This window comes from Nelumbo nucifera, chromosome 2, assembly GCF_055504915.1.
Source record: "Nelumbo nucifera cultivar China Antique chromosome 2, China Antique-T2T, whole genome shotgun sequence".
NCBI lineage: Eukaryota > Viridiplantae > Streptophyta > Magnoliopsida > Proteales > Nelumbonaceae > Nelumbo > Nelumbo nucifera.
Genome location: NC_142650.1, coordinates 47,076,708 through 47,147,576, shown reverse-complemented (window position 1 = coordinate 47,147,576; position 70,869 = coordinate 47,076,708). Strand labels below are relative to the sequence as shown.

The 70,869-nt window shown below is 37.1% G+C and overlaps 2 protein-coding genes, 1 long non-coding RNA gene and 1 pseudogene across 3 annotated transcripts; 2 read left to right on the top strand and 2 right to left on the bottom strand.

Moving 5' to 3' along the window:
* Window positions 1–32,709: 32,709 nt before the first annotated feature.
* Window positions 32,710–34,216, bottom strand: LOC104602531 (protein LIGHT-DEPENDENT SHORT HYPOCOTYLS 5). Its single transcript, XM_010266260.3, has one exon. The coding sequence runs from the start codon at window positions 33,646–33,648 to the stop codon at window positions 33,016–33,018; it is 633 nt and encodes a 210-aa protein (XP_010264562.1). The 5' UTR covers window positions 33,649–34,216; the 3' UTR covers window positions 32,710–33,015.
* Window positions 34,217–42,997: 8,781 nt separating this feature from the next.
* Window positions 42,998–52,709, bottom strand: LOC109115037 (uncharacterized). Its single transcript, XR_016081985.1, has 3 exons — window positions 52,260–52,709; window positions 45,769–45,849; window positions 42,998–45,450 (listed from the first exon to the last, which is right to left on the bottom strand). It is a non-coding gene; the product is annotated as an uncharacterized LOC109115037 (long non-coding RNA).
* A 3,462-nt stretch (window positions 52,710–56,171) lies between these two features.
* On the top strand, window positions 56,172–56,518 carry LOC104602532 (protein translation factor SUI1 homolog pseudogene; annotated as a pseudogene).
* Window positions 56,519–59,944: 3,426 nt separating this feature from the next.
* LOC104602533 (uncharacterized protein At5g39865) lies at window positions 59,945–61,714 on the top strand. The gene has a single exon (XM_010266261.3). It carries the CDS (start codon window positions 60,597–60,599, stop codon window positions 61,374–61,376), a length of 780 nt encoding a protein of 259 aa, XP_010264563.1. The 5' UTR covers window positions 59,945–60,596; the 3' UTR covers window positions 61,377–61,714.
* The last annotated feature ends 9,155 nt before the right edge of the window (window positions 61,715–70,869 follow it).

Here is a 70,869-nt window from a genome sequence, read left to right as displayed (position 1 = left end):
AATTGTTCACCCTTATCTTAAATGATTCATGGTTGTACGCAACTAAGGGGGTGATACGGGCATGGAAACAAGGAAAGTACCCATTGAGAGAAAATAAAGTTTTCATCGGATCACTCATCCAATGGCATTTGTAATTTATTAGTATACATTTTAGTATTTTTGAGTTATTTATTTATTTTTTCTAGTTAGTGTCTTAGGAATAGAGTTAGTAATTTGAAAGGATTGGTTTAGGCCCTGTTTGGTTTGCATGAATAGGGATCTGGAATTGGAAAGGGCTATTCCGATTCCAACTCTTTGGTTGGGTGGAATCGGAATTCCATTCCCATTTCTGCTGGAATGTCATTCCTCCATTTGAGGGAATGATTATTCCCTACCTCTCCTTTAGGAATGAAATCTCATTCCTGCTGATTCTGTGTTAACCAAACAGATTATGGGAATAGACCATTTCGATTCTCATTTCAAAGGATTTCTTAGTTTATATAGTCTTGTAGAGTTTTTGGAATTTTGAAAAAGTTGAAGATGCAATCACACTATTTCTTTGAGTCTATTTTTCTGGGGTCAAAACTTGTCAGTTTTTTATGATTAGGGTGTCACTAAATAGGTAATTCTTCACAAAAAAGGACTAAATAGGTAATTAAAAGTGCGCTATTTCTTTTCTCTCTTCTTTTATTGACACATTAATGATGAATCTCATCCTCTTCACGGCTCATATTCTTAATTCTCCTTACCATCACGTTCATCCCTAGGACTTTCTCCTTGTCTTACATCAGGGGGTGTTCTTCAGCATGGATTATTTACTTGTGAGTTCGATAAAACTAGGGCTTACAAATGGTTTAAACAAAACATGTTTTTCTTCAAATAAAAAACACACGTCATGTTCTTGGTTGCATTTTTTTTTTTTTTGTCTTTTTAACGCAAGTGAAGCCAGATATGCATTCTTGGATTTCTGGTTCTAAAAAAGATGGCAATGATGAGACATGGCCATGAGCTATGTTGTGTTGGGACTTGGGGGACATGAGATGGTTCCAACTTCCGATTTTGAAACATCTAGGTATTACAGGTTGACAGTTGACACATGCCAGATGTAGTAGGAACTAAATCTGCTGTGACCATAATTGCAGCATTTTCTTGCAACCCTAATAAAACATGGATGCTATCCCAATTTGTTTTAAATTTAAAACATTGCTTTTTGGTTGTATACTTGTGTTGCAAGAAAATAAAGTAACCATGGTTGCAACAAATGCGATAACTCATCTAATGGTGGGTTTCATGGCAGATGGAGAGACTTATGGGACATACACGTCTTAATGTGGATATGATGGCAGAGGAACTAAGAGTTAATGTCTTGAATTACATCAATTATCTAAAAGAAACACATTTAATAAGGGTATAGGCGCCATTATGTCACGGGGTTAATCGACGAGGCCTCGTGCGGCGCTCGATGGGGTCGAGAAAGCCTACGAATGCAAGTAACAACACACAAAAGGCAACAAGAACACACATAGATTAGACAAAAGGTAACTTGTATTGCATTAATAAGTGGTAAGCACAAGCACACAGTACAGTGTCGAGGGGATCTCATGCTTAACCTTTTCACGCTTATAAACTCATTTGACTACCTACTTCCCCTCAAAGAGTATGTTAAGCTTTTGGGGGAGTGACAACAGGAAACATAAAAATGATGAAAAATCATACTATATATTTACAATAACACCCTTGACAGTCCCCCCTTACAAAATACATGAGTAGTCCACCCTAGACACACATGCTGACACCTTGAAGGCACGTGGTTGGCACTCTGATGGCTCATGGTAGGTGCTTGATGGCACAGCGAAGGAGTCACTCGTGACATTCTCCCTCACTCAATTCGATCTACGTCCTCAGAGATCGGTTTCGGTTGGTCCCTTAGAGTCACTATTGCGGAAGGAAGGTTCTTCTGCTGCTCCCGAACCGGCTGTCGTCCAAGGCCGAGGTGTATAGTTTGGTAGCATGGTTGGGTTGGCCTATTCTGTTGGGGTTTCCTATGGCTAAGTCATTTCCTGGCAGCCTCAAAGTATGTTAATGGCTGATTCAGCTTGGTTATAGGGTAGGTTTGGGCCAGGTAAGGGTCAAAATGATGTTTTGGATTGTTGGGGTGTTGGTTCCCATGAATTTTTCCCCAAGGGTGACTCACAAGGCTACTACGTGATTCAGTCTGAGGGATGGTGCGAAAATGGTTCCTAGGTGGCTTGGGTGGCACTCGCTTTCCCCTGTGGTTGTGGTAGTAGGTGATGTTAAACTTGGACACGGCCTTGGGTCTTCTGCTTTGCTTGATGGTTGTCGACGCGCATGAACTATGTTGCTGGAGAGGTGTAGACGGCTGGATGGCATGTTGCTTCCTACTGCTGCTGTAGTTGTTGGCTTGAGGGGCGGCTTCTTTAGCTAGTGGATTGGGGAACTTCTCTGCTTCCTTCATGTTGGCGTTGACCAAGGCTTCTCCATGAAAAAGTTGTAGTGCAGAAACTTGCTTCCCATGAACCCTAGTAGAAGTCACAACTGGTACCATGCAAGGGGAGCGCTTGTCCAAGATGCATAGAGAGTTGATATGAGGCAAGAGTGTTGCTTCGGCTTGTCTCATGAAGTCCATTCCCAAGACAACTCGGAAGTCATCCAGGGGTACCACTGAAAGATTAATCTTGCTTGTCCACGGCCCAACTTGGAGGTCAACCCCATGAGCCATGCCTTCAATCGCCTTTGCCCCAGAGTTCACGGCCTTGAGGCACCCTGTCTCTTTCACAGTGTTCAAATTGAGTCGCTTGGCCTCGACAACTGAAATGAAGTTGTGGGAGGCCCCTGTATCAACAAGGGCTTGAGTCGGCTTCCCGCCGAGGATGATGTCTACATACTTCAGCCCCCTTTGGGCTTTCTTTGGCCTTCCATGATTGGCCTCTTTCTTCACCATGGCGTTGAAGAGTTGAACGGTGCCCACTCTTGGCGCCTGCACAGACTTTTCCTCATCACTTTGCTCATCATCACTGAGCTTGGCAACAAGGGCATTGATCTTCTTCTTGGTTGGGCAGTTGCGAACCAAGTGATTTCCCCCACAAAGGAAGCAAGAAATTGGGGACCCAGCGGTTCTGGGCTTGTAATGGTGCTGAGGGCCTTGCTCTCCTTGTGGCTTCTTCCCATAGTCTTGTCTTGTTGGCTTGTTGAAGCTGGAGTTGTCGTACGGAGGGCGTGGGCGACTTGCTCCCCCACTCAAATTAGGGGAACGCGGACTTTCTGGCTTAGGGGCTTCTTCATCTAACAAACTGGTCTCATTGAGTTGCTCCGCCACTGCCATTGCCAAGGCGAGGTCCTGTATGTTGCAGCGTTGGAGTTCTAGTTCGGCCCATGGCTTCAGTCGATCCATGAAGTTAAACAGTAGATCCTTGTCGGACATGTCCGTGATCTCCAAGGTAAGGGCTGAAAACTCTTTAACATAATCATGGAGTGAGTCCCCATGCTTGAGTGCTTTCAACTTCTTTCGCGCCAGGTACTCCACGTTTTCTAGGTAGAATTGCCGCTTTAGTTCTCGCTTGAAATCAGCCCATGTCTTAATGGTGCGCGTACCCCGTTCAATGTCTTGGCATCGCTTGCGCCACCGTAGCATAGCAATGTCAGTCAAATACATGATAACCGTACGAATTTGCATTAGGTCATCATCAATGCCAGCGGCATGGAAATATTGTTCCATTTGCCACAAAAAGTTGTCAAGTTCTCTCGCATCTCGGGAGCCGGCATAAGGTGTGGGCTCTCGAATCTTCACACGAGTAGGGGCCAGTGTTGTGGAGGAGCTTGGAGCGCTGGCCACTAATCTCTTGAGGAGCGTCATGTCTCCTCTTAGTTTGTCCATTTGAGTCTGGAGGTCAGAAGGAGAGGCCATGGCTACTTTCATGGCCATCCATTCAGCTCTCATCTCATCCACCTGGTCTTGGATGTCGGATCGAGATGAGCTCCCTTCTTGTTGGGATTTTGTTCCAAGCACTTCCTTGAGGGTTCTATTCAGGACGTCTTGGACCTCGTTCATAATGCCATTTAAGCGGGCTTCTAGCTCCACCACGGAGCTCTCAATTGTTTCCACATTCAAGTGGATTTCCTCTACTCGGTCACGCATCTCCCCGACAGTCACTTCATAGTGAAGGATGCGTGTGTCGAAGGCAGCAAGCGTGTCAACTAACTTGTCAAGCTTGCTTGTCTTGGATGTGCGACCCCTCGGGGCCTTCTCTGCTGAGGCTTCATCGCCTAGAGCCTCATCGCTCTCTCTCACATGGGCAAGGCCATGCCCAATCTCGTTGGTGAGTTCCTTGTTGTGCTTCATTGCGCCACCACTAGTGTTGCTGTGCAAGGGTCACGAGTGTTGAGGAGGTCCCGTGCAGCGCTCGATGGGGTCGAGAAAGCCTACGAATGCAAGCAACAACACACAAAAGGCAACAAGAACGCATACAGATTAGACAAAAGGTAACTTGTATTGCACACAATACAGTGTCGAGGGGATCTCATGCTTAACCTTTACGCGCTTATGAACTCACTCGACTACCTACCTCCCCTCAAAGAGTACGTTAAGCTTTTGGGGGAGTGACAACAGGAAACATAAAAAGGATGAAAAATCATATTATGTATTTACAATAACGCCCTTGGCGGTCGCCCCTTACAAAATACATGAGTAGCCCACCCTTGACACACATGCTGACACCTTGAAGGCACACGGTTGGCACCACATAGTAAAATGTCAATAAATGCCTATCCGTTTCAGGAAGCTTCCAAAATAAGGCTTTTTAAAACGGGAGAGAAACACATAAACAGAAGTTTGCAAAGCTGATGGGGCACCTATATGGCACTGTCAGTAAACATTTACTTAATAAACTTAAACGGAACCAAACATATACTTAGCGTTTTTGTTATATAAAAGATGTGCAGTGACTATATAACACCTAGGGTAGTGCGACCCCACAAATCATCAAAACTAATTTCCTCGATCAAAGCTTTATTTTGGGAGATGGATTATATTAGCCTCAATGTCTATATGTCCAAGCTTGGCCACTAGATCCGCAAGCATATTCACCGCTCTTTAAGGTTAAAGGGGGGAGTTTCAAGGTTTTTGATGCACCGAATTGTCCCTCGTTAATGTAAAAACTCAGGGACATTTTGAAGGTAGTTTCTTTTCTCTATATCTGTAAGTAGTGAATGTAAAATCTCAGGGCTCATCCTATTTGGGCCTAGGCTTAGATTCACCACAGATTAATGGCAGCCTCCAGAGTGTGCCAATAAGAGGTTGCGTACATAATTATTACACCTCTACACCAACCAGACTATCTGTATTCTCTAATGGGGAAATTGTTCGAGCCGTTTGAGTAGTACTGCACCACACTTAGCCCCCTCCCCAATTTTGGTGATAGAGGGATTCGAATTCCCGTGTCTAATGGAACGAACCAGCCACTCCCTCAGTTGGTGGACAATGGGAACATCCCCGTCTCTCATGCACCGCTGCAAAGGGTTGTATGACGGTTTTGTGAGAATCAAATCCGATATTCTCTTCTTTCATGGCTCGGCTGGTATTATAATTATTATAGCCTCATTTGTAGACACCGTGGTCCGTGGGGTGCCATATTTCCTCTTCCACGTTCATTCTTGTACGGCAATATTCCTTTGAAAAAATTTTCTCTATTTGGATGGGCCCAAATTGAAATTTCTTCTCGTTTGATTACATGGATGGAATCAAATTTGGTACGGGTGGTTTAATAATTGTATAGTTCTCTGCTCCAACTCTAATATGCCTGTATGCATTTGTGTGTTGTGACTGATTGGTATGGAATGGAATTGAGGAATGAGGAGTTTATTTATTTATATTCTATCCTTCGAAGTTTGAAGTTTGAAGAAAGAAATATCTGAGCCGGAGAGGGACAAAGGCCTGTCCGGATTGGATTGACAAACAAATCCTCGCCTCGCAGTCGGGACTCTCACTGTCTGTGAAGATCTAGGCTCCGGATATGTTGTCGGCGACCACAACAACATCCAGTCAAAATGAGCTGCTGGTCTGGGACCCACAATCCGACGCCCCTCTTCGATTCTCGTCCTTCCCCGGATTTTCTTTCTCTGAGAGAGAGAGAGAGTTCTGACACCGCACCGACTATAGTATCTGGGGTCTGAGGCTCTGAGCTAGTATTGTAATGGTAGATTGGACTTGGACGTTCTACTGCTACACTGCTACACACGAGGGGTTTCCCGCTTCACAGCATGAGCAGGCCACAGCTCACACGGCTCACACATCGCACACAACTCACATAGCTCACAGGAGGGGGTGGCATTGCTGCATTCATTCCTTCTTTCACTGATTAGACGTTTGCATTCTCTGTCGGTTGTCTTCACTCTCTTAGTACTACGGTATCCTTGTACGATTTTCTTTTTTTTTTAAGAGTTCCTACTCTGTTTTTCATCTATATTTTATTATTTTCTGTTTGAGCTGGAGTTTAGTGCAATTTTGGTTTCAGCTAGGGCGAACTAAATCGATCACAATTAGAATCTCGGGAAAATTTTTACTACATTTTCCAACTTTGGACTTTGGGCATGCCTCGGAATTTATAATCGGGACTAAATTTATAAAAAGTTCTATGTGATTATTATGTTAGACGGACTTTCACTTTAGCTTTGATCCAATTAAAAGAATTTTAGAAATGTGTTCTTATATTTTGGAATAATTTAGATATTTAAGTTTTAAAAATATCTTTTAATGATTAAAATTTTCTCTTGTATATTGAAAACCACTTTTTTTTTTTTGACAGGTAAAGGATTATATTAACAAAAAGAGCAAAATACAAAATTTTGTACAATTGGATAAGGAGGGTATTTTGAAAATACAAAAGATTCCTCCAAATATTGTTTACTTAGTTTAGCTATTTGATGTGTGGGAATATTGTACCTTCTTCTTATATATAATAATAATTTAAAAGAGCTGAATGGTAATAACAAGTTTTTGGTTTCTGTTAAAAGTTCTAGAATGGAACAATGCAGAGAAGAGAGATCTTAGAGCGCTTGGATGACAGATTAGGAATCTGAATATACCAAAAGATGAGACTTTCCCAAATCTTGAGGGATTAAAAGTCTTTGGTAAATTGCAAAAAGTTCTACTTCCTCAACTGATTTTAATCTTTGTCTACCTCCTGTAATTTGAAGGCAATCCAATTGAGTATTGACAAATATAATACCATAAGAGAATGAGAGTTGGTTGATCTTTCCTGCATCAGTGAAGATAATGCAATCAGTATCTTAATCTGTATGCATAATTGTGGAGGTGGTTCTGCAATTATGTTTGTGTTTAACTGAGATGGTGAAATACCTTGAAAAATAGTGTTAGTTTTTCAAATGACCAAAATGTTTGAAATGTTATTATCTCTAAAAATTTTTTCATTTCAGGCAGACCAAATATAGTATAAAGAAATAGCATATCAAGAAAGGATTTGCCTTAGAAAAACTTTATCTGGAATCTTATGAACAAGATAAAGAATACAATTAATCCAAGAGTCATACGGAATATCAGGAGATAGAATATTCCAAGGAGCAACAAATAGAACTAATTTTGTAAAAAGGAAATCAAGGAATAAATGGTTCACTGATTCAACTTCCATTTGGCAAAAGATACAAGATCTATCTTGTTGACTAGAAACAAATTTTTCTTTGACCGGAATGAAATTATGAATAATTATCCAAAGGAGAAGTTTATATCAAGGAGGGCAACTCAAGTACCAAATCCATTTGTTACAACATTGTAGTTAGTTTGATAATTGAGGGATGCAGCCTTGGATAAGATCTCTGTAAGCTAGGGAAGTTTTGAATGAAAAATGTTTGGTCCAAATCCATTGGATTGTTGTATTACTTGGGAGAATAGGAGTATCAAGAATCTTAGATACTTGATTAGCATCGAAAATATTCTGATTAGAAGATGTATGCCAATGTCCATTAATAATAAGGTCAACAAAGGTTATGTTTGTTAAATGAGAAGTAATGGGTTGACTAATCATTGAAAAACTTTCTACATTTTGTATCCAAGGGAAAGAAGTGATATTTTCATTGGAATTATTTAATACCACATGGCCAACCTCATGAGAAAGATCTCGAAGTTTGGGTGCAAATGATCTTCAAAAGAAGGAGCTGGTTTTAGGAATGAAGTAAGGAAAGTAGGTATTATGGGGTAAATATTTGGATTTCCAAATTTGAGCCCACCGTTTTTGAGGTTCATTAAGGAATCACCAAGCAAGTTTTTTTAGGAAAGTTATATTGACTAGCTTGGTTTGCCGAAAACCTAATCCACCAAAAGATTTGGGAAGAGTTAACTTGTGCCAAGGTCCCTAGTAATAGGGGTGAGGGTTCATTTCAGATTTACCCCACCAAAAATTTTTAATAATTTGATCAATGTTGTTGATTATTTTTTGGGGTAATTGTGTTACTGTCATAGCATGAGAAGAAATAGATTGAAGAATCGATTGGATAAGGATTATTTTTTTTGCTTGACTAATAGAAGAGGCTTTCCAATTATTGAGTTTGCTTTTTAGATTATTAAGAATAAAGGAAAGCTGTGAGTGTTTATTCCTACCCCAGATTAGAGGGAGCCCAAGGTATTTATAATTTTTAGGAATGTTTTTAATTTGGAGTTGTCTTTTAACCATTCTTTGATGTCTGGGACGAGTATTTTTGCTGAAATAAATTCCTGATATTTTTAAATTTATAAGTTGTCCTGAAGCTTCTTGAAATTGTTGTAGAAGATTTTTCATATTATCTAATTCATCTCTATGACTTCTGAGGAATAATAAAATATCATCTGCAAAAAGTAGATAGGAGATGATAGGAGCTTGTCTTGACAGCTGTATACCTTGAAGTTGGTTATCAGATTCAGCTTTTATAATCATTCTGGTTAGGCATTCCATAGCTATAATGAATAGGTACCGAGATAAAGGATCTCCTTGCCTAATCCCTCTAGAGGGTAGGACTTTTCCTTTTGGGGTACCATTGATAAGAACAAAATATGAAATAGTAGAAATACACTCAAAGATGATTTGGCAGAAGTTTTGATTGAAACCTAGGGCTTTGAGGATTTCAAGAAGGAAAGGCCATTCTAGGTGGTCATAGGCTTTGGCCATGTTAAGTTTAATAGCCACAAAATTCGTGCCTTGTTTATGGTGCTTTAGAAAGTGAAACATTTCATGGGCAACTATAGTGTTGTCTGTCATTTGTCTTCATTGAATAAAGGCAGATTGGTGGGGGGAAATACAATTGTCCAGGACAGTACGTAGTCTATTTGCTAAAATGTTAGAGATGATTTTGTACAAGACATTATAGAGATTGATAGGATGATAGTCTGTGACTGTAGTACTATTTGCCTTTTTGGGAATAAGACAAATAAAAGTATGATTCAGGCGCTTTAAAGTTTATTGTTTTGGAAAAATTCCCTAGTAAATTCAACAATTTCAGGTCCCATGAGATCTCAGAATTCTTTGTAAACTAAAGCAGGAATACCATCAGGTCCTGGAGATTTGAGACTACCTATACTAAAGAGGGTTGATTTGATTTCTTCCTCAAATGGAATAGTAGTTAACCTTTGATTATCCTCTTCAGTAATAATAGGAGAAAAAAGAGTATTAACAAATGACAAAACAGTAGGTGGGTTTTGAGTGAAAGATTGGAGAAGTACTCAATAAATGTGGCTCCAATATCTTTATGATAAGTTATCCAAGTTCCTTTGATGATCTTTAACTCTTTATATTTCATTCCTTCTCTGGCGACATATTGTGCTCTTATGAAAGTAATTAGTATTTTTCTCCTAGATTCAACCAAAGTTGTCTTAATCTTTGTCTCCAAAAACTCTCAATTTGTAATTGAGTCTCATCAAATTCCTTATAGAGAGCCATAATACTTGGATGATCCCAAGGAGTAGATTGTTCCATCTAAATGATTTGGGTTTCAATATCCTTCAATTTATGATAGGGATTTAGGAATTTATATTTCCTCAAATTGATAAGATTGTTTTTTATTTTATCCAGTTTTGAGGAAATTCTAAAGGATGCATATCCATTAACTTGAGAGTTCCAGCCATTGAGAATCTCTGATTTACAAGAGTCATTTGATAGCCACATTTCAAAGAATTTAAAAGGCTTAGGATATTGAGTTTTAAGTGATCAGATCCCCATTTTGCATATGTGGAAAGAGTAGCAAGAGGGAAAAAAGAGATCCATTCAGGGGAGGCTATAGCTCTATCTAAGGTTTTGCTAATAAGGCCAATAGAGCGTTTATTGGACCAGCTAATTGTACCACCTTGAATGTAAAGTTTTATAAGATTATGATCGAAGATTAAGTTTCGGTATTAAGTAGAGGAAAAGTGGTAAGGGTTGTTAGAAGTAGAAGGATCTTGGATAGAGACATTGTCTGCTTCATTAAAGTTTCCAATTAAAAGAAAAGGCAGGTTAAAGTGGTGGAGTCTTTGATTTAATTGAAACCAGAATTCATTATGATGGGCTTTAACTGGAGGTCCATAGATAAATCCTATCAGCTAGTCATTAATCAACAGAGTGGAAGATACTTTTAGAAACACATACCTTGGATAGCTCAAAAAGACAGAAGCATTAATACCATTTTTCCAAAAAATTGCTAATCCTCCAGCTCATCCTTCAGGCGGTAGAAAAAATATATTAGGATAATGAAAACGACGAGCTAATAGAGTCATTTTGTCAGAGGGGATTTTGGTTTTGCAAAGAAAGATAAAATCTAGGTTATGATTTTTAATCAAAACCCCTAGTCCTTGAACTACCTTAGGGTGTTCTGCCCCACGACAGTTCCAGCTCAAAATCAACATTGGTGACCTAGTGGCTGTTGGGGGCCAGCCACCACCGCCCTTTTCAGAGAACAGAAAAAGTAAGATAAGAAACTAACCAGATTTGCTGTATTTGTATGGTCCCGTGTCTATAGATTCTGGCTTGAAGTTGTCTCATCATTGAGGTTGGAAGGAAAAATATACCAAATTCTCTCTGTTTGGTCACTTCGAGAGGAGGACTCTAGTCGGTCATAAATTGGAAGGTCAGTGGACTCCTCAATTTCCAGATGATGTAGAAGGTCAATGTAGGGACGTTTACCTCTGGAGGATGATGGGTTAGAAGGTCCAGGGGAAAAGACATGAGATAGGATACTCTAGGTGTGTTGTGCAAGATGGAAGGTTTTGGGGGAGAATCTTACAGTGGATGGAACGGAACTAGATCCAGTAGAGGTGACCCTAGCGAGAGTAGAATCAGTTGGGTGAGTAGAAGGTTGGGGTTGTATAGGAGTAGATGGTGCTGAAGTGGTGGAAGGAGGGATACTTTCTGGTGCATGAAGATTAACAAACTCTCCAAATAAAGGACGTTTCCAGCTACGTCTCATTGGAATTTTTACTCTTAACCAGGGACCGGTTGATACATAAAATGTTGGTTGAAGAACTGTTCATAGGATTGACCAAACACTTGGGGAATAGGTTGAGAGCAGCATAAAAAAAATGTCCAACTCGTCCACAAATATAACAAGTTGCAGGAAGATCTTCATATCGAAAAGTGACCCAATTCGTGACACTAAAGAAACAACCTATTTTGAGAGGTTGATCAATGGTGACTATAACTTTAGCATGAATATAGTGTTGAATGACTGAGATGTGGCTGGTAGGTTCAATACTTTCTAAGATGGGTTGTCCTATCTCATAAAGAAGATCATGGAGTTGAACCCAAACATCAATCTGGTTTAGTTGTCATTCGTATTGAGGGCAACCAGGCCTCCAAGGCTTTAGAACAATTCACTGTCTGTTTAACAACTAGGGCAATATAACGAACTCGAATATAATCTTCCTCATGTTGAAAATGAAGACGAAAGTGACATCGTTGAAAATGTGACATTAAGAGGCAGTCATGGTTTAGATTCCACAGGGAATAAAGGCCTTGTTCTAACACATCAAATTGGTATGTGAGGTGTGGAAATAGATGACAGATGAAGGAAAAGTCCCAGTCTTGATGAAGATGTTCAGGTATATGAGGGCGGATGTCAATAAGATCAATACCAGGAATATTGTTAGTTTGGAGCATAGATTGTAGCATTTAGAGCATCCAAATCTTCAATGGTGAATGCAGGATAAGAGAACCAGGAAGATAACAGAGAAGTGGAAAGTCAGTAACGTAAGGATAAGCAAGAGGAAGAAGAATAGTAAAGTCTCCCCTAAGATCTTTCCAGAAAAGATTTGTAAATACTAAGTAAAGATTTTCGAAACCAAATGACTGTAGAAAGGAGAATAGCAAATCAAATCGTCAAAAGTAATAATAAGATTTGAAAGGAAGAAGTGAAAAGACTAATAGAGGACGTTTATCGAGAGGGAAACGAGGAGAACCAAACCAGAAGAGTTGAAATTGAACATAGTTAGTCGCAAACAAGTATAAAAGTTTCTAAAATACCATTTGATCGATGAAATAAGAAAAACTAATGAAGTTGAAAGTAGCTATTCACAAACATGTTTAATAGTTTCTAAGGTCCTAGTTAATGAGAAAAGAAGAAGTTAAAGATACTCCCTGAGTTTTGATGATAATATTTGGATGGTAATGTTAATATGAGGATACTGGAAATTAGAAAGCTAGATAGAGCTCCGCTCTGCAGCGTTGCGCTCAGCGCACCCTTCCTACAGACACCTCGGCATATGGATACCCATTCCCTTCTGCTTCACTCCTTAACACCAGTCCGGTATTGACATTCAAACAAACGTAGCCTGAAGGATATAGGACTTAAACATACTTGAAGTTTCAGAAGTTGACTTGACATACCATGACCAATCCAATGTCACATTGTACATAGAAAACCACCTACAACACTGCTGACCTCACAAATTGGGCTGCAAATTGAACGGACCCGATCCGAGCCTGACTTAATCAAACCTAAGTTTTTTGTTGGGATTAGGCCATAAAAATTCGAGAGTAACTAAACTTGGGATTAGGTTTCGTTTGAAGCCATATGTGGTTCAAGCCTAATCCAAGCTTGGACGATCCAACATGGCTTGATCCACCCAGAGATCACCTATACAAAAACATACATACATCCACCCAGAGATCACCCAGAGATTTCTTGCCCACAAACCTCTACCCACATGACACTAAAAGACGCACATGTATACTTGTATGTTAAAATGTGTAGCAATGTATTATGGGTAGGAAATATGTAATTTGATTGATTCAAACCGCATTTTAAGTGTGATTTAAAACTTTTTTTCTGATCATTATATATGCACAAAATATGTATATGTATAATTGTAAATGAAATTTATACATATTTTAGAATTTACTCTTTTATTGGAGTCATAAAGCCTGATAGCTATATCAAAATATATTCATAAATACTTCCTAACTTGATTAACTCAAACAAGCCCAACCACACCCAACCTGAGCTCGAATTTGGCCCAAGTTGTATTAAGTTAAGCTTGTGTTGATAAACTTGGATTTGACCTTGGGTTGGGCTTAGATCTCTTCATGGGCCGGGCTTTTATTCTTCATGAATAGAAATTTGTTAGGCCCGAGCCCGAGCCCGGCTCTGATAAAAAGCCCGAAGCCCGACCCCAAGCCCGAGTCTGGGCTTTTACTCACCGCTGGTGATTGTGTTTGTCGGAGCTGAGTTCGTAGTGAGCTGCGATTTTAACAGTGAAAAGTGTGTCAGTTCGCGTCTGTGTGTGTGTGTGAGAGAGAGAGAGAGGGAGAGAGAGAGAACTCACCGCCGCCTCGTTGGTGTCTAAGATTTGAAAGAGAAGTGAGAAGAGGAACGAGAGAGAGAAAGAAAGAGAGAGAGAGAGAGAGAGAGAGAGAGAAGGAGAGGACTCACCGCCGAAGTTGTTGTGCCGGTGAATGTTCGCCGCCTCACCGGTTGTGTGGTTGCTTGAGAGTGTGAGGATTGAGGAGGATGTGAAGAGAAGAGAGGTTCGACTAAGGGGAAAGAGGTGAAAGAGAAGAGAGGTTTAGTTTAGGGTTTTTTAAGTTTAGTCTATAGATTGGGTCGGGCCAGGCTATTTTGGCAAATCTCGAGCCCATCTTGAATTTATTGCGGGCCAGGCTTTTTGGCCCGAGGTTAAGTCCGTGTGCTCATTTGCATGTTCAAGCCCGTCCGGGGGTCAGGCCGGCACCCGACCCATGAACAGGTCTAGTTGGGCTAAACCCAAGCTCGAGATTTGTGCCTTTAGAGTTGGGCTTGAATTAACCCTTAACTCGATCCAACCCGCTTGGGTGATTTTACCCTATAATTAAAAATTCATAATTTAACAATAGATATGACACTAAACAAAAAAGAATAGTGAATAGGATTCGTGTAACTTGTTCTTGTATGGAATAAGACTTAGCGCTTATTGGATAACACTTAATGATTAACGCTTAAACGCTTAAAGTGCTTCTTATGAAAAAGTTGCATTCAGTTGAATTTTTTTGAATGCCTTTGGTTGAACTTTGTTATTTAGCTTTATTTTACCAACACCAATTTGTTGGTTTATTTTGCTTTTCAAAGATACCCTAAAATGATGCATCTTAAAGAAATTTGTTCAAAGAAGAAATGAAAAGAAAAATAAAATTGGATAGGGTTTTGTGAATATAAAGTGGATTACAAAGAGACAAGAAGGTTAGAGACTCATTCATCCAATAGAAGGACTGTCTCGATTCTCACAAGAAATTTCTAAGCTTTACAAAACAAAAGAAATAACTTAATTGCTTCATCCTTAGGATTGCATAGTTAATATAGAGAAGAAAATTAATTGTTGGAGCATTTAATGTAAACCTAACTATTAGAACAATTATTAAAACTAACCCCTAGAAATTCTCTATATTTGTTGGAAGCCCATTAGTGACTTTAAATTAAGACATACTTGTTTTTTTATTTGAAAATGATTTGATGCTTCTTGGAGCATAATGTTAAATTTGGTTGCCAAAACTTGACAATAGGTTGGATTTGGGAGGGTTTTATAAATTATAAACCCTCCTTGCCTCCCCAAACCTTTCAAACTATATTTGTATGAGTTGTAAAATCTTAAAATCTATTCCCACTCCAAAACCTATTTTATTAACAAAAAATGCTATCTAGTATGTATAATTATATATTGGGTATTGGGTAAGGTAGAAATTGCCATCTCTAGACCCCACAAGTAACAACAACAACAACTTTTAATTATTACTTAACTATTTATTAAAAAATACAATTAATATAATTGTTTGAAATAATTAATAAATCTCTGAAAATTGTTTAAAATACTCATAATCAACAAACAATATCATTTCAACCATTAAAATGGTTAATAATCAAATTTTCCAAACACGGCATTTAGATTTTAAAACGAAGAAAAAAAGTCACAAACTCTAATGCACCTCTTAATTAAAGTAATTATTATAATTTTAAAAGTATTCAAATATCAAATTTCCTTGCAAAGGAAAAGACCCTTACGTGATGATGATGATGAATCAGGTAACATGCTTTTGATAGGGCAAATGCAGTCCCACATCAGGCCCTGATGCAGCCAGCATGCATATGCTGACAGCAAGTGGGGTTCGATAGTGATGGTTCAGATTTTCTCTAATTTTATCTTTTGCGAAAGATGAGTTACAGGCTGATTAGGCGTCCCAAACTGAGTCTTGGGAATTGTTTGGCATTGGAGTGTTTTACAGTGAATCGTTTCACACAAAGAAAAAAAAGAAAAAAGAGATACAGGCTGGTTAGGCGTTTAAAATAATTTAGCTTAATGTTACAATATATTTATAATGATAAATGTGTAATATCTCAAAAAATAATCGATTTTTTCAAATTTCAATATGTAGGATCATCTAGGCGATTCAAGAAACTTCAATTTGACGTTTCAAGAATAAACTTTTTTTTTAGAAACATCATTGTCAAATGCGATTTTTTTGCCGATTCCATTTTTTTGTTGCACATCAACAAAAACGGAACGGTCATGAAATACACTGATACCAAACGTATACTTAATTACCATGCTGATTTCAGATGCTCTTATTTGAACAGACCAGGTATGTAGAGGGCCCGCCACCTTATATATGAGTACATCAAAGAAATGTAGAGGGATTAATCCAACTGATGAATTAATAGTCAAGAAAGGGAGGGATTAAGCAATGAATGGTTTGGTCACTTGAGTTGGGTCAGTCACAGTCAGCATATGGGATGAAACGTTGTGATGCTCTAGATGTTGCCAAGTGTTAGTTGATATTAAGGAGGAGTATGGTTTGGGGCTTAAAAAAAAAAAAAAAGGAAAAAACAATAGATATTAAGGAAGTTACAGAAATTGTCTGCACCTACAAATAAAAGTAGGATGGACTGGACCCGTAGACCGTGAGTTGTCCAGGAAAGACTAAAGGGACGGACTCCCGCTCCATGAATTGGACGCATCAGCATCAGCCTTCCACTTACTCAAATGGACCAAATTTCAAGTTTCAAACTTTCAACTCACTAGGCCATGCCAGAGAGTAAGACAGGTCTTTGGTTCAAAGAAAAAGCATACCTCTCTTGAGTCCTAACGCTTCCTAGCCATCGAAAACGTACGTACACACTTGGATTCTTTAACCTTTTTCCTTTTCTCTTTTTTGTTTTGGTAGAAAATTAAGCATGCACAGTTGCACACTTGGATTCCAATCGCCATCCCCTCCAAATTTGTGCTACAGTAACAGTACGACACCGGACGGACGACTCGGCTCTCAAGCTACTTTGGTCTCGTTATCTGTTTCTTTGGAAAGAACAGAAATTTCGAGGATTTTTTCCCTTGCAAGTTTTCCATCACAAAATTTCGAATCCGATTTTGTTTGTCATTTTTTGATTTCCTCTCTTGTTACTTCTCTATCTTACTGTGCCTTTTGAATAATGTACATCTATTTTTTTTTTAAATAAAAAATTCATAGATCAACCTTTCGTTAATAATTTTTTTTGGTAATATAAACTTAAACGTTGTATAGTTATTCACTGTCTGAAAATATTAAAACATATTTTTTTTCTATTTTTTTTTTTAAGAAAAAAAGAGACTTGATGAGTCTAAATCTGCTTCTCACAGAACATACCTCACACCGATCTCACAGTATGTCCTGATTGCACATTGGGAACATCTCCCGCATTTGTATTTATTATTAATGGAAAAATGTTTTCAACACGGTGAGATATGGCTATAAGGTTGGTGTAAGGTATTCTCTCTCAGGAGCAGGTCCCAATTCAGAACTAAACACAGCCTTTTGGACTTTTGGTGTAAATGTTTGGAATATTTTTCTATCACTCCTACGTTTTTGGCCCAACTTGTTTTTCTTTATTTGTCTTTTAATTTAAATATTTCCCCAACTGATTGAAGTTACATTTTTTGATAGAACAAAAGATCTGTCCTTTGGATCCGACTCATGTCCACATTTAGTATTTGAATATTATATAATATTAATGAATTACATCAAAATATGATAAAAAAATTTATATCTTGTTTAGTAAAATGAAGCAGCTATAAAAAATATATAAACTCCTTCGAAATGGGGCCTAAAGCTGTGTTTAGTTGTAGTGCAAATAAATTTTCATGGATGCAAAACAATGGCAGTGCAAATGATTTGAATCTAAATTCTGACCTATTTTTGTTTCAAAATTTAGCTTATTTCATTTGATTGCAGTACAAATAAAGTAAATTAAGACATGAAGTAAAATAAAGTAAAATCCAAAACAAAATTAAACAAGAAATTGCATTTTTTACAACTCCCTCATTATAATAATGACGTTATCAAGGCCGACCCAGCTCCGAAGCAAATTTCAAACTTTCAAATAGAGCAAGGGGGCTTCAGCTTCACTGCAGAAACCAAACTAAATTTAATTTACAGCTCTTCCAAACACAAACTTTCAAAGTGTCTTGTTTTTAAAGCTGAAACCAAAATACATGTTGAATGTGGTTTCAAAAACACATTTTAATATCATGTTCCATAAATTATATGATTTTTATATTAAAAATTTTGTTTTTATTTTTAAAATCAATATATGTTTTGTTGGTTCCCAAAATATATATGTATTATTTTTTGAAACAATATCACTTGTTTTTCCTTTTGAAAATAAAAATAGATTTCAAAAACATTCAGGTTGTAAGACAAGAAAACAGAATATGACTTGATTAAGAAATTAAGGGTGACTTGCGTGATAGGGCTAACAGGAAGACGTGTTTCTTGAAGACAACATATCCTCTTTCCATTGTTTTGTTATTATCATGGAAAATATATATATATACTTTATAGGTGAATTATTGAAGCTTGTGGGGTCACTGTGTCTGCTTGTCAAATTGAATTATCATCGCCCATTTGAATATTTTTGTTAGCTTTAAAAGACACTTCATTTGACTCCTAGTGCACATCACCACATAGTCACATCCTTATAGATTCCCTTTCTCCGATGGTCTTTGATATAATCATTCTAATCTCAGTATGGTCTTACTCATTTAATTTTCAACAATATTTCCAACAGAACTTTGCAAGTTCAATTACAGTACTAATCCTTTCAGGAATGTAAAATTCATTTCACCCATTTGCATGGAGGTTGGTCAGTTCTCATAAAATTCAGTTAATATCGATCAACTTTGTGTCAAATTACTTGTGGAGTCTTTCTTTGTTTTGTTTGTTTGTTTTTTTTTTTTTTTTTTACCTTCCTTCTGATATCATAAGGAATTGGATATATAGCTAATGTGTCTAAATAAAAGCTTCGTAGTACAGCACAGTGTTCTACTCATGGACTTAATACAAACAAGATCTACAGACTGTGTGGTCATAGTAATACCTATACGGAGGTTTCTGGCCCACTTTGTTACTTGTGGAGCAGTGGGGAATAATTATGTCATTTCGTTTTAGCTTTTGTGAACATTTGAAAGGATAGGACTTAAATACGAAATCGAATTGGCTATACGAATTTTGGATGAAAAGATGGGAAAATAAAGGTCCTCCGCTTAGACCTGTTCATGGACCGGGTAGCCCGATGGCCTGGCCCGCACCCTGGTCGGGCTTGGACATGTAATTAGGCCTGCGGGCTTGACCTCGGGCCCAAAACAATAAGTTCGACTGTGTTTTGCATCGGGCTTAGGATTTGTCAAAAAAGCCCGGCCCGCACCTTGGTCGGGCTTGGACATGTAATTAGGCCTGCAGGCCTGATCTCGGGCCCAAAACAGTAAGTCCGACTATTTTGGGCCGGGCTTAGGATTTGTCAAAAAAGCCCGGCCCGGCCCGACTCAGCATTATATATTTTATAAAATATATAATATGTATTTTATATAATATTTATTAGAATATATATATATATATATTAATAATTTAATATATACATTTTTTATTTTTTTCTTTATAATTTCTCTCTCTCTCTCTCTATTCAACCGCTTCAGCAATAGTAGCAGCATGAGCTAGACTTCGGGCTCAGGCCCAGGCCCGGGCCTCAGGCTTTTTATGAGGGTCGGGCTCAGGACCAAGTTGTAGGCCCAACGGTTGGGCTAGGCTCGGGCTCGGGCCTTAGAAAAATCTGTTAATGCAGAGTGAAAGCCCGACCCATGAACATGTCTACTCCGCCTCCATTATTTAGATTAATCTACCTAACAAGGAGTACAGGTCTATCTAAACCAATGATGTACAAATGACAGATATTTTACAACATATGATAATCTATTAGCCAGGACCTGATAAATGATCGTTGTTGCGTTTTTGGTGGTTAATCAATTAGTGGATTTCTAGTTTGTAATCAGTATATTAGTGGGGTGATGGGATGTTGTTGTTGGAGTTAAGTTAAGAATTCATCGTATGGATGGTTGAATTATGTTAGATGGTTGGGTGAAATTTCAAAAATTTTTCTAACCCTTTCGGTAACTGATTTTCTAGTAAATTTGAAAATTGAATTTCCATGATTGATTTTACACTAAAATGGACCAAATTTGAAACCAAATTAAAAGGACATTATACCTGATATGGACACCATAAGTTGCATCTCTAAGGTGGAAGTTCATTTCCAATATCAGTCTCAAAAATTGTCCTCCAGTTGAAGATGGCGCAGTGTACAGAAGAAACTGATTCGACAACTTTGATTTCAATAAATCTGCTATCCAACTGGCTTGGATCTTGTGGGACGAGTGAGCCTAATATTCTTCAACGTTTTTCTTGCAAAAACTAGAAGAAAAAACTAATCAAAACCAATTACTGAAAAGCCTTGGTTGTGATAGGGTTTTTGGGAGAGAAGAGAGAAGGAGAGATCAAGAGAGTGACAATTGATTTGGAGCACTCTCCTAATCTAATTAGGAGATTATCCAACTGATTTGAATCTGGACTCTTTTAAGAGAATATGTTTTACATACCTAGATCCATGCCTAGTTTTGGCCCAAATTACACGACAACTTAAACTGTTATGTGACAACTTAACTAATCATTTTAATAATGGGCCTTAGGCCCATTTTCCTTAAAGACTCACGTCCCCAAGTGTTACATGGCCACTTTGGGCCTGGTATTGTATGGCGTAGGACCTCACAAAGGTCTTACACAAGTCCATGAGGGTTCGGCCCTACCTTTGAAAGAGGCTAGGTCGAGTTCATTATATAGAGAAATGAATCATTGAGCCATTCAGCATGGACTCAACATTATACACCGAAATGATAATTGGATTCAACCACCCTATGAAGACCTAAGGATAATGAACTTAAGTGAGATAAAAGCCCATAAGGTAAATTAGCCACCTCTTGGTCCATAATGATCAAAACATTGCCTAACAAGGAATGACTTCTCCCCTGGCTACAAGGTGCGGTGCCACACTCTCTATTCAGAATGATCTCGGGATTAAAACATTTTGCAAACTTTTTTTCATAAAATAGTAGTATATATAATGTATAAATACATTTTGCAAAATCAGATTTCAAATATAGTTAAAATCCCCTATCGATAGTTTAGGTTTCCATCAAAGAGAGTGTAAACCCTGATATTCACTTTGTCAGGCAAAATGATCGATCATAACACTATAATCACCCACTTAGGTGATTTCCCAAACTGCCCCAACTTGCCTAGGTATTTGACCCTTGATGAATCTCACTGATTGGCACATCAAAGACAGTCCATCCCAACACCTAGTGTAGTATCATAATCAAGTTTGGGGTTATGTGTAACTTTCCAATTTTGCCCATCTATATTTAAGGTCCAAGGTATAATTGGAAATTGGTATGGGTTCAATGTTTTTTTCAAATACAAATTGCATGTACTTGGGGTCTAACCCTAACAGTTGTGACAAATTGCTCCAACTGTTTGACATCACATTAGTGTGAGCCTTGTCAAGATAAACTCTCCAAGTCTATTTAACAATTGATAACATTCTAAACTAACACGAGTCTCATAACTGTCCAGTTTAAGGGGTAATACACAGAAGACATACCAATATCAAAATGAAAAAATAATATACTTTATTTATTTACAAATAAATGTTTATATACATCAGTCTAATTGGAGCAAAGAGCATGCAATGTCTAACAATTATATGTATGAAAGGATTCAATGTGTGAGTGAACTATTCCAGTTTCTCAGATTCTATAAATCAATTGTATTGTTGAGTTATTATTGAGTTGAGAATGAGGAAGGATTGATATTTTTTTAGATGGAAAACACCTTGCAAATAATAAATCAGTTGCAGGAATTGTATGGCTGCTTTTGATTCAGGCCCTATTTGCTTTTCGGTAAGTTATTTATCTGGATAAGTGCAATTATTTGAGTAAGTTTTTTTTGGGAAACACTTACCCGGGTAAGCTCATTTACCCATGTTCTTTTACGAAAGCAATTTTACAAAAGTACTTTTATGAAATCACTTTTACAAAAAAACTTTTATGAAAGCACTTTTATAAAAGTACTTTCATGAAATCACTTTTACAAAAAAAACTTTTATGAAAGCAAAGCATTTTTACGAAAGCACTTTTATGGAAGCACTTTTATGGAAGCACTTTTAGAAAATCACTTATGAAAACTTTTACGAAAGCACTTTTACAAAAGTACTTTTATAAAAGCACTTCTACAAAAGTACTTTTATAAAACTACTTTTATGAAAGCACTTCTACAAAAATACTTTTATAAAAGTACTTTTACAAAAACACTTCTACAAAAGTACTTTTATAAAGGTCTATGGAAGTACTTTTCAAAAAGTGATTTTACAAAAGCACTTTTCTGAAGTACTTTCAATAAAGTGCTTTTATAAAAGTACTTTTATGAAAATATTTTTATCAAGGTACTTTTACAAAAATGTTTTTTCAATGCTAAAAGTGCTTTTATATAATTTTTGATATTTCATTCGGTTTGGATTGGATCCAATCCAATCCATTTACATTTTAATGGATTGGATTGGGTTTGTATTGAATTTAGACTGGATTGGGTCTAGTTCATTTATAAGTGGACTCACATTGGACTGGATTGGGTTGGACCAAATCCGTCCAATTAACACTGTCATGGTAAAGACTAAGGCCCTGTTTGGTTCGCGGGAATAGGGTTCTAGAATCAAAATCGGAATTGGAATGGGCTATTTCGATTCCAACTGTTTGGTTGGGTGGAATCTAAATCATATTCTCATTCCTGCTGGAATGACATTCCCCCATTTGAGGGAATGGCCATTCCCTGCCCCTTCCTTGGGAATGAAATCTCATTCCTGATGATTTTAATTCCCATTCCCATTCCTGTCTGAACCAAATAGACTATGGGAATGGACTACTCCAATTCCAATTCTGGAGGATTTTGATTCCGATTCCAACTACGAACCAAACAGACCCTAAAGACTAATCTGAGTAATCTCTACCTAGTGGTGGCAATTGGGCGGGTTGGGTTGGGTTGAGTTCCAACCCAACCCATTTAACCCACAAACCTATTAATGACCTAGTTATATAAAATTAAATGGGTTGAATTCAACCTAAACCCACTTTAACCCAATCCAACCCGTCCAAACCCATTAATCTTATATTTATGTACTTAAAACAAAAAGCTAACTCCTTTTTAACAAATAAGTTAGTCATAGCTTAGTGGTAATAGTAGTTGTTATTTACACAAGTAGTGAAAGTTCAAATCACATTACATGCATGTTATTTTTATACAAGCAGCAAAGCCATTTAACTATGTTCGGGTTTCGGATTTGACAAACCACATGGGTTCAAACCGGTCGGTTCAGTCCAGTCGGTCTAGATCCGGATCAGTCTAGTCGGACTAGACCCTGCCCAAACCGGTTCAAGAGTGGTTGAACCATTTAGATCCGGATCAGTCTAGTCGGACTAGACCCTGCCCAAACCGGTTCAGTCCGGTCGGACCAGACCTCGACCAGGTCGGTTCGATCAAGTCGGACCAGATTGGACCAGTTCAAGTCAAATGGTGGATTCAAGGTTCAAAATATCGATACGCCCAATACGCCGGTAGGGGTGTATCGGGCGTTTCAATACTTGTTTTTTTACTTTTTTTATTTTTTTTCAAAACTGGTTCAAGGGAGCCGGTCTAGGACCCCTCCATCCCTTGAACCGGTTAGACCCCCGATACACCCACTGTAGGGGTGTATCGAAAGGGTCCCAGAATTATACGTATCGGCCGATACGTAACGATACTTTGAAACTTGGGTTAGCTCATATCAAGTTTGTGCACGGGTTTGGGGCCGAACTAATTGGCCCAAAGTGGGTCAAAAGAAGTAAATCGGACCAGGCCGGATTTCGGGTCGTGTTGTGTGGATATGAACCAAACTGGAAGATCCAAACCGAGCAAAGTAAGTGGAACGGTTCAGGGTTCGGACCCCACCCGGTCCGACCCATTTTAGATTTGGGTCGACCCAAATCAGCTTGTGTCGGGTCGAGCTGGGTTGTGTGACTAATGGTTGGACCGGACGACCCAAATCGGGTAAAGCAAGTGGTACCGAGACATCCCGTCCGAGGTCTATTTCAGATTCGGGTCGATCTGGATTGATATATGTTAGATCGGGTCATACCGCGTTGAACTGGCCCGAACTTTGGTCAAATTGATTTAGATTTATATTGGGTGAAGTGTGTTGATTAAGACAACTAAATTTAGTCAATAATTAATAGAAAATTAATACATTAACTATAAATTATTTAATTCAAATGACGAAAATAAAAAAAAAAACTAAGGTACTACTGTCTATAATGATTAACCCAACGGTTATCCACAAACCAACCCAACCCAACCCATTTAAATGGGCGGATTGGATGACGGATTGATCACACAATCCGCCAAATAAATTGACAGATTAGATACTAGGTGGGTTGGATGGATTCAGCGGGTTGGGTGAAAAATTGCCACCCCTATCTCTACCTAGCTGCTCAGGGCTATGGCGGTTGAGGTGTAGACGGTGAAGGCTAGATAATTCTCATAATATTTATGAATTTAAAGAGGAGGAAGAAGACTATATAATATGGGGTAGGCCAGGGGTTAAATTCTATGAAGTAGTTACGTTCAAAGCCCAACACCATCAAATTTTCTTGTAAAACCTTAACATTAATAGTAAAATATTAGCCTCATATTCTTGTTTAATATATTTTTATTTGTGCTTTGTAAAAGTGCAAATGCAAATACAAATACGTATCATTCACGAACAGGCAAATTTGGTTTGGCTTTACATATAAATTTTGTATTCCTCTTCCTCTCAAATATATTTGATTGTGATGAATATTCTGGAATTTACCTTTTTCTTATATAAACCAATTTTAATTCAAAGTTTGGTTTACTCTCATTTTAAATTAAAACTTATTAGAAAAAGTAAATTTATTATCATTTTAAGTACAAAAATGTTTTCTTACCAATTGCCTCCAAAACTGAATGGGGGTCAAATGCATTGCGGTTCAGCATTTTTCAAATGTGAAATAAAATTTAACATTTTTTTCATATAGGGATGGCAATTTTCTCCATCCCCTCCAAGTACCCAACCTCCCCAATCAGGCAGGGATTGGATGGAGATTGCTTTAGCGGGGATAGTGTGGGGAAAGAATAAATAGGAATACCTAATTGGGGAGAGGGAGTGAAGTCCACACCCCACCCCAACCTCAATTGTATATATTAAATATATGTGTATATATATTATATTAAATATTAATATTATTTATAATGTATATATATATATATATATATATATATATATATATATATCAAAATGTATTGCAAATATTATTTGCATTTTAATTTTTCCTTTATTTTAAATAAATACCCTTCTAAAAACAAACTTTTAATTAAAAAAATTTAGGAATTCAGGTCCCCGATGGGGAAGCCCTCTTTGTCGAGGACTAGGGATGTAGGCTAAAATTTTTGATAGGGATTAATTTAAAACTTGAGGTCGGAATGGGGAGTATGATCTCCACCCCAAACCCGCCTATTGCCATCCCTACCCTGGGGGTCATCCCCTAAACCCATAACACCCCCAAACCCATAAATATAGTTCCATTAATTAAAAATTTTCAATTATTTATTTGAAACATTGGAAGTTTTATAATTTAAGTTTCACTAAATTAAAAAAATCACAAATTATTTCTTAATAAGTATAGTAAATATAAATAATACATTTATATTTATTGAAATTACTTTTCCACTAAAAAATTACTGAATTTTTTTAATTATTGTTTGATAATATCATTAAATATTAATAAATTGACCAAAATTACTGGAAATATCAATAACTACATATTGCTAAAAATTAATGATAATTTTTAATTATTAAATTTGTATTTATTAATATTTTAATTAATTATTAATTTTATAGTAATTATTGATTTTAAAAATTAATTTTCAAAAAAAATCTGAAATTAAATTACCAAAATCAGTAATTTTCAGCAAGTAATTCTTAATAAGTAAAATTTTCAATTTACCAAAATTACAAAAATTATAGTTTTGTGTTGATATTTACTAAATAATATTCAATAATATCAGTAATTATTGAAAATATAAAAAAATATTTCACAAATTAATTTAACTGTCCAAATTAATTTATCCACGTTGAGAGAGAGAGAGAGAGTTGGAGTGAAACTCTAGTGAAGATGAGAGGGATGCCACATGGCAATATAGATTAATATGTGTGTTAGGAAAACTTTTAAGTGGGAGAGATAGTTTAAGAGAAATTTTAGGAGGAATTTAAAAACATGATAGAGAGATTTGGAGTGGGATTCTAGTGTAAAAGAGAGGGCTGCTACGTGACTACATAGAAGGACTAGGAAGAGGTAAGGGAGAAATGGGAAAGGTTTAAAGAGAGGAGAGAAGGAAAAATGGAAACGAGGGACCTAATCGCTTTATAAAATATATATATATATATAAAGCTTGAAATTTTATATGTTGGTAAATTAATAATAACGTGTAATAGACATACCATACACCAATTGACCCAGACCTGTCAGCAGGGCAGGACAGTGTTGTATGGAACTAGGAAGCAGAGCAGAGGGGGAAAACAATAGCTAGTGGGCTTACGGACTGCCATTGACCCGTCAGATTAGAATCCACTTGGCAAACATACTGCATCCTAGCTATATAATATTGGTATTAATTCCCTCATTCAAAATACAAGGACTTCACAGGAAAGCCGTATGATATGAGCAGAAGGCAGCATTTGATTACTCTTTAAGGCCTGAGCTTTACATTCATAATTAAATAATCTGTCTGCAGAATATAATGAGGTCCCTTTGTCTGTTTTTAATTCATCTTTTATCCAAGATAGTCATTGTAAGCTGTATGTCTATATATAATGAAAAACAGATTAATTCTGAGAAAATTTTAGTCACGGTTTTTAAAATCGATCCGGACAACAAATCAATCAAGGGTTTGGTTCTTGGGTCGAACGGTCCTATTGTTTAAATTGAATGGTCAGTCCGTTCTGACAAAAAATAAAAACAGTCAAAATCATTGAACGGTTTCAACAATTCAACCGCTTAGATCAGCGGATTGCTGACCAAATTAATATTTTTTGGCAAAAACCCGATTTTGAGGAAAAATGAAACCGATCACCTGACTGGTTCTCAGTTTTTCCGGTCTGATCTGGTTTTGAAAACCATGATTTTAATAACATAGCCTCAGACTCTATGAAGGTGATTGGAGCTCTTCTAGAGGAAGCTTTGCTGCATTGGTCTGGTTTTTGCGAAAGACCAAATTACTCCTTGGGCTGAGTTTGGAAGGAGTACAAATGCAAATATGTAGAATGCAAAATCTTATATTTTGTATTATTTTATATGTATTTATGCTGTATATATTTACATTTATATTCCTTCCAAACTGTGCCTTAGAGTTTTTTAATTCAGTTTCCCCTTCTGTTATGTAAATAGAAATGAACTTTAATGTCCTGGCACACACTCTTCACGTTTTCTACGTTTTCTGGCTATCCTGTGCGGTTACCTGATGTCAAGAACTTTATATCGTTATCTTCGTTCTAATATAATGCTTTTAGTTATAAGAAAAATTAACATCTGGATTGTAGGTTTTCTGAAGCCCCACTATACAATATCACCATTTTCCAGTATGGGTGGTCTTGTTCCTTAGGCTGTGTTTTGGTTGCATTGCAAATTCATTTGTATTAGTACAAATGAAGGGGAATGTAAATGATAAAAATGCAAATTCTTGTTTAATTTTGTTTTGGATTTTACTTTATTTTATTTCATTTGTACTTGTATTGCAATCACAAACAAAGTAAACTAAAATTTGAAACAAAAATAGATCAGAATTTATGCTCAAATTATTTGTACAGTCATGATTTTGCATCAGTACAAATTTATTTGCATTACAACCAAACACAACCTTAATATTGCCTGAATTTGAATTAACTTAATTGCTTTGTTGATGTTTACTAGGATGGCAATTTGTCCCATCCCACACTGAGGCTGGATGGGGCAGTTTTTTTTTTTGTTTAATTGTTGTGTTGGTGGTGGGTTTCAGTGAAACTTGAAACAGGTGACTAGAAATGGGGTGAGGGTGGTATTTGTCCACCTCGCCCCAAATTTGGCTCCAAATGAGCTTTTTAATAATTAAAACATTATACATAAACGTTACTTGATAAATCAAATCACCACATACGTACTCTTTAAGAAATAAAAATATTAAGACTTTTATAAATATTATAAAAATAAAAAGCAACTTAGTTAAGTTTTGAATAAATGAAACCACGACTACAAATGATCGGAGCAAATTCAGGGCCTATATTGCTCTTCTATAAAATCGGCCAAGACAAGTCAGCCCATGCCAACTGTTTCATTATTTTTGTTGAATCCCATTTCTGATGATCTTGGGGTAGGAGATATAGCATGGTGATAAGCACTCAAGCAGTCCACGCTGTCGACCACTACGATGTTCACAATAACGCATGTAAAACGATGGCCTTTAGATCGGAATAAGCAGTAGTTGGACTAGCCACAAGTCTATTGCCGAATTGATCCACGACGATGGTCAAAGCGTATTTGCGTGAGTTGAGACTAACGTAGAAGGTAGACTAGCTAGATTCTAGAACGTAGGAGAGCGATTATAAGAAAATAAACAATAGGTAATATAATATGGCATCGGGCCACACGCATCCTCTATACTATTCCTTTGGGTTTCGGATAACACAAGAAATTTCCAACATGTTGGAGTTATTGGTGGAACCCACCATTGGTTCTTGGTTTCCCTCCCAGACCGACACCGCTATTTCCATTTGTTGGTATTAATCATCTAATCGGAGCTGGATAGCAATAAAACCATTTGAGAAGAGGCCCACCTTAGGAATTAGGATACTCTGTACATAGTGGAGATCTGATAAACGGTTTAAGATTAAAGACTTTTAAAGTGAAATCATCCAAACAAAACAGGTATGATGCATGGGCCTGGGTTAGTCAATCCAGTGATCCTGCAGAATTAATTTCTGTAGGTTTTTACTTCACGTTTGTTTGGGCGTTTCAAAATAAAATAAAAAATCAAAACAAACGCCATTGATTGCGTGTTGGAGAGGCAGGAGACCGTTTAATTCGATTGGGGAAATGAGGTACACAAAAAATTTGGGCCTATAAATACCATATCGAGTCGACCTCACTCCTCGGTCAGTACTCAGTACTCACTCAGTGGTCAGTACAACACGGCACTGTACAGTGTCTCTCTCACATTTCAATTTGCGAATCGGCTACCAGCGGATATGCTATATCTCGTGTCGTGTTCCGATACATGAAAGTAGGTAAAACAATGTCACTTAATTGAATTTACATCTGGGTAAACAAACAACCCCGAGCTAATCCGATAAGTTACAAGATATACCACACATGACACATATAATTATTCATCCCAATAACATAAATATAAAGCCTGCAAAACCCAAAGTGAAAAGTTCTCTTCTAGAACACGACGTCATTTGCATATATTTCTTTTTTTTTTTCTTCAACCTTCTTTCATTCGATGTCAGTTTAATAAAACCTAGCAATAATTTTGAAAAGGAAAAGCCAAATGTCTCGGCTACACGGCTTCCTGTTATTTTCCCTCCCTGGACGACCAGTACGTTTTCCCAGCTCTTGTCATTGGTCAATTAATACAACTATTACAAATTAACTAGCCACGTGTCTAATGCCACATGATCTATTCTCCCCCGTTCTGTACTAGATTCTGGCCTTGGCAATAAATTAAGGGAAACACCAGAGGAGAGATAGAGAGAGATGTTATGTTACCTACTTACCTCCTTGTCCTCGTGACATACGGCTTGGCCAGCGGGCCAGGAGACTGAACTTGACAAATCAAGTGACGGAAACGTGGCAAACAATGTGGAGCCTTTTGGGGTTGCCACATGAGCTTCTGTATATCTTCCTTCCCTAAAACGACTGGTATTGGAAACTGGCAACTATATTCTTTTGGTGTGTTCATGGTGTACACAAAAGGGTAAAGGGGATATCTTAGACCCACCATTGGATGCTCAATCCAACCGACTGAGAATTTAAAAAGAGAAAGGCAATCAGGGCCCTCAAATGACAGACAAGCTTTTAAATACAATCAGGGCCCACACTTGATACTCAAATCCAATTCAATATATAAGCTAATATAAGCAATAGACGAGCCAGCCAGCCAGAATTGATTAAGATTACGATTAGAAAAGAATATGGAGCGTCCATATCATACGTCTTTTGAATATATGCGTTAAATTACAATGAGCGGTAGGAGTCAAAATCCAGAGAGAACAAGAGGAGGATTCCATCTTTACTTTTAGATTTTTAGGGGTGTAGTCGTTGTTGCCTTGCCGCCACACGACACTGACACTGTGACACTGTGGTGTGTAGGGTTGGTTCGCAAGTCATAACAAAGAAACAAACAGCCCTGCAAGAAAAAGGCCTAGTAACCACTAACATAACATGTTGGGTGAGTCAACATACGGCCCATGCTACAACAAACTAGTCACGTGTAATTTAATTTTGTCGTTTTGAATTAATTAATTTTTCACGTTTGGGTGGTATTGTGGTAAATTTTTGCTGCATGCAGAAAAATGTTTTAGTTGCACAAGGGAACCAATACCATTTAAAAGGGTTAAGACTGGAGAGCAATGAACATGGGGAGGACTGAGGAGATGGGTGACGTGGTGTGGTTGTGGTGTTCAAATTGATTGAAGTATTTTTATTAAGCATATTCTTATTTCCTTTTCAGAAACCATGAATTTATATTAATTGGTGGAAGTGTAGACAAGACCAGACGGTGCAGATGCTCTTAAACCCCCCTCTGCCTTTCTCCGCTCTTCCCTCTCTGTTCCTCCTCTCCTCTTGAAATAACATTGTAGACACCATTTGTCGTGTGACGACATAGTAAGCATTCAGCCTTTCTCTTTCTACCAATCCATTAGCTTTGCTTCTTTTGATCAAATTTATCTAATATAAGTCTCTCTCTCTCTCTATAGAAGTTTTACCCCTCTACGTACAGTCAACCAGTGTGACATAGACCCAGTGTAGAGCAAAAACTATAATAAAATATTTGGCGTTTTCCTATATGTTTTTCTGGGCTTCTTAACCCTAATGTTTTGTTTGAAGGAAAAAGTAGGGAAAGGTAGGAAACCTTTACAAGTTTGTATGGGTTTCCCTACCTTTCCTTTCCTTTCCTTTTCCTTGAAAGCAAACATAGCCTTGGTGATTATTTATTGGGATGCTTTCAACATGAAATGGAAAGCATACATAAATTTGTAGGTCTTATTAGCCTGGCATATTCATCAGCAGGAACAAAAATAAAAGGAGAAAGAGAGAGGCAAGTCATGTTTCAACTACTGTCAAGGATGTTTCATCGAGCGAGAGTCGTAATAAGAGGAAGAAAAATGAAGAGACGGACATTTTCAAATAAGACTGCAGACGCTGGCCGGAGACGAGCTCATCAATTAATGATCAAACTTTTCTGCTTTTCAGTTAGCTCAAGTTGCAATATATATGTAAAGGTTCAACTACAAATAGTTTATTAATCATTAAAAAGAAATGGAAACACATCATAGTTAGGTTTAGGTATAGAAAGAGGAAGAAGAGAAAAACACACAAACGTGGGGATGTCGTTCGTGCTCGTGGATAACGAGGGAACAACTCCAACAGCTCTCCGACTCCGAGTCCCAACTTCTAAAATAGAAAATCTCAACTGGGGATCATAGGCCAGTGATTCGTGGGTTTTCTTTTAATATATATATATATATATATATACAGAGAATACACAACACAGCAACAATGAGATCTACCATTAATTAAATAAACTGGGCGGAATAGGGGTCGGCAGCTGGTCGTTTTCACACCGAGATGGTTGTTACAGATATAAAACAAACAAGACTGGAAAGTGGAAACAGCCCTGCAGACTTCTTCTGCCTTCCTCACTTCTTCATTTTCCTTTTCATTTGATCGCAGGTGTAAAAATTTTGTTTCTTCTATCCACCACCATAGACGAGACAAGACAGAGTTCCCTCCCTACATTCACTAACCCCCCTCTCTCTCTCTCTCTCTATATATATATATATAGTCCCAAATCAGGGTCTCTCACCTTCGTTGAAGAATGGGAGGCGAGCACCTGAAAAGCTGAAACTGCATATTTGTGGGGCAGTGACGCACGTGTGCCCCCATCAAAGCCTGATAAGAATAAGATTCCTCCGGATCGGAAGTCGAGCCGATCCGGGACCAGTTGTTCTCAGTGGTCTAGACGTCTCTATTAGTATTGTGGAGACCCGCCTTGCCTGCTCATCACATGAGTAGAGCATCAGCACTACTATTGCCATTGATGAAAATCAACCTAAATGAAGCGAGCTCTAGCACTCTAGAGCAACACCAGCCCCCACCCCCATCCCAATTTTGAACAAGTAAAGATAAGAACATTGAAAAACATTCAACCATCAAAATACAAAATTGGCAGCAGAATGAAATCTGGGAGTTCTTAACGATATATACTTAAGGTCTCAAAGAAAGACGAAAGGAGTAAACATGAAAATTTTCTTCCTTCTTAAATTTACCATGTCTTCTTATTGTAAGAACATGTTGGATTTTTCTTGTCTTTTTTTTTTTATATTTTGATCTTGTATTCTAGTTCAAAGGTTAATTATTTCTCCCAATGGGCAGATGAGATCGGAGTGATGAGGCTACATGCTAATGGATACAAAAAGATCCAAAAAAGAATAAAAAAAATAATGGGTGAGTGGTTTCGCTTCATTATTTGAAAGCAACTAGCTCCAAAAAAGGACAAGCAAGGAGAATCGCCCTGAAATCTCAGAATTTATCTTTCTTCCTTTTCTTACTTCATGGTTCATGTGATGAGGAAAAAAAGAAAAGCTCAACATACTCCACAGTACAGCCAGAAGAAGATGAGAAAGAAAAAAAAAAAAAACTGGGGTTTATCCAATTTGACTGATCTCAAATGAGAGATAGAAGATTTCCATTTGGTTTCGATCATCAGGTCATAGAGTTGATCAAGATAATAAAGAGAATCGCCATATAATATAACTCGAAATAACAATTAAAAATAAATAAAGAAAAAAAAGGGAAGAGAAGAATTAGTGAAGCTATACGGAAGTAGTAGCGGGAGCAACATTAGCAGACCCAGCTTCTGAAGAGGAACCGCCACCACCACCATCAACCATTTTAGTCACCGCTGACGAAGCATTTGCCGCTAAAGGCGTTGCGGTTGTCGTCGTCGTTGGTCTCTTTCGCTTCTTCTTCTCATATGGTATCCCCCTTGCCTTGGCTTGCCCTTCTCTCACCTCCCTCAGATATATCCTCACGGCTCTCGCCCCAAACGGATTGGACTCAGGCCGTCCACCGTTCTCCTCATAGGCAGCCCTGAGCCGTCCAATGAGCGCGTCGAGGCTTCCCCAGGCCTGCTTAAGCGGACACGCACAGGGCGCAGGAGGGTTTGGGTGTCCGAAGTAGGCACAACCAGTCAGGTGCACTTTCGTCTTACCGAACTGATCTAAGTACTTGAGGAACTCGATTACGTGTGCCCCACTGCACCTTGCCAGCGATAGAGGGGGCTTGTGGTTCTTCAGGTACTGTAAGAACGTGTTCCAGTCTCGTCTCTTCTGGGACTCGTACCGACTCGGAGGCGCTGCCGTTGATCCTTCTATGGCTCCGAGTCCTGCTGCTGACGGGCCTTCGCCGGCGTTGGTCTCTGATGCACCACCTGATGTTGAGTCCATCACTGTCGTGTCGTGTATGTCTATCTCTATATTCCTCTTTTTGGGTATTGATCTTTTCTTCTTTTTCGTGGTAGGTTGTCTCTCTTCTCTTTCTCTTTTGATCTCTGGGGGTGGGTTCTTGCTACCTCCAATTTCTCAATTTCCCTTTTGGTAGTTTGATGGCTATCTCTCCTCTCTTCTTCTTTTCTTCGATTCGCTGTAGCTAGGTCTTTTTTTGCACTGAGCTAAGGATCTTTCATTGAAGAAAGGGAGATTTCCTCTATGTTTTCACTATTTTCATTCATTTTGGTTCCTGAATTTTGGTATTCTTTAAAGGGTGGGCTCTAAGGTTTTTGTGAGAGGGAGAGGGTTTTGGGGAAGAAATGAACAGTGACTTGAAGCGAGAAGGGAAGAGAGAAGAAGAAAGAAAGGAGGAAAGATGGGACGTAAAAAGGGATGTATGGATGAACGAGCGACGCGGTGAGAAAAGGAGAGAGAGAGATAGTGAATGCTTCTTCTATTCACGTGGTGGGCCTTCTGGCCCCTCCCGACGTGACTCCGCTCCCAATTCTCCCGTTCGTTGTCCGCTCTCGCGCTCTCGCTCCCTCCCGTTGTGTCTCGCTAACGTGAGTTATGAAGTAGTCAGCACTCAGCAGATATTTACCTTTGCTCCACTACATTTCTGACATTAATACTAATTGAAACAAATTTACGTAATCATCTGGCACTGGGTGTGGAATTTTGGTCATTTAAAAATGCCCTTGGAACTAATCCTAGAACTGCCGAGACTAGAACCAACCTTAGAACCAGTCTTCATAGGGTAGGTTCCAGTTCCTAATTTTCTTAGATTATTCAAAAGGGAGTGGTAATAATAGTGAAATGGAAGAGTTACAATTATTCGTTCTTCTTAATATCTTTGTCCTTTAAAAGATAGTAAATTAAATATAATGTTACATATTCATCACATTTAATGCTATATATTTATAACAAATTTTCATCTCTTATATCTTCCCTTTGATTTTTTTGTTGAAGTGACTTCAAAGAGTTTGGCTCCGAATACTATAATTTACTTGCATTATTTCAGCCAAAATAAACGATTATAATACCCTCCACATGGAAGGCATGTAGAGGGATTAATTAGTTAATCTTATAGTTAGTAACGTTTTTTTGGACAATACATGGTTTTCCATTGTGTGTAAATTTTGATTTAGACAAAATAACATATATGCTCAAATAAATAGAGGAAATCTGATGCATTTTGCATATTCCTTACGATATAGAAAATTCACTATCATGTTTTAGGAAAACCAGATAAAATAAATTAATATTGCTTCAAGTAGAACTTGTTAATAGTTTTGGTCCAGTTTATGTGAAAGCAGATATTTTTCCCATTTCAACCACTACACAGCCACATTTTACAATTGCGTAAATACGTGTCCATTAAAAGATGAAATCCCATTTTCTTAAATTAGGGTTATTTGACAACGGTAGGGTTTTTTAAGAAAAAACGTCAAGGTTTTGATGTTCAATATTTTTTTGTGAATATTCAAATTGGTTTCACCTTTTGAAGGTGTTAAGGATCTATTTAGTTCATAGGAATAGAGGTTTGGAATCGGAATCGGAATCGGAATGATCCATTCTTGTGGAATGGCCATTCCCCCTTGGGAATGCAAATTCATTCTAACTGATTATAATTCCTGTTTGCACCAACAAGGCAAGGGAATAAACCGTTCCGATTCTGATTTTAATTCTGATGGATTTCAATTCTGATTCCAATTTCAACTATAAACCAAATGGACCCTAATTTTCTAATACATGTTTCTCTCAAAACTCTATGTTCTAAGTAAGAAATGTGAACTTTTGTTGTATCTAACTGTATTGTCATTACTGTACGCTTCATTTTCCTTTTCTCTCCCTTTAGTTTTATCTCAACTTGTTCTTTATTTTTTCTTTCCCTTTTATCCCTTTCCAAAATCTTATCTTTATAGTATAAACTGCCAAATTAAACAAAAAACAAATTCCCAAATCCATGTTTTAATATTTTTTACTAAAATAGATACCCTTATAATGAATTCATCCATGGTGCATTCACCAACATTAAAATCGGTTCCTAACCAATTATATTAAAATTTGCTTACTTTTCATTGGTTCACATTGCTTAATGAGGTAAACTTACCATCTTGTTCAACCAATCACATCTTTTGCTACATGGTGGAGTGAGTGCACCGTAGATTTTGCGCATTATACTTACTATATTCTATTATTGAGAGAGAACCTAGTATACAAATTTAGCATAAATAAGTATTCAAGCATTAAGTAGTGCTTAACGTTGCTTAAGAATGCAAATTAAAAGAAATATTCCACTACCTAGTTCTCCTTCTTTCTTCTTTTATGCCCAATAAAATTCCAAAGTTGTAAAATAAAAGATTTGGTTCAGGGCCTACTGTTTAGATGTTATTGTATGTCTTAATTAAATTAAACACATCTATTGAATTCCTATTATTTAATATAAGCGCAACCCTAGCTGAAAACATCATCATCTTCCAATGGGCTCTGATATACACAAGCAAGACAAATATTGCTATGGTTTTGAGAATTATAAACCATGACAAACTTGTAGGGTATAGGTGCATGGATATTCATTCGTTTAAGAGAAAGAAAATTAAAAGAATAGTCTAGGAAAAAGGTGTGGAGCCCCTATTTAACCAATCACATCTCAATGTAACCATTTTAAATCGAACCATTTGCTTTGCTTTGCTTTGCTTCATGGGTTAAAATTATCTTTTTCTTATTAGCTGGTATAAGGATAGGGATGAGATATGTCACCTAAGAACCAAGAAGCTATGTAGCCCCTGCAAATTTGTGTTTTTGGATTGAAATCTCAATATTTATTAATTATCCTTTGACGTAGTGAAATATACAATTAATACATAGATATAGATAATATAAATACAGGGTTCACGAATATTATTAAGGGACATTGGGAATTTGGGACGTCACAAATAAATAAATAGTGAGATCATCAGCAGCAGTAGTTTTATGTTTCCTTCTACTTTCTCTTACCTATTTAATCCTTTAATTTTAATCCATTTTTATTATTATTTATTTATTTTGAAATCCCCCTTAGGTTTATTGCATTAATAAAACTTAGAAAAATTACATCTCAGTAGGAAGCAATGACATTAAGAAAATCGGAGTGGAAGACCAAGTCACCTATGTAGCCATTATGTTATGTCAGACACGGACCTACTCTACATAATAATGGTTAATAGATAAAATCATCAAGTTATACTGTATTTGGTTTGAAGGAAAAAGTAGAAAAAGGAAGGAAATAATAGAAAACCTTTATAAGTTTTCCTACCTTTTTCCTTCAGACCAAACAAAGCATCCATCACAGAGGATGTATTTCCCTCCTTTCTCGTTATATACCAATCTAAATCACAATTACCAAAAGAAAAGTCAAAATGACGTTAAATTGAGATGTGAGAGCCTGAGAGGGAATGGGGAATTCATTGAAGTTGGTATTTTTGATTGGAGTGAACAAATTGTTACTGAAAAAATACTGATATCTTCCAAATGAGGGAATCCTTACTATGGTTGTGTTTCCTGGTGTAACCTCATGCATCAAATTGATTGACATAACGGAATGACTCCATGAAAGGACCTTGTAAAAGACTTGTATCTATCTGTTGTCTAGATAGTAGACATCCTTTTCTAGCAATTCTACGGATCTGCTATCTTCTTTTCAATTTTCTTTCTTTTTTTTTTCCCACTTTACTGTGCCGTGTGTCATTCACAAACTGCAATTAAAACAGTTGATTCCATGTATGGTTATTCTTCACATTTGCCTAATTTGCTTTTCTTTTTTTCATTATGGGAGGAGCCGTTTGGCAAGTCTTTTTTAAAACATCTTCTGACAAGCCTGACAGTCAAAAGATGATGTTAGTTTTGGCATTAAGACCTTAGCAGCTTAAAGACCGTTTGGTTAAGGCCAAGGTTCAAAGTATTGACATAGGCCAATACGTTGGTATCGGTTTGTGTTAGTGCTTTTTTTTTAATTTTTTCAAAACTGGCTCAAAGGAGTCGTTTTAATTCCTAGCTACCCTCTGAACCATGGTCTGACCCGATACAACCCCTGGAGGAGCGTATCGGGAAGCCATCGGCACGATATGTATCGACCGATACGGGTTGATACGTGTCGATACTTTGAACCTTGGTTAAGGCACATCTTTTCATGCATCCTTCCATGTGAAGACGAGTTGAAAAAAAAAATGAAAAGCTCCATTTGGTGCTTCCTGAAAATAGCCCAAAACAAGCTTTTTACATATTTTTGGGGCTGCAGTTAGATCTTTTCCCAACCAAATGGGAAAAGACGAAAATGCGGGTTGCTGGGCTTCTAAAAAGCCGACAGCCTATGTAAAAAGACACACCAAATGGGGCGTTGAGAAATCCATGTTCTTTTTTTTTTCTGATTTATGTGGGGATCAGGGAAAGTTTATTTTCCTCCCCTTCTAGGTGGGTAAATTAATTTTTCCATCTTAGAAAATTTACCAACACTTGTGGGAAAAAAAATGTCCCTTTTGATAATAGAATTTTATGGCTAAAATAGCCATTACCTTATTTACCTGAAAAATAAAATAACATGAATAAATACATTTACTTGTTAAATATTTCCCAGAAAATACTTATTTAGGTAAGTACATTTACCCAAATAATTAACTTACCGAAAAGCGAACGAGGCTTAAGTATTTTTTTTTTTATATTGATATCTTAATTTGACGATAATTTATATGGAGACCCACCCATTAATAAGATATCCATAAACCTTAATGAAGGTGGAGAATCGCATATTTTCTCTTTCTTTTCCGAGAATCACCTGCCATTCTACTGTCATTCTCCTCCGGACATTGGGAGTCAAACCACCACCACCACCACTTCCTTACCACATGTAGTGGCCTGTGGGCTTACATCCTCCCTATCAATACTGTGTTCTATTGACTGCTCTCCACAAAACTGTATTATCTGCCCAAAGATAAGAATAAAAAAAAGGCTATTTACCCCCTTCTTTTCACTGATATATTTACTTGTATAATAATAACATATCGAACCAATTAGGTCTCCATTGGCTGTGAATCTATGATTCATTGTCACCACATTAACAATTTGAGCATTTGTGTTTCTTAATTTTGTAGTCCGACATGTATGTGTTCTTATGTACTTATTAAAGAGAAGTTTGAAAAATATAGGCATCTATTCTAGTTATTCTAGTTTGTTAATTTGTTCACATGCAAAACCTTTTTCTTTTTATTTTGATGAACACATTCAAAACTAAAACTTATAAACTTTAGAGAAAGAGGTTATATATATACATATATGTGTGTGGGAGAGTCTCGTGATCACACTGTCTAGTGACTTCAAATCATGGGTTGTCCGTACACCAAGGATTAAAAAGGTGGTGGAGGAGGGCTTTCTGTGAATGAGATAATTAAAGGAAGCTCTCACTACTCACTGGATATAAAAATAAAACAAAAGAGAAAACCAGGACACCTCCCCCTCCTGAGTCCCACCTTTATTTATTCTGTCTTCATAATTCAAATTATTGTAAAAGCTGTCAAATATTAAAGCATTCATTTTGATCAATCATATATCCCTTAGATTCTTCTTTTTCATCTTAATGAACATATGTCACAAACGGAAGAATGAGTAGTATAAGAAAAACTGAAGGAAGCAAAAAAAAAAAACAGTCTAGCTAGGAGACCCAGATCAATCTCTCCTATATATATAAAGTCTAACCAGATGTTTGTGGATTTGTGTTGGTTTAACATGCAAATACAAGATCATTCTCAGTGAAAACTGAAAAGCATTAAAAACAATGTACAAGTCATCCGCTCGATTGGTCACTAACAATGACGCCATCCTAGGACACCAAAATATGGTATGCATCTTTCGTTGCATGCATGTATTGTCTTATTAATTTTGTGTCCCACTGTTGGAGCTAGATCCGATGCAGGCAACGCCTTGTTTCTTTTTTGTATCCATATATAGTGAAAAAAAAGAAAGAAAGAAAGACAACAGTTGGATGAAATAAATCAAATGAGAGACAATATTAAGTAATTTCAAGAAAAAAATAATAATAATGGAGGAAAAGATCAAAGTAGCTGCATCATGTTTGTTGGGGTGGGTGTAGGGCCTACTAGTATTATTCTTTAAATATTTAACGGTCAAAATGATAACCCCAACAAGTGAGTAGCGTAAGGGGAGATGGTTGCTACATCGTACGGTTCATGCATTTTCTTTGCTTTTATTATTATTATTATTATTATTTATTTGAATAAAGGTAGACGAATCCAATGCTTCCTTCACTCAAAAATCCTCCTCCAAACCCTAGAAATCAAATTAAAAGGTGTCAATTTTCACAACCCCACCAAATTTTCCATAATTTTTCTTAGCGTGTATTTTAATATCCAAACGGTCCCACCACAAACGATTCCCCTTCAATTATTCAAAACCTGAAGCTAAGCTATGGTTGTCACAGTTGAATCGCCACTTTATTTTGGTGGCCTTGTTATGGTTAATTAATCCATCATTTAGTTGTCATTTATCAGAATAAGCTGCCCACATGGGTCTGGCATTTTAACTATTATTTTATCGATCCCTTAGGATGGAACCCATGAACTGTAGTTTAGTAGTTGATAGTTGATTGACAGTCACTGATCAGAGTGGGCAATAAAGCTAGGGTTTCAACTTTCATGGTCCATCTGCTTGAACCAGTCTAAACCCCCTTTAATTTTCTACATAACTGCACTTTGAAAGGATTTCGACCCTTGTGATCTGGTCTATTTGGATGCAATGGTTGCAGTATGGTTTGACCCATTTTAGTTTTTTCACCAAACTATCAAAGGAAATAGTTGATTTGTTGAATGAAAGAAGAGATTTGAACCTTAGACTGAGATTTTATATTAAAAATAATATATGGAATGTACATAGTATCTTATCCCTTTCTGTAGAAATGATTCACATTATTTACTTTATATAAGAGGAAATGAAGTGATGATCATTTGGGTACCCAAGCCAAGGCAGCCTTCTATCCTTGTTATAGAATGTATCAGCGGTGCATTATCGTTGTTCAAAGCATTCATTGTTAATGATCATCCCACAAATAATGCATCAGGACTGTATTTATTACTTCCACCCACTATTGTTCATTGATGTCTCCATTTTGATGTAGGGTCTCTCTTTGGTGTAGCAAACGTAGTGAAAGTTTATTGAGGAAAAAATTGGAGCAAACACAACGAAGAAGGAAAAAAGAAAAGATATGGCTAAATTCAAATTTGAATGAAATCTTGCCCGTGGGATTTAGATTGGATATGAATTTTATCTAGATATTAAATGTCACTAATAACAAACTAATATGGTCAAAACATTACATAATGCCAATACTTGGTTTCACACCCAAGTCATAAAAGCTAAATCAGAATATTTTAATAGCATCGAATAATGTCAATATTTGTAAACATAGTTGTTCAAACATTTTAACTTTTAAATCCAATCACTAAAATTAAGCCATTTAAAGGAATACAGTAATATATATATATATATATATATATATATATATATATATATATATATATATATATATATATATATATTCAAGATCTAAATGCCTTTTTTTATCTTTTTACCCTTTTTCATACTTGCATGGTTCCCCTTCTATTAACTATTAATAAAATGAACTGAATATGACTTTGATGTTATATGTCATGAATAAAATAAATTGAAAATACCTTTTATGAATCTTGAACCTATCACTCTGGTGAATACACAACATTTAAAGAAACTTGTTCATAGATGTAGTACAAATTTTATGTAGATATAATAACATATATCTAAATAAAATCCAATCAAACCATATAAGATTGGATATGTTTGGTCCACATTTGAGTCACCTTTCACGGAATCGGATTCGAAAGATTGAATTCGAATTTGAATTCAGACAAACAGATACCATTTGCAGCCCCAGATGCTGTATGTTCGTATAATTGTCTTAATAGACAGTCATATGGAAGTGTGAGGGTTTTTTGCCCTAGATGCTGTATGTTCGTATAATTGTATTACAAGACAGCCATATGGGAGTGAGGAGGTTTTTCTTTTTGTTTCTTTCAAGTACTACACAAGGAAGAGTGCAGAATTGTCCAAGTTGGCCACTCACGGGTGTATACGCCATCCCCTTTTTTTCTGTCTTGTTTGCTCTATAAAATCAACCTTAATGTCTAAGGGGGATACTGACCCTAGCCCTTCAATAGTCAGCCTTATGTGAAGAACATGGAGTAGGTCAGCAGTCAGTTGCATTTCAGACCATTCCATGGGTCTTAGTGTCTTGCCCACATCTTTATTCTTTCCATGAAAAACTATTCCACCCCGTGAACCTAGCAATCAAATCCACTTCCCAATTTCCCATCTACACGGGCAAATACAATCAGAGAATAGTACTTGTAGAGGGCACCCAACCTTTTGGTTGCAAGCGTTACTACTTGGCAGTGCAAATGGTTTGAGTGTAAATTTGGACCTATTTTTGTTTCAAATTTTAGCTTATTCTGTTTGATTGCAATTACAAATGAAGCAGAACAAAGTAAAATCCAAAACAAAATTAAAACAAGAATTTGCATTTTTTTGCATTTGCACTCCTATGCATTTGTATTAATACAAATAAATTTACACTGCAACCAAATGCAGCCTTAAGATCATTTTCTAAACAAAGGGATTATACTATTGATTCAAATTTCATCACACTCGTATAGTTCTCATTCGTTAAGTCTGTTTTCCAAGTTTTGAACCAATAAGTATTAGGAAAATGGGTAAGTTGATTTGTTTTTTTAATTGAATATCATTTTCAAGAAAGTTGTTTCGTTTTTTGTTTGTTTTACGTGCAAACTAAATGCAACCTTGATTGCAAACATACTTGGAAAGCTTGTCTCCGTTCCAAATGAAAACCTTCCAGCAGTTCTCATTTTTCTCATCCTCAGAAGAAAACAAATATAGCACGAGGCCATCTTTTCTATAGGGTATTAAAAGACAAACATGAACACGAGAGAAACAAAGAATGAATTGGCGCTGGCTATCAACCTATCACATAGGCTTTCACCAAAACAAGCATGGTATATAGCTTCCACCCACAGTTTCAACAGTCACTACAACAACTTTATTATTTATTTATTTCACCTCTGAATCAAATTTACCTGGAGCTTAATACAAGGGAAGGATCAAGGATGTTTCGTTTCCTGTTTTTAATCACTTTTCTTGAATCAAATGCAGGCAGAGGACAAAGGTTGTTCCAGTAAACATGCATTTTTCCCTCTACATGTGAGAAGAAATGCATCTACAGGCCCATCGAACAACAGTGTTTTTCCTCCTCTTCACAATACCAAATTAATGGTGAATCAATTCAGATTTCAGAACAATCTAAAAAATAAAGCAAAGGATTGTAAGAGATTAATGGTTACAATCTAAAACCCTTAGATTTCACTTTAATCACTAGGATGTATTGAACCTCCAGGCTCCAGCGATCACGTGAACGAAAATTGCTACCTTTTTGGATCAGTTCACGGTTACTGAATGGACGGACTGTCCATGTTAAACTTAAGCAAGATACAATTGACAGTCGCATCTGCAATATTAACTGCATTTTCTGAGAAGTAATGTTGCTGATGATGAAATAATTGCTGGAATGGCACCCAAATGGATAATTTTAAGTCCTATTGTTATAGAGGCTAAATATGGTCCATAAATATTATTCTTGGCAAATGGTGTATGCAAGGGGTTGTCCAATCAATCGTCCAACATGTAGACTTCTCTGAACCATTCACTATCCCTTTTGTACTATAGTGGTCAACGGTGATTATCCCATCAGAAATTCAGAATAATGTGATGGATCTCCTAGATGGAAATGAGAAATGAGAATTATGTTAAAAAGATCCCATTCCAATTTACCTTTTGATTATTCGCTTCCAGTTGAGCCAGTACGCATTCTTGGAACGTGAACATTTGTATGTCAAAAAAAAAATGCTTTTGAGAGGCTTGGTGGGTGTGCAAATTGATTTGGAGCTCGAAATGACCCCACTTATTCCTCTTTCTACCCTCTATTAATGGACCAAATTTCAGCCCCAAAAAATCATTGTTGAGCGGCTAGAATAAATCCTTCTTTTTAGACGAGTTCAGTATTAAAATATTGAAACTCTCAACGGTTACTATTGCTTGCCAAGAACTGTAAACCAAGTTGGATTAAATTGCTGATACTGACTGGAGGATTGAATTAGTGGTCAGTCCAGGAGGTTCTCTACTTGGATATACAGTATCATTTGGCCGTCTCATTCCTCAATGTAGCAGAAATATGGCGGTTTGAGTAGGGAAGCTACTTACTTGGCTCAAGTAGTAAGCCTTCGTATCTGTGGGTGTGGAAAAGATAACTTAATTGGATCATTGGATCAATTACGCCTCTTCTGGACAACCTATTTGTGCCAAGTGAGGTAGTCATACAACCCATTTAAACTATCCATCAAAAAGGGGACCTCTTAGAATTGTTAGTTGTTCACTCCAAGAGTTTATGTAAACGATCTCTAATTGGAGTTATCATAATTCATAACTTATATTAGCCATCTTAAATTTCAAATTTTCAATCTGAAGTGCCCACAGAAAAGGACTTGAGAAACATGGCAAAGGTTTTTGAGCTGAATTTGCCTCATGAATCCATTTAGGAACTAATGGTGCTGCCATGAGGAAGTCTAAACAACTCAACAAAGAATAGGAATACAACAAGGTCGTGCCAGTCTTTAGCACTCTCATTCACATCAAGTTGGGCAAGAGAACCTGAGATAACTTCATTTGAACTTCCCACAACCAGGAAGCATTGAAGCAAGATGTGGATTTATTTGAAAAATATGGGACTGACAGCAAAGACCCCTCGAGGAGGAGGAAGCCTCTCTAATAGGAACACCATAACTCGCTTTCACCCATGTGGCTACACTAGGCAAGAAAGATCTTACACTGCCCAAAAGCCTCTAGATAAGCTAGTGAAGAATCTTTGGTGCCAAATAGCCACAAAATTAACACAAGGAAGAATCTTGAGCCTTTTTTTTTTTGAAGCAGTAAATCTTGACCCTCTTATTGAAAGAATCTCCTAGCCTGGATTAGCTCAGTTACCACTAAGTTGCTCAGTAGCTGTTCATGTTCCAAAACTTTGAAAGGAAGAATCTGCCACCTAAGCCTGACATCTAAATGCCAGAATTGATCCCTTTGAATTCCTTAACCATGGCTACCCAATGAGAAATCGAAACTTTCAATACAAAAGGAAGCGAACAAATTGTTTCAGAAATTGAAACTTTTACAAATGGTGTATTGTTGGTGACTATTTTGGGTTGGTAGCCACTTAAGTGATGTGCTTCCTATGGTTAAAAGTTGTCACATGTCAATTGGGAGGCTGGCTAGACTTCAGCAATACAAGGTTTTTCTAAATAGAGATGATAGGAGGGTTTTAGCATAGATCCAAATGGAACTTTACTGTCAAATCAAGTTACCTGACTCTTATTTGAAGTTTATAAAAAAATAAAAAAATAAAAAAGTGATGCTTTTTCATGAAAATGAATATGAGGTCCAAATGTTCTCTCTAATATCTCTTCTTTACATGGACTGTCTATTTGGATAAAATCCTTAGTATTGATACTTGCATGTAGAGGACGAGATATCAAAAATGTGTAGGCCTTTTCTAGTTACTTCATAGAATCAGTCTGCTGCCCCATGATCCATCTTCAGTACTCCATCAAGGTATATCTACATTTTATGAAAATGTTATCACAGCACTGGGTCATTTCACATGGTCTCATCATTTGTTAATCTTGACTGATTAAGGTTTCAGCAATAAAGGAAACAAATGTTGGAATCTAACAGCACTTGCAATCTGTTGGAATTTAATGGAGAACAATAATAAGATACTCAACAAGGGCTTAAGAAGTTTAAAACTTTTATTTAATTCTGGGCCACCGTACTGTTGGAATTGAAGGACTAGAGATTTTGGGTTTTTATGCCAATCCGTGTTTTAACAAATGATGAGACCATGATGTAGAGAGAGTTTTTTTAATAGATAGTTACCTCTTACCCCTTTCTTTTGTTACATATATGCTAACACAAAAGTCTTTCATCGATTGAAGGATGGGCTGTTAGGTGTTGAGCCTTGTAATAAGAGAACAATACGAAGCTATTAGGAGAAAATCAAAGAAGCAACTTATGATCAGCACCAGGGAAAGACCTTCTATACATAGAACCTAGGTGACGAAGGCATCACACTTCCAGCTGTGAAATCCAATGAAAAAAGTTCCAAAAATACACACTTTTCATCAAATAAAAAGAATGTTTAAGGTTACCTGTATATTAGCATGAAAAAGAGGAGAAATCCAGGTCAGAAAGACGATCTTAATTGCACCAAAAGGTATAACAAAGTCACTAATATATCCCAACACTATTAATTTAACATAATACTTACCACTTTTTGACTCTTTCACTTTTTAAATGTAGCTCTTATCACAGTGGAGGATTTTATGTGTTTGTTTTTCTTTGACAAGGAGCTATACGTTGGTCACCTCAACAGCTGAAGGCTTAAAGATCCCGACAGATGCATGATGTGTTTAACAGGAAAGAGGAAGAGGAATTGTTTGATCAGTTATTGCCACAATGCACCAAGACCAGTTGTTTTCTATAGTTTTTTGGGTTCTTGTTTCTATTTGGGATCATTTTGTTAGACAGTGTATGCCCTTAACTCCAATCAGCATGATGTACATTATGACATTTATTGTAAATGAATAAAATACATATTTGATTCATGTTATTATTGTGTGTTTCTGTGTAATACCCTTAAACTGGACACATATGAGACTCGTGTTTGTTTAGAATCTTCACAACCATTGGATAGATCTGAGGAGATTTATCCTGCCAAGACTGACACTGATGTACCGCCAAATTGGTTGGGGTGGCTTGTCTCAGCTGCCAAGGTGAAACCTGAGGTACATGCAGTGTGGGTTTTCTTGAAACCCTGAACCGGACCAAAATTCCAGTATTGCCCTAGACCTTAGAGATAAATGGGCAAAACTAGAATGTTACACCTGACCCCTAGACTCGATTATGATATTGCACTAGGTGTCGGATTGGGCTATCTTTGATGTGACAATCAGTGAGATCCTTAGAGGGGGTCAAAACTTGAGTATGTTGAGACAGTCCAAGAATTCATCTGAGTGGGTGATCATAGTGACAGGATTAGCCCCTTTGTCGGACAAAGTGAATGATCGAGAATACACTCTCTCTGATGGAAACCTAAACTGCCGCCAATTGATTTCAACTGTTGAAATTTGTTTTTGCAAAATATATTTATATAGAGATATACATATATATATTATGGTTTCAAAATGTTTGCAAAATGTTTTAATTCCTAGGATCCATGTGAGTAGAGAGTGCAGTACTGCACCTTGCAGCCGAGGGAGAGGTTCTCTCTTGTCAGGTAGTGTTTGATCATTATAGACTGAGAGGTTAAGTGTTTGATCATTATGGGCAGTAGTAGCCCACAGTCCTTGTGTGGATTCCATATCAGGTACCCCTCTCACCCTCTAGTGAATTGGGTTGTTAGCTCTTGCCCTCAGATTCCTTGGCTCCAGGTGGATTTTATATTTCTGATATGGTGCAATGCAAGACTGGTATGATCAATGGCTACAAAACTAAATAGTAATGACATCTTTCTCAACTTTAGGTCTAAGATTTAACATTATGGGATTAAAAATAAGTTAATAGAAGGTGGATTTAGGGTTTTAATATATGGCTGGGCAATTAGGTATAGGGAGATTATTTCAGGTAGAAATCTCCTGGATGACAAGCCAAGAAAAATCAAGTAAAGGAGTTTGGAAAGAAATTTTTCAATGAAACATGATAGGATGGACTAGAATGGCAAGATAGAGGAGGCAGCTTCGTTAGTTCGGGACTTCTTGAGCTGAATCTTATATAGAAAGAATATCTATAAACCAGTGTCTTTTGTGGAATTTTAGGAGACTTATTTTAAGAGAATTGATTGTGGAGGTAATTAAGGGGGATGGCAGGATCAAACCAAGGTTTAATCAGGTTCTAGGTGGGGCTATATAGAGTGAGAGATTCTCTACCTTGAGAAAGTGGGAGAGGGTTGGATTTTGAGTTCACTAGCATAGGCACTTAAATAGAATCAGTGTCAGTCCTTTTATTGAAGCTAAAAATAGCTTTCTCTAGGTTTTCTGGTGTCTAACAAATAGCTGTTGCAAAATTCTTGAAGAGAATGTAGGGGAAAGAGAGTTGAGGGCTCTGAGATTTTTTCCCCCTTTTGGCTAGGCACCAAGAACCACTCTAAGGTATCAGATTTGGGAACTACCATAATAGTGGCACAAAGCAGAAAACCTCAAGAACAACTAAAGCCTCAATTTCTGGAAGCATGTGTAGCATCTATGTATATGGGCTTGTATATGGGTCAGCCACCTCCTAGCATGGTTTTAAAACCGTCGTTGAACCACATGGTCGGACCATTCAGCCTGGAAATCCACTAGGGTACCAGTTCCATTTTAGTACCAGACCATCATTTTGCCAAAAAAAAACCATTGAATTAGTCAGTGAACCAATGACCAGGACAAACCACTGAACTGTTCAACCTGGAAAACAGTCCGCAGTTTAATAAAAATTATTTAAAATATTCAAAAAATTAAAATAACAAGAAAATAGAGGGAAAGAGATCAATTTCAAAGGGTTACATAGGGATCTGAGAGATCTCAGATCTCTGAGATCACAGAGAGAGAGAGAGATCTAAAATTTATTGTCATCATCGCTGTCACTGTTGCAGGTCACCCTCATTTCTGCCTTCTCCTCCTTTCTTTATTTCTTCTTTTTTTTTTTCTTTCTTTCTCTCAGTCTTCTATCTTTCCTTCTCTCAGCCCCCTTCTTACTCTCACTCTCAGTCCCCTTCTCATAATATTTATATCCATCTTACCCTAATATTCCAATCCAAGGGTAAGATGAGATATACATGTGTTTTAACTGTTGAAATGTTTGAACCCTTTGACCTGGATGGCTTGGAAACCCATGGCCAAAGCAGTGTCATTTCCGGATCGGTTTTTAAAACCTTGCCTCATAGTAGTCTAGTAGAAATAAGAAAACAGAAAATTACAACTCTTCAAACCTAACTCTTCTAAGACTAAACTAATAGGATTCCAAGACCACCACTTACAAGTTAGAAGTTACAAATTTGTTAAAGTGATTAAAACACCCCTCCTTACCAGATCATCCCAATTCCTAAGAATTATAATCATGTCAAAGAAGGACCTGCTGTTGAGTGTTTTCCTGCAAGAATGTCACTAGGGGCTTAGCACACTCTAACATTTGCTACTGGATAAAAACTTCATAATCTTCTATATATTCAAAAATCAGTGTACTGTTAATCCTAGAGAAGAGGAAACTATGTTTTAGGATCTCGAAATTGTGAAGATTGGTAACTAATCCTTGGACTCTAAACCAGATCCCCCAGTAGATTGGAGAAAGGTAGAAATGTATTTCTTTAGGAATTCTTCTTATACAAAATACCTTCCCCAAAACTTCACATTCACCAAAATCTCATCACTGGATGTATTTTAAGAATTCATCATTAGCCATATGAGGTCCTTCCACACCTGTACTCCATAACTAAATTTGACATCATTACAACCACCACCCTCTTTACTGCAATGTATGGATTTTACAATCTTTCTCTACGAACTCCGCCATTCTTTGAATCTCAAAAAGGATTTCTTTGTCAAAGCCCTATTGTATATTGAGAGGATTAAGACCAAGTGGCAAAAGAACCTTTTGAGCAATCAAGGATACTTATTTGGGAATGCTTATTTTCTTTCTCTAGGTGGGACTAGGGGTGATCATCGGCCTGTATGGGTCTTGCACCTATAGCCTGGGCGGCTGGGCTGTGCCAGGCTTTGGGCATAAGTCACTAATAAATTTTATAAGATATATGTAACTTCTTTGTTTTGACAAATGGTGACTTTCATTCAAAAAAGAAAGGGAAGATGTACATGAGAAGATATACAAGAAGCTCAGAACATCAAGAACAAAGCCAAAAAGAAAACCCTCCCCCCAAATTACACAGGCATAGAATTCCCACTATTACAAAAAATCCATATGGCTAATCTATCTGCACCGCTATTGAGCTCTCTAGGGATCCATCTAAAAGTAAAAAATAACTTATCAGCAATCTACCTAATCTCATTAATAAGGAAGTCAAATCTCCACAGGCCTTGTTGCAGCCTGCTTACCCAACCAATAACATTTTTAGTCACCTTCCACCAGAATCAAAGCCAAGAGAATCAGCAGCCCAAAGATCCACAAAGAGGCGCTCGGACTTCAGCTTCAGAGATAACTGAGTGCCCTATGGGGCCACTAAAAGCCCACACCGGCCCACCATCAGATAAACTATTAACCCCCCCAAATCCCCAATACCTGCTTTCCTTTGGCCTTATTTGTTTCCCCTCCAAAATTTAAGGGGAAGATTTTTGTAGCAGCAATACTATGGTTAGTTTCTGAGGGGAGAAATGCTAGAATCTTCTCCAACACAGTTGACGGTTCAGATCCAAGAAACACTAATTGAGCTCAAACCTGTACATGGCCATATGGTTTTGACAAGGGAGGAATTTAGAAGTTTCACTACAGATGAAATGATCACAGATTGGTGGTATCTGGCTCTCTCCTCAACAAAAAGATTGATTGTTTGACAGTCATGGATTCCTAGGTGGATGCATGAATCTGGACAATAACCATCGAATTAAAAAACTTAACCAGGAGGCAAGATCTTTGGCTGAGAGATTGAATACCTCATTCATGTAGTTTCCAACTTCCAAGAACAGCAAATTCATTAGCTGATTCACTTAGGGAATGGGATGATATAAAGGATATGTGTTGGGGACCTCATTCCCTGATGTAGGGGTGCTGCTGTTTTTGGTTTTGGGCATGCAGCCTCTGGGTCTTGCTCTCATGTTTAATTTTCTTAAAGGAGAGTTAATCTTCTACTCTCCATACCGATCTTGTACTCTATAACTCATGATTAGTAGAAATCTCGGAAATATTACCAACTTACTGATAAAAAAGCAAGGGATACTTATTATGCTCATTCAAACATTACTAATCTCCTCACAGATGCCAGGGCAGGTTAGAGATGATGAAATTTGTTTGAGTCATTCTCCTCTTAGGCTGTGTTTGGTTGCAGTTCAATTTTATTTGCACTAGTACAAATGCATGGAAGTGAAAATGTAAAAAATGCAAATCCTCATTTAATTTTGTTTTGGATTTTACTTTATTCTGCTTCATGTCTCAATTTACTTCATTTGTACTGCAACCAAACAAAATAAATTTAAATTTGAAACAAAAATAGGCCAGAATATACACTCAAAGCATTTGCACTGATGTGCATTGCAACCAGACATAGCCTTAGGTATTTGTATTTTGTGGTGCTTGTGATTGTTTTGTTGCTTTAAAAAATGAAAATGGATAAATTATTCTACGGTATTAGTGTATTTTTCCTACTGGACTGTATTTGATTGCTATGGAAACAGAAATACTGGACAGAACAAGAAATGTGGAATCTATTACTTTCTTGAATTTGATGATTTAGATTGAAAAAGGAAACCATAAAGAAAACAGACAGTAGCAGATAAGCCATGTTCCAATGTTCTTAGTGGATTTTGGATTGTGCTATTATAAAACATTCCACGAGTTCCTCACCCTTAGACAGGAATTCTTTCCACTTCAGAAAGTGCAATATCTCTCTCAACCAAGCTCAAGCTCTAGAAGTACCAACAAGCCAAGCTGAATCCTACATTCATGAGCTTGAGCTAAGTTGACTAAAAAACCATTTAGTTGAAGCCCCACATGTTGAGAAGGCAAGACTCAGCTAGTTGGCACCCACAAAAAAAAAAAAAAAAAAAATTCATCGGAGGGCGAGGAAATGAGAAAAAAATGGAGCTACTTGGAAGAGAAAATTCAAAAACAACTTTAGAATAATAAAAGTTAATAACTAAACATCTGTTTTGAAAGAAAAGGGAGGGACAAATGTTCTGGTTAGAAAGTAGAAATCTCTAAACCCAAAGAAAATGAAACAATAAAAGGACTGCACTTCACTTGCTCAAAGAAAGTTCTCACCTAAATAATTTGCTGCTGGAGATCAACCGATGCCAAGTAACATTACACGAGTTACTGCAACATCTCTTTTTTCTTTATTTTTTTCTTTGGCATCTCATCTTATAATCTCCTTTTTAAGCTAGAGCCCATCCAAGAAACACTCATAAACCTCCCGTTCAAAACCAATGGGCAAAATACCAATTGAAGTAAAAATCGAACAGTTCATACAAATAAGCAAATGAAACGTCATACAAAAATGATATACATAAATATATAAGCAAAATACCAATAACAATAACAATAGCCAAGGTGATTTTTGCAGAGGTTGCAAAATATGTAAGAGAACAATCAAAATTGGCCCTTACAGTTGAGCGACAAACACAAAGAAGAAATTATTTAGGTTCGGACTGCCCAGACATACTTACCCAAATTGGTAAAGCATGCATAGCATAGTTTCGTATTGGATCAAATTGAAACTTGATGGTGGAAACACCAAACTGTATGCGTAATCATGCTTCAAGTGAACAGGAAGGCAATGGGAAAGAAAACGCACAATCGAATGACATCTTTTTCAGATAAACGGATGTAAAAAAGAAATATTCTAATGAAAAAATAGAAATTGTAACGAAAAATCAAATATTTTTTGAAGAAAAAAAGGTAAAGTACCTGGTTTTCCAAATCCATTATTTCATTTTCTTCATCGTCTTTTCTCGTATTTATTCTCTAGTCTGATAGTGTCTACACTACACTCTCATTGTCAGTCATGGTTCCGTGTTGTTTGTGGAAAAGAGTCCAACCTGAGTTAGGTTAGGCAGGCCTGAGATTTTTTTTCAAGCTTTAATACCTTTATTTGAGCTGAGTCGGGCTCGGGTTGCGCCCACACAAATTGTACCAGTAAATATTTTTGCCTCAAATTATTTTAATAAACTGCGATGCATTCCGGGCTTCCCGCTAGTATACTGTGTGTGGTAAAGCTCATGGACTGTGAGATCGGCTTCACTGATCAGTGTGACGGGATCTGCTACTCATAAATGGGCGCCTCACAGGCACACCCACCGTGCATTGGGAATAGAAAATATCTCTCGTGGATAATAATTAATAAGTATAAAAGATGTTTTCAATGCATGATAGGATGTGCGTATGAGGCCCCAGGTGTGAGGAACAGATCCGGTCTCAATGAGTATAAGGCCCGTTCAAACAATCTTTAGTGATGAGATTTATTCCTCACAAATGGACATCTCATAGACACATCCATTGTGCATTGGGAACATCTCCTGTAAATTATAATTAATAAGTCGGGAAATGTTCCCAATGCATAATAAGATGTGCGTGAGGCGCCAGCTGTGAGGAGCAGACCCAGTCTCCAATCTTTACACCCTTGCAATGGAAATATCTACGTACCTATCTACTTTTTTATGGGAGATATTCCCAAAGCAAGGCCATAAAAGTTGTTGGAACAGATCCTACACTGACTGAAGCCCAGTCCACTGTGCCATGAAAAGTCTGACTTGACTAATAAATGGGTCATGAAATTAGGCTAATTCAGCTCAATTATTGGACGCTGCCGCTTGAAAGTAAGCAAAGTTTAGCATCAATGATAACTTGATAAGGTTTCATGCCAGAATTTAAATAAACGGGGGCATGCATTTTTACCGTGGAACCCATAAATTTATTATTGACGTGAAACTTCATCATTAGGAGATTGGCTTCAGTCAGTGTAGACCACTGGAAACATTTTCGCAATTTTGTGCCTTATTTCATAGGAAGATATTTTCAAAAAAACTATAATGGGGGTTCGAACGGGCTTTGCACTGACTGAATCCAGTTTCCATCATTGATTTCACAGCTCGCTGAACCGTTAAAGTGTTTGGCTAATCATAATTCCTCAAGAGAAAAGCCCTTCCCTAGGGTTGCAAATAATTTAGATTAGATCTGATTCAAATTTGAATTCAATTTGGTATGAGCCAGATTCGAATAACTCCCTTGATCTTAATAAATCAGATTGGAAAAATTGATCTATTTAGTTAATGGATAAAATTCAAATATACCCTAATTTGATCCACCATGACTTGATTCACTTTGTTAGTTATTAAATATTATATATCATTTATATATTATTATACTATATAAATAAATATAATATATTATTATTTCTTTTATTATAATTCAAATCAAATTAGTTATCCCAATAAGATGTTCGAATTTAAATTGGAATCATAATCTTGAAAATCCGATAAATTGTTTTTAGATTCAGATTGGTCAAATTTTTTAATCAGAGAAATACCCTTTACCGAATCAAATCCAATTCTATTTGCAGTACTATCCCTTCCCTTGCGTCAATTTCAGGCCAGGATAACCATTAAAAGTTTAAAACCAAACCCAGTGTAATAAAGAGTGCTAAACTTATAAGATGTGCGTAAGTTAGTAAAAATGCATTAAATTGCAAAAAGGAAGAGTGTAAACCCTGGTTTAGTTTTACTTCTATGTTTCATTTTAACTTGTCAAAGGTACTATACCGAGATTATTCTTTAAATTGTCAAGGGCCTGGGACGTGGACCACGGTTGCCTAAGACTGAGAGTGGCTTGGCGATTTGTATCGGGTTTAATATCGGTTAAGCCAGCTCAATGTCCATTTGCCCTTTTTCCAATGACTACTCTTGTTTAAGCCTGACAATGATACCTGAAAATTTAAGGCTTTATCTAACATCTGATTCGATTATTCAGATGTTAGATTGGATCGAACTTAAATGTTATATGATCTATATTGGGTTAATAATTGGATCAGATTTGGATTTGACCTCATTTGATTAGAATCTTAATCCAATTATATTATAGTATTTATTAGTTTTAACATATAAATGCTATATAATTATATTTAAAATTATAAAAAATATATATATTTTAATTTATTATATATAAAATTGAAAATAATTAAATTTTTATTTTTCTAATATTAAAAAATTAAATCGAAATTGGATTAAATCCAAATCCAATCCAAATATATTTTAAATCCGAACTCAATCTGATCCCATTACAGCGCCGCTCTTGCTTACGGTACGTCGATATCAACCAAGCCCCGTATCTCCTACACTTTTTTCTATACCATCAAGAATAAAAAGTGTAGCATACCAGCGAGTCGGTGACTAGATGGGATTTATATATATATTTTCTAATTCAAATCCTTGTCATGCGAAAGGTTTTTCTTTTTCTTTTTACCGCTTGATGAGTCCACAATGTTCCATGCTTCCTATTCCACGTAAATTATAGAGAAAATTTCACTTTAATACCTTAAACTTTGAGGGTAGTGTTAAATTAATATGTGAACTTTTAAATGTGTCACTATAATATTTAAATTTTCAAAAAATGTCAAGTTGTTCCTATAGTTAATTGACCGTCAGTTATCTATTGAAAATGTCAAAACTATCATTCAAAAGAAGACATTGTTCATTGTCTTCTACCTTGAGACTGAACGGGTTGAGGTGTTTGAGATTCTTGACTAATGAAGTCATTGTTTTCTATGTTTTCTACCTTTAGATCTGAAACACATTATTGTCTAGTTTTTTCTTTGCTTTCATTTATTGTCTCTCTATCATATTTCATGTTTTTTTTTCTCTTTTTCTTTGAAGATAACCGGTTCAGTCTCAAGGTAGAAGACAATGAATAGTGCCTTCTTTTGAAGGGTAGTTTTGACATTTTTAATAGATAACTGATGGTTGGTTAATGACAGTGACCAACTTGACAGTTTTTGAAGGTTTAGGTACTGCAGTGACACATTTGAAAGTCTGGGTACAAACTTGACGCTACCCCCAAAGTTCTAGGTACTAAAGTGGAACTTTCCTTAAATTATATTTTCGAAATGAAGTCCTAAAGAAAAATCAGCCAAACACAACCTTATTAGTTATTGATGAGAAATTATGAACCAGAGTAAAATACAAAAAACCTCCCCTGAAGTTTCTAACAATCATAAAAATCTCCCTTATAGTTTCACTTTAGCAAAAACCTCCCTTAGATTTTTAAAGAATTTGGCAAAAACCTCCCTTTCGTTAATGACCAAGATGGAAAACATTAAGGCTGTGTTTGGTTTGAAGGAAAAAGTAGGGAAAGGAAGGAAAATGCAAGGAAACCTATACAAGATTTGTAAAAGTTTCCTTACCTTTCCCTACTTTTTCCTTTAAACCAAACATAGCCTAAATCAATTAATCATTTTTTTCTAAATACCTATTTTACGCATGTCAGCATGTTATCCCCTTTTCCTCTCTCGCCGACTTCTTTCTTCTTCAACTGGCCATACCTTCGAAACTCCATTTGTAGTCCTCCACTCTCAACATCCAAGGTTCATGTCTAAACTCGACATCCAGATTCCTATAGCCTTCCATCCCTTTACAAAGGCAAATGTTGAGGACTCGGTTATTGGGGCAAGGAGTATGTGCATGTGCGTGTACAACAAAGAAATGGTCGAAAAATCTTAACAGTGTAAGGCTTAAGGAAGGAATTCAATTACTTCAAAATACTCAAGGATCTGAAGAAGGAATTTTGCTGCAATGGTACTATATTGTCCAGGACCCAAAGCTAGGTGAAGTTATTCAACTTCAAGGTGATCAGTAGAAGAATGTATCAACATTCAACATTCCTCGTTCATGCCAGAATTGTGAAGAAGGAACATATCAAGATTCATGGTTTTTGAGCAGCAACGAACCAGTCCCTGCATTATCATACTTAACGCATGTCAGCAGAGAACTCCATTGCCCGAAGAGGAGGGATGCAGCATTGATTTCACCAATCCAAACCCATTATTTATCTCTCTCTTTTCTTTTCCTCGCTCATCATTGTCCCTACACAGCATCAAACCATCCCCACACAGCATCAAACCATCCCCACACAGCCCGGATCTCCACCACGAATACAACACCATCGTCAAAACCATGGTGGTCGCCATTCCCAACCAAGCATCGTCTAAAGAAGAAGATAGACTATCAAGTTTGCACTCAGATCGATGGTGACAACTGTTGGTTAGATTCAAACGCCAAATGGAGAGAGAGAAAGAGAGAGGTCATGTTATGTTATGAGTTATGATCATTCTTCAATCTTCATTGCAGTTTGCAGGACAGTTGACAGTTAACTTGAAACCTCTGCTTTTCCAATATAGCAGTGTATGGTCCCTCAAATCTCAATCAAATATTCATCAGATTCCATGTTCTATTCAGTTAGAATATGACTGGATTAATTTCATGTTCCTGGGGTTAAAAGAGAGAGCTGGATTGATTTCATGTGTTGGAATACAACACCGAACCCTCCCCAAAGAGAGGTGGTTCCAATGGCGGTTCGATGTGTTGTGTAGGGACAGTGAGGAGGGAGGAGAAGAAGAGAGAGTTGAACAATGGTTTTGGATTAGTGAAGTCAATGCTGTGTTCCTATTCTTCAGACAATGGAGTTCAGGGGCAAAGAGGTCAATGGGAGAGGAAAGAGTATAACATGCCAACAAGGGTATTATTTCATTAAAAATAGATGCAAACTAATTTGCAAAAGGCTAAAATAAGTATTTGGAAAAAAAATGATTCTTCAGTTTAGTGTTTTCCATCTTAGACATGGAAGGGAGGTTTTTGTTGATTTCTTTAAAAATCTAGAGGAGTTTTTTTGCTAAATTAAAACTATAGGAGAGATTTTTATGATTGTTGGAAACTTTAGGAGAGGTTTTTGTATTTTACCCTATGAACCACGAAGAGATTTAGATAGAAATTCATGTGCGTTGTGCACGCATAACTTAATTAAAAATGCCAGTTTCATTAATTAAAGAAAACAGTGCTGCTGATGTGTGGCTTGGAGCATGCCTTTTTTTGTTTGGAACCCTTGCTGCCAGGTAGGACTTTTCTTGGAGCAACAACCACTTTTTCTGTTTGGTATCAATGCTCCAGGAAAAGGTTTTCTGCACCAGTACCAATTATCCAGTGCCATATCAGCGCCACATCATTGCCCTGTTTGTAGCAATGAGCTGCAGCAACGGCCGTTTGGCGTTGCTCCAAGCCATGGCTTCCCGATTTCCGAGGTATAACTTGGAACACCATTTTCTTTGAAAAAATGTCTCCAAATAAAAGGTCGTTTCCTGGAGCACCGTTTTTCTGACATGGCGCTAATGTGGCGCCGTTGCTTCAGGAAACAGCAACGATGCCAAACAGCCGCTAAAATGACCAAGCAACGTACCGTAAAAAGTAAATGTAAGTAAATAAATAAATAAAAGATGATCTTTTGCTAAGGAAAACTGCGACAAACTCTGTTTATGTTGTTGCACTTGACATTTGTTGTAGTAGTGATGTCTCCTTCTCCCCTCCCTCGTTCATAACAGGAGATACAATTGTAGGCCCAAATATGTTCTCAGAATAAACTGAGTTTTTGACTGAAATTAGTTAATACACCCCATTCCTCGTGGCAAGTATGGCTGTATTTGAATATTTGGTTAGGTTGATTTAGGAGTGAATTAGATTTAATTTGTAATTAAACAAACCATTTTGTCTAGGGATGTAAATAGGTCGGATTGGATTTGAAACGGAGTATATTCGAATTCGACCCGATATTGTTAATGTCAGATTCGATCCAAAGATCTGATAGGACTTTATTTGAATTCGAATCCTGTCAGGTAAGTTGGATCTTCGGATCTGATCTGATCCGACTTGTTGTCTTTAAAAATCAATACATTATTAAAAGAAAAACAAAATATATTAATTTAAATAAAGTGAAAAACAAAAGATAAAAGTATTTTTTAATTATTTTCATCATATACATACATATTTTTATAAAAAAATAAATAATATAATAAATTTATAAAAATATTTATAAATAAATAAATAACATTTATATGTATTATATATATATATTTATATTTATAAATATATAATATATTAGATCGGATCTTCTCGGATTAGATAGGGATGATCTGAATCTAATCTGATTTCTGATTGGATTCTATTACTCAATCCGATCCGAAAATCTGATAAATAGTGATCCGAATTTGACCAAATAAAATTAAATCTAGAATTGGATTGGATCATAACCAGATTCATTTGCACCCCTAATTTTGTGTAGAAGAATACGAATGCAAAAATTGAAAAAAAAATTAAAGAAAAGGAGAAGATACATCCGCCTAATCTGGTTGAACTGCATTATATAGCCGCCTTATTGAAATGATGAAAACTTCAATTCGTTGCCAACTAAACATGATACCGGAAGGGGTTTTGAGCAATCAAACCCCCAATCCGCTGCGAAATTTGATAGATCACACCTGATTGGTTATTAATTTTATGATACTGGTTGATTGGTTTCAAGTCTTACATATTATATATATATCGTAATCTGTCTCTGAAAAATTTATAAAAGAATCGTAAGAAGAGTCACAAGAAGAAACAGTGACCCAATATCTTTCATGTATATATTACTCATTGTCCTCATCTTTATTTATTTATGATAATGTTGGGTTGTCATTCGTAAGGATTTGGGTCATTGGCTACAGCAATCAAATTTCGATTTTTATAGAGGATGATGTTGAATTGTTGATGAAACTCAGATAGCATATATCCAACAAAAATACATAATAATAATAGTCAAAAGTTCCAAACCAATTGTGAGTTGTGAGCCCAAACACCATCTCTCATTCTTCTCCGCCCCTGCCCCCATCAAATCGCAAGGCACAAAGCCCAACCTAAGAGGAGCGGAGAGGGTGGTAATAGTGATGTATCATCACAAAAGTGACTTTGGATTCTCTTGCTGTTCTGCTTTCAATGAATATTCTTTATCTTTTTCTTTTTCTTTTTTAATTATAATATAATTTATAAACACCCGGACCCGGTCTGGTCTCCATGTCTTATGTGTATGAGCGCCATGTACCACATTCATCTTCATCCTCCTTCTGTGAAATATATGGAGAGGAGGGTGATATCCGATACCAAACGAGAACGACACTGATACATGAGAAGAAGAAGCATGCATTTTTTTAATATTATTTTAATTTAATTAAAGCTATTCATTGCCGTGGTGGTGGTTGTCTAATGTCAATGTGAACGTGATTATTTATAAATGCAGAATTGCAGAAAAGAAGAATGGAAACCCTTGATCCAGTAAATGGCAACAACTATGAGGATTGATAGGAAGCTTGTACAGGCTACATCATGGCCATCGATCAAAAGAAGACAAGGTTTTACCTGGTCTACACAGCTTGTGTTATCTTTTAAATTAGAGTTGGCAGTTGGCACAGCACAACAGCACATGCATTGCTACTCAAGAGTCAGGACACAGACCTACCAATGAGAATGAGACGAAGTAACACAGAAATCTTCTTCCAAAGTTCCAACAACTTTAATAAAAGCACACCTCCTTTTTTAACCGAATTAACAAACCCCCTTAAGGTCTTAGCCCTCATTTTCAATTTTCATTGCATCTCTCTCTCTCTCTCTATCTCTCGCTTTCTCGTATCAATTTCTTCCATTCCATCTCCATCTATTCTGAGAGGAGTCTGAGAGCCGCACTCACTAAAAAAAGGCTGCTCCCCCAATTCTCAAAAAAAAAAAAAAAAACCTGCAACTTCCGCTTTTGCAGCTCCTCCCCATCCCACCGGCAAGACATTCGCATTCGATTTAAGCAATCCCACAAAAAAAGGTGAACAAAACTAAGACAAACAAACCTTCTCCATTTTATATCTCTCTCCCTGTCCTGTTTCAGTTTCTGTTTCTCTGTTCCCCCTTCCTTTCTTCTTCTTCTTCTCTCTCTCCCCCCTCATGTGGCCTCCATGGAGAAGATCACCAGGTCCAGGTCCAGGAGCAGGTCGGATTCATGCACATATCTCATCCAATTTCTCCTGCTCTTCATTCAAGGACATTCAACAACTCTGCAAGGAAGAAGCCGACCATCCTCGCTCTAAAAATAAAAAAGCCTCCGTTTTCCACCGCGTCTGGATCTCTACTTCCATCCTCCGAACCTGGGCCTCCCTTCCCTCCCTGTCCGACCTTCCTCCTCCTGTTACTACTACTACTACTCCCCCTCCTCCCCAATCCAATGGGCTACTCCCTTCACCAGAGCTGCCCATCCATCTCGCCGGCGCGGATAAACGCATTATTGTCTACTTCACAAGCCTCCGCGTCGTCCGGAAGACCTTCGAGGACTGCCGATCCGTGAGATCCATACTGAGAGGCTTTCGTGTTTCCATCGACGAGAGAGATCTGTCCATGGACGCCGGCTTCCTGGAGGAGTTGCAGAGGATCCTGGGTCGCAAGAAGCCGCCGACTTTACCTAGGGTTTTCATCGGCGGTAGATATATTGGTGGGGCCGACGAGGTCAGACAACTTCACGAGATGGGTGAATTGAAGAAATACATCGAAGGTTTCCCGGTGGCTGAGCCCGGAGTTTGTGAAGAATGTGGAGGATACCGGTTTGTTCTCTGCGAACAGTGTAATGGGAGCCACAAATGCTACACAGAGAAGGGAGGATTCAGGACTTGCTTGGATTGCAACGAGAACGGCCTGATCAGGTGCCCTACTTGTTCTACTGTAGTCCTTTGATCCATCGGATCAGGGGGTAGGAATTGGGAAATGGGGAAACAAACAACCAAACAAACGAGAGAGAGAGAGAGAATGAGAGAGAGATTAAACAACAAATTTCTAGTGCTTTGTAATCTGGATGTTGTTAATCTCTTTCTGTTTTCTTCTTAAAACGGTTAAATCTTTTATTTATTTATTTATTGTTTTAATATCAAACAGATACAGGGGAGAATGGAGAAGGAATCGTGTTTTTAATGTATCCTGTTTTCTTTCTCTGATTAAAATTCTAAAAGTCAGAACGCTGATCATAGAAGCTAACCTCTTGTGTTGAAATCTTGACCAAAGGAGTCTTATAATTCTACCTCGATTACTGTGTTTGTGTGCTTCCTTTTTCTTTACTCTATTGACTATTGAGCTGGGCATGTGCATGTGCATGTGCATGTGCATGTGTTAAGATAATGGGATGTGAAGGATGCAGAATCATGTTTGGGCAACTAGGTAATTGTGTAGAGGACATGCCATAATCACGTGATGGGGCATGCCCTGTATTGCCGGATCATTACTCTTTATTAAATTGCGCTTTGTCAGAGGAGGAATCGATTACCTGGGTCCAGCCCAGTTGGAAGTGGCTTAGACTTACAGGCCACGGCATTTCATTTGGGAGTTTTTGACTGGACTAATGGTCCAGTGGACCTCGGTCTTTGGGTTTGGGTGGAGCCTGGCCCTGACCCTGGAGGGATGAGGGATCATTTGATCATTGAAGGGAAAGGGAAGGAGAATATATAGAATACATTCCAACTGCTGATGCTACTTGCTACTTGGTGGTAAGTTGGTCATCGATATTTTTGTCATGAAAAATTCTCGATTAGTACTTTTTATTTGGGTCTATTTTCAAATTTTAAAACGTGATAATATAGTAATTGAATTTTCAAAATGCGACAATCCAACATGTATGACGTCTTTTTGAATGAGATGACTTTTTTTAAAACTGAAGATGACTTTTTGAAATGACGGAAATGACTTCAATGATAATAGCTTTCCTTTGCGAGTAGGATCCATTCTATGCCCTAATAGACCAACTCTCCCCGTTGGTGCTGATAAGTGGAATATGACTTCTGAAAAGCTGAAATTGGTCGGAAATTATATCGGACCAATTCTCCCCATTGTTGCCGGAGACGACAAGCAAGGCTTTTTTTTTTTTTTTGCTAATTTCCTATCATTTTCTATGTAATTATAAGGTTTGTTTTATCGACTTTATTTGATTTTGATGCAAAATTTTATCATTTTCTATGTAATTCGGTACATACTTTTTCTGCGTATGAGGAAGCAATTTTTTTGATTAATCAGGTAAGCTGAGGAAGCAATTGAGCATCTCAGGGAGACAAGTTTTCCCTTCTTTTATTTATTTCAAGAGAAAGGATAAAATGGACTGAGAAACATCAATAAAGGAAATTTTAGAATTTTCTAATTATTTAATTCGCATATGATGTTATGTAATGGTGCTAAATGACACATTTTAAAAATCGGGGTTCTGAATTATCACATTTTAAAAGTTGGAATAATGGATTGTGGCATTTTAAATTTTGGGGACCAAGGTACTAATTGCAAAATTTTTCTAAAATATGGAAAAAGGTTCAATTCAATGTTTTTTTATTCATCTTCTTCTTCTTCTTCTCCTCTAGGGGTGTTCACGGGTCGGGTTGGATCGGTTTATTGGGGTTTTTCCCAACCGACCCGACCTGGTTGGGTTATTTGAAGTGGAAACCGAAACCGACCCACTGATAGGCCAAACCGACCTGGTCGATTTGAGTCAGGTTGGGTTGGTTTCGGTTTTGCCCCTGTACAAAAGGACACCTAATTGAATTTTAATTGTAATTGCCTAATAGGTTGCCTATTTGGTATAAAATATTATAGAAAGTTAAAAACTATGATAGATTGCCTATTCTAATTGTAATTGTCTAATGGGCCTTCTAGTTCTAGTAGAAGACTAGTTATAGTTAAATAGGAAATTACTCAAACTAGGAACTACCAAACTAGTAGAAGACTAGTTCGATTCGGGTCGGATTGGTTTCGGTTTTTACACAAAAAAACCGAAAATCGATCTAATATATCAGTTTATATATTTGTCCGACCTAAAACCGACCGGTACTAATGAAAACTCGACCGACTCGAGTTGAATCGGTCCGGATTGATCGATTTAATTGGATTGGACATTCTTATGAACAGCCCTATTCTCCTCCTCTCTTCTTCTTTCTCAATTCAATAATATAGGATTGTACTCGACAGTAGTGTGGGGCCTATAGACTTATAGGACTCCATCAGGATCATCGCTGACGGAATCAAGCGATGTTGGGGATGTGCAGCCAGATTTTCTCTTTTGTTGACACCTTCCTATCAGATGCAGCATCGTTTGTTGGTGTATGTTGCAGCCAGATTTTCTCTTTTGCGTGTTCGGGGGGCGCGTTGGGGATGTGCTTCTCTCTTAATATTATTTTCTGAGGAGGAAGTGGATAATATCATATAATGTAATGAAGGGGTTGTTAGTTGTTGGAGAGAGAGAGAAGTGGGGCAGAGTTGGCGAGTCAATTGACAATGGAGCTCTGCAAACTGCACCTGGGTCGGATGCCCAACACGACCAACTTTGTGAACCATCCACCTATGAACGTTTTTCTTTTCTTTTCTTTTCTTCTCTCTCTCTTTCTCTCCGTTTCTTTGTCTTAAAGGTTTGTGTGTGGCACTTCACTTGATCCGATATATAAAAATTTGAGATTTCAATGTCATCCATCCAAAAACTTGTTATTCATCTTTTCAGAGAACGAAGTGAGAACAAAAAATAATTCAATTCTCTGATACATGCCCCTCGCTTCTTGTGTTAATGGCTGAATGTGTTATTAAATTGTGTTTTGTCTACTTGCAACCAGCACATTGGTTGCAAGTTGCAACTGAATCTCATCTTACACAAGTCCAATGTCAACAAGTGTTTACTTATACCCGGTTGAAATGAACACATGAACCACTGGTTGGATTTGGAGGATTGAGGTAACAAGAGAAGAGGATGATCAACATACTTGGGACTTCCCAACAAAGTAAGAGGATCATTAATCAAACAAGTTCCCAAAAGAAATACTTTTTCCCGGCCACTGTGCTGCTACATTGACTATATCACGGACGATCGGAATCTCATCAACCAAAGGTTTTACTCACGTCCAAAATTGAATCTTCCAAGGTACGATGACTTGATCAGTTTTAAAGCTTTAATTGTGGGAATAGAGTTCTAATTCACTCTCTACATCCGCAGCCCTTAAAGGTTGCCAGAAACTTCACTGTCGTCTGTCGAGTGCCAAGATACAGCTTGCATCTCTTCTTGTATTTCCCCAAGAAAGATATCTTTTATCATACGAAGGTTCCGTAACTGGTTGTCACCTGCAAACACTACCAGGAAGGATTTTTATCAAACAGGTTGACACCTCACCTAGTTGAACGCCACCAAACTTAATTCAAAATACAAGGATACTTTACCAAATCTTGGAACTTGGAAGGGCTATCTCAAGTAAACAATTCAACCTAAAAAGCTTGAGCTGGTCGGTGAGGTTTCTGTATAGGTTTTTATTCTGCTCATTGGATTTGAAGCATAGGCAAATATAAGTTGACTCATAATTTGTATTGAAATTTTAATTAATTATACAGACAATGAAGATTGAATACTAAACCATTTGGTTAAATAAGCTCTCGTATCATCTCCAAAGAATCATTCAACCTAAAATCTTAAATTGTTAGGTAAGGTCTATGCTGACAGGCTACACTTGATACATGAAAAGAGAACATTTATTTTCAGCTTGCCAATTATGGAAAATCATAATTATAAACATCATACACAATATTACCTTTTCCAGCAAGTAAAAAAATAAAATCCCAAAAGAATATGCACATACATGATCCCATAGAAGAACCAAACAATTGGCTCTTAAAACGGCTGCTACTAAGGCTTATTTTGGAAGGAATATAAATACAAATTTGTAGAATGCAACATCTTTTATTTTATATTATTTTGTATGTATATACACTGTATATGTTTATATTTGTACTTTTTCTACACTTAGCCTAAGAGGTTATTGGTAATGTAGCTCAATAAAATGTTTGATTGTTTCGATTCATTGGCCCCAGGGACATAGATGAAAACCACACCACACTCTATCAATGTGTTCTATACTGTGGATGGGATGGTGTGGATACTTTGTTAAACAAAATTTTGAAAAAAAAAATATCTGAGAAATTTTGTTGTAAAACTATACAAAAATGATTGTATCTACTCTAACATGGATTGATGCACACGATTTGAGCATGGTGACAAAATGCAATATGGCTTAGTGTGGATTGAACTGAAAAAATAACACTTTTTACACTCTGCCGTGGACTGGAACCAAATGATCCACACCAGTGTTCAGAAAATTGGATTGGAATGGCCGATCAAACCAGTTGAACTGTGGCCCAAGCCTCTAGCTGGTTTGGTCATGCCCCCAAAACTAATTGGGTAAGAAAAAGGCCAAAACTGTCAATCCAATTGATTGAAGAAGAAAACTGATGAACCAGTCCTGGTTTTAGAAAACTGGCTGACTTTTTGAAAATTTTTTAACACATAAATGCAGACTTTTAGATGACATAACCTTATACTTGGATGTTTGATTGGAGTGATCTTGATTTTTTTTTTCTTTTTTTTTTTTTTTGGGTAACCTTTCGATATCTACATGTTCCCAAGGTGCCCTGGGCATCTTGTCCCACCATGTTTTCCCAAAAATGCTTTTGTTGACCTTAAGTCTTAATTTTTAATATAAAAACTGAAACTATATATATATATTTAAAATAAATATGTTACTACATTATAATATAATATAAAATAAAAAAAAATATGTTATATAACAAAATATAATTATATATCTTGAAATCCTTTTATGCAAAACACTAATCTAATTCGTAGCAGGTTGGTATAAACACATCGAGGATTGAATCAACAAAGAACTACTCATTCTTAACTTTGACCAAAATCAATTTATCCATATGGTATTTCTTGCAAGATGAATGTGAAATTTAAAAGATTAGGGAATACATTGGATTTGGCCGACTAATTGCAACCTGAGCGGCTCCTACCCTCCTACCACTTTTGTCAAGGTTGGATTAGGGATGCAATTTGGGCGGACCCAATCTAGGCCTGAACCGATTCAGTCACAATTTTGAACGAATTGAGTTTTGATTTTTTGTTTTTAATTGATTAGACCTGGGTCCAAAAAGTTTAATGGTTTTTTGCAAGATTAACTTTTCAATTCACCATTAGAATTCTTAGCTTTATGGTACAATTGGGATAGGTGCCAGTTTGAAATCGATGCCAATACACAAATGGGTATTGGTGTTTAGTGTGGGTATATTTTACATTTTAAATTATTGTAGACTTATAGTGGAATTCAGAATTCTAGAATAAGGTACAGTATATTAATTCTTCCATTTTTTTTAGATTGGGTTTGGGCTTACCTTTAGATAATCTAAACTTGGCCCAAATCTATCTGATCTTACCCAACTTGAATTTAATTCAATTATATACATACATATAGGCACATATAAACACATATTTGTATATGTATATACTCGTATACATACATACATCCCGGGCATGCATTAGAATGACCATCTACTCCATATACATCACATGTTTATGTCTGATCAAAACTAATGACGTCTGTTATCTTGGTATCCCCAGGAATTTGCTTCAAGGATTGCAGTGCTGAGCACTGTGGTAAGTGAAATCCTTGAATGCAGCCTCGAACTCGAAATCCTTGTTGACTCCATTGGTTTAGGTACTAACCTGCTTGTCCATGGCTTCTGAAGTCTTCTTCCTCCTCCTTACAAGATATCAACTTAGATATTACTAATGTATCTGTCCATGTAGTCACCCATAAGAAAACAGAAATTAATTTGCATTAGTTCACGCGTGGCCCCTGGCTTAAGTCGGTAGCAAAAGGCAAATATAGTACTAATTAAATTAGTTTAATGCTTACCAGAAAGGAAAAAAAAAGGATTTATTCGTTTAATATGACCTTCAATTCTTAACCTTACGTTGTGTTGACATAAGGAACGGGCTGAACGAAAAATCCAGTAGAAAGTAGAAACTCATGGACAATGGGTGTTCGAATCCATAAATTTCAGATTTTTATGAGGTGTTCTACAACGGGGTGTGAGGAGCAGATCTGGTTTCTGTATTTATCAGGAATATTTTTCGTATGTATGAATTATTATTCATAGGAGATGTTTCCAATGCGATATGCCTGTAAGTTCAGTGTGAGGAGCAGATCTGGTTTCTTCCACAACATGATTGGCCAGGTTTTGAAAACAAAAAAAAAAAGAAAAAATACTTGCCACATCAGCAAAAGCAAACCATGTATGGTATAGCTGGAGACAAAATCATAGACACTTGGCTGGACTATCACAAGTGAACATGCCAGTGCTCACTGTGGGCCTCATTTATACTGAACACTGGCATGTTCAGCCCTGATAGGTGGCTCTCCAGATTGAGTGTTTGACAACATGGTTGGCAGATCAACTTCAGTCAGTGCAAGGCCCATTCGAACAGTCTGTATAACTTTGCATCGGGAACATTTCCGTACTTCTATGCTTTATTTCATGCGAAGATATTCCCAATGCAAGGTTATGGTGGTTGTTTGAACTAGCTTTGCACTGACTGAATCCCATTTCCATGGGTGGTTGTGTTTTGAAAACAAAAATAATTGCCACATTAGAAAAAACAAACCATGTTCAGATCTCCTGTCCACAAAATCTCTGCCCACATCTACCCACATAACATTACAGTTATACATGAAGAACATCTCATCCTCCTACATAGTATTACGCAAGGGGAGATATTCCCAATTCATGGAATAGTGTATTATGGGTAGACATGAACAGAGTTCTTGTGGGCAGGAGATCCGGATTCTGAAACTCTATCCTTAACTGCCAAGAGTTGGAAGAAACCACATATATATCTTAGCTGGTGATGGCTGAATCTGAGAATTCTCCGATGGTTAAAAAAAAGGTTTCTAGGCGATTGATTGTGCGACGTCACGACGTGGAGGGATGATCTGGGCTTCCACTTAAGCTGCAATATACCTGGGTCACCTTCACAGGTAAACCCGTCTTCTTGCACATTGGTTTCCATTCAATGTTGAAACCATTGAAGTTTGCAAATTCACGTACGTCTCATTGAATCCACCCCTAGATTTCCTTTGATAACCCATTGAACTTTATAAGAAACAACACTTTAAGACTGTGTATTTTGTCTTTAAATATACAATTTAATTAAATAACAGAAATGGATCTTAAATCAATAAAAGTGGGAGCCCAAGTCATCCCTCCACTTAATTTAGACGTGTATATCAAACATTGGTTTCTCTTCAATGCTGAAACCAAAGTGGCTTTCTTTCTTTTTTTTTTTGCAAATGTTAAATCTTCATTAAGCGATATATATTATGGCAAAATAAAAGAATACTTTAATTTAGAATAAAATTACATGGTTAAACGAGTATTGGAAACAAAAAAGCTATGGCGGAGGGCATGATGTCACTCCAAATCCAATCAACATTTTAATTAATGTCGATGATATCATGGATATTTGCCAAACAGTTGAGTTGGGTCGGTTCATATATATGGATCTGTGGGCTGGTGGTTGGTCGGTATTCATGATTGGTTTTGAGATCTCATGGCAATTCTTTGTTTGGACTTTGGAAATATTTTTAGAACTAATATAAGAGCGGAATGTTTGACAGGATTTCATGCTCCATGTTCATCCTTTAATTATATTTGATGGATGCCTCGGTTGAAAGCCACCATTTGGTTGATATTATTGGATAATTAGTGGTTTGAGAATTAAATAAGGGAGCTTAAGCATTCTACTCACATCTTGCCATTAAAGTAGGGCTACAATTCGGGCTGGGCCTAGTGCAGCCCAAGTCATCTAATATGCAGCTTGTTACAAATATTTTGAGTTCATCCAGGTCTAGGCTGGAAGTAAGCCCATGCCCCTTTACTTGAACCCAGCCTGGGCCTAGCTTGCTTGATCCGAACTAAGCGTGGATAAAATGCTCTTGAATTCTTATCAATCTCGTAATTGGAGGTTTATGCGAATATAATAATAAAATTTTGGTGGGTCATGGTTTAGGGAGATTGGGAGAGATGTCTAGAGAAATCAATGAATCAGCTATTCGTGGATGATTGATCCGATTTGTTCCATTGCTTTGGTATAGGATGGGTGGTAAGTTTAAGGGTCAGTTACGTTTAAGGTCTTAGCAATTAAAGTCTTCATTTATGCCTTGTAAATGAACCCTCTATCTCTATCCAAGTCAACGAAAGAAGGGAAGTGCAAAGGATTTTTTTCTCCTTTTGTTTTTTATGAAAATCCTTGGACCAAATTCCATTCAACCATTAAAATCTCGATTTGCAATCATAGAAGAAGAGTCAAATTCAAGGGCATCAAGCAAGAAAGCCGGAGGACTATCGGCCCATGAAAAAAAATGCCTGAATTGCAAAGGATGTAGGGTACTGGTTTATGTCCTTTTAATATTTGGATTGAAGGCAAAAAAAAATCCTGTATTGTGGTTAAGAATAAGAAAAAGGAGTTCAGCCCCCCACAAGAGTGCGCCCCACAACTTCCCACAGCACATCTAAGCCGTGTATTGGAAATATCTCCAGATGATATTTTATCTCATGGCATTTGCCGCTTGCTAATTCTTTCATGACCAACAAATAGCAGAGGCACAGGGGTTGATTGATCAAAGCCTTTCTACTATTATGTCTTTCTTGGATCAATGGATCAAATAGTGTGTTATGTTTATAGTTACAGAACAGCCTCATATTACACAAACAGTCAGTATTAAGGGTATATATCATGGTTTTCAAAATCGGACTAAACCGGAAGGTTGGATTGGAAAAACCAGTAACCATTTAGCCCCCTCAGGTCCGGTTATACTGTAAACTGTTGATGCCTAAATAACCGTTGAAAAGGTCAAAAAAATGCTGATCCGTGCAATCAAACCACTAAACCTTTAGACCTAGGCAGTGGTTTGTGGGTTATGAAATTTATTTTCGTTGGATTAAAAAAATAATAAAAAACAAAAAAAGGACACTAATGTCCTCCGATTCCCAAGTCTTACGAGTTAGGGTTAGAATGAAAGTTCATTTTCGTTCTAACTTCTAACCCTTTCTTCCTCTTAGATGACCATCAACCTGTGGCAGTCATGACCGACGACAATCGACGATGAATCACGACAACCGGCGACAGCGGTGAGCTTCATCTATGATGGATTTCTTTTTATAATCAGCAGCAACAAGGAACAACAAGGAGCAGCGGTGGCAGATGATTTTGCAGGGGCGGCCAGGGGTTTCTAATATGCTGCGATAGTAGCAGTTGGCAGTTGGCAGCAGCAACAAGGAGACAAGGACTGTGGTGGCCGGCGGTGAGTTTTGAATTTTTTGC

What these genes read in the sequence shown, in the direction of transcription:
- LOC104602531 (XM_010266260.3), bottom strand. Translation starts at nt 33,648, where the DNA reads ATGGACTCAACATCAGGTGGTGCATCAGAGACCAACGCCGGCGAAGGC.
- LOC104602533 (XM_010266261.3), top strand. Translation starts at nt 60,597, where the DNA reads ATGTGGCCTCCATGGAGAAGATCACCAGGTCCAGGTCCAGGAGCAGGT.